At 39.5% G+C, this 60,948-nt stretch overlaps 2 protein-coding genes across 12 annotated transcripts; both read left to right on the forward strand.

Moving 5' to 3' along the window:
- The first annotated feature begins 11,619 nt into the window (after window positions 1-11,619).
- BNIP2 (BCL2 interacting protein 2) lies at window positions 11,620-44,003 on the forward strand. Of its 11 annotated transcripts, XR_007776209.1 has the most exons (14): window positions 11,630-11,717; window positions 14,033-14,062; window positions 21,399-21,527; window positions 23,012-23,079; window positions 24,506-24,673; window positions 27,850-28,026; window positions 28,884-28,986; window positions 29,252-29,383; window positions 30,634-30,720; window positions 30,854-30,952; window positions 32,832-32,867; window positions 36,466-36,549; window positions 41,542-41,603; window positions 42,058-44,003. XR_007776209.1 is itself a non-coding variant. In XM_050967052.1 (13 exons), exons 2-12 carry the CDS (start codon window positions 14,052-14,054, stop codon window positions 36,506-36,508), a joined length of 1,053 nt encoding a protein of 350 aa, XP_050823009.1. In that variant the 5' UTR covers window positions 11,630-11,717; window positions 14,033-14,051; the 3' UTR covers window positions 36,509-36,549; window positions 41,542-44,003. The 11 variants fall into 11 exon arrangements, 10 of the variants coding, with proteins under 10 accessions (XP_050823012.1, XP_050823009.1, XP_050823013.1 ...); XM_050967052.1 differs by having other exon boundaries at window positions 41,542-44,003; XM_050967056.1 differs by lacking the exons at window positions 41,542-41,603; window positions 42,058-44,003 and adding an exon at window positions 19,053-19,121 and having other exon boundaries at window positions 36,466-39,571.
- A 2,018-nt stretch (window positions 44,004-46,021) lies between these two features.
- Window positions 46,022-56,104, forward strand: GTF2A2 (general transcription factor IIA subunit 2). The gene is made up of 5 exons (XM_050967125.1): window positions 46,022-46,137; window positions 48,319-48,470; window positions 50,229-50,333; window positions 53,782-53,908; window positions 55,792-56,104. The coding sequence occupies exons 2-5, from the start codon at window positions 48,399-48,401 to the stop codon at window positions 55,815-55,817; spliced, it is 330 nt and encodes a 109-aa protein (XP_050823082.1). The 5' UTR covers window positions 46,022-46,137; window positions 48,319-48,398; the 3' UTR covers window positions 55,818-56,104.
- Window positions 56,105-60,948: the final 4,844 nt, after the last annotated feature.

Here is a 60,948-nt window from a genome sequence, read left to right on the forward strand (position 1 = left end):
AACCCAATGAGGGTATCTGTCAAAATGTAACTACCTCTGTATCTCTGCCATTATCTACCTCCCATAATGGATTCATTTGACACTAATTGCAAAAATGATTTAATTTAGCCAATCTACACAGACTACTGTTTGAAAATTAAAATTAATGGATAGAATAAAAACTAAGTATTCCTACGAGATTAAGACTTAGAGATTAAAGACCCTGAGCTGCTGGAGAGGTCCACAGAAGTCTCTTTCCCCAAGAAACTTACTAAGAGTGAGGTTTAGGGAGCACAGTTTATAGATTTTGGTGCAAGAGGAAAAGGTCCTGCTCAGGCTGCAACCCAGCTCTCCAGCAGTTGGGTATTGGGCTTTGTCCCAATCGAAAAGGGCAGCATAGGAGAAAGCCCAGAGATACCTGGTGTGCAATGTAAAGGGGAACCGGTTAAGTGGCTTAGAGGATGTGTGAGAGACATGGTCAGATTAGTAAACATGATTTTGATACTGGGCCAGTTTCTCTGCTTTGTCATGTCTCCACTGGATTTGTGAAGCAGAGGTGAGATTTGCACCAAGGAACTACTCTGTCTGGTCCCTTCTTCTGCCAGAGGTTGAAATGGTCTAAGGGCTGCTTTCATCTGCACCAGCTGGTAAGAATCCCCAAGGGACCATCTACCAGCTGAGCCCATTCTAGCCACTTTTCCTCTAGGCTCCTTCTATGCACTCGGTACTGAATGGTTCACTGGGGACAGCTATAGTATCTGTAAGCCCATCAGAGACCCAAAATAGCACAAAGAAAGTGAAATGGGTTAGAGAATCTACCCCTATATCTATACATATAGAAGAGTAAGGCCTGACCTACACTAGGAAATTAGATCAATATAAGTCTGTTGCTCAGGGGTGTGAAAAATCCACATCTCTGAATGACCCAAGTAAACTGACCTAACCTCTGGTGTAGACAACAGTAGGCCAATGTGAAAATTCTCCTTTTGACCTAGCTACTACCTCTCAAGGAGGTGAAAAGCCCCCTTGTTGGAGTAGGTAGTGTCTTCACTGAGGCAGTGCAGTTGTACAGCTGCAGCATTTTAAGGATAGATAAGTCCTGAAAGACACAATGTTCCTGGAGTTGCAGACTTGAAAATGTCTTTCCAGTGGTCTTATTTTACACCCCCCCCCTCCAAAAAAAAAAAAAAAAAAAAGAAAAGAGCATGCCAAAACTACCTGCTTTGTGAAAACTGAACACTTTGTCCTTTGATGGGGGAGATAGGAAGGGCAGTACTCAGACAGAGTTGTGGATTTTTTTCCTTATATTTGCATTAAATAGATGCCAATTCCACAACATCAACTCATAGTCATCAGAGACTTGCTTTGCTAAATACTACAGTGGGAATCCTAATTGCTCCACCACTGCACTTTTGCCAGCTTCCCTTGTGCTCTTTTGTGCACCAAGCTAATGTAATTAGCCATGTGTTAGGCTTGCAAAAGAGGATGGAGTTGATACTAACACATGGCTAATTATGATATTACAGTTGGTCATTTGGTAGGCTGACTCAGGAGACTTGTAATATGACATAGAATCTTTCATCTTAAATTCAGCAGATCTCAGCCCCCAAATTCCAAAGCAGGAATCAGTAATTCCTCATTAACTGTGGCACAAAATGAATCAGATTCCACTTAGCCAGGTAGATGAGATTTGTCCACAATTCTGTCATCCTGGAGGGTCAGTGTCACTGCTAAGAATGAACAGAGTTGATGCTTCTCTGTGGCATGCTTTTGTCTTCCCCATCCCCCTCCAAACCCAACAAGCAATCATGTATCAGCGGATACAGATTTAGACTTTCAAGGCTATTGTTTGAATGGGGCCTCGGTGCTGTTGTAATACAAATAATCATACTGTCAGAATGGCTGGAAAAATTAATGGGTCTTTAAAATGAAAGTCTAAATTGTATTGGATCTCCAAGAAGACCCTAATTCCATGACCCTACCTGTGTTGCAAAGAATCATTTATTCTAGATGTCATTCTTTTGCCAAAGGGCAATCACCTCCTCTGGATGCTCTGCCTTAATCATGAGAAGTTGTGTCCCATAAATCTGCATTTATCTCATGGAAGCACAATGTGTTGCCAGCCACCTGAGAGGCCACATCAAAATAATTTCCTAATGGGTGTTTATATGGGCTTTGGCATCTGTGTTGCTTTCATACTGGCTGTTCCCCAAAACAGGGCTGACTCCCCTCTTAAAAAAATGTATTTTGGGAGGGGATGAACAGAGAAGGAATCAGAGTAGTTTTAAGTCCTCCTTACAAAAGGCCTTCCAGACTGATGCACAACTGCAACTCAGCTACAGAAATGAAAACGTATGCAAGAAATGTGATCACTCCTGTTCTTCTGGGATGTGCATGTTGTGGATTTGGGGGCAGGGTATGTGTGTAATGAGTGGCTGCTGCCCCCTCAACTCTCTGGGATGTGGGGGAATGACAGACTCTCCAAGGAATGATTCCTTTGACTGCTTCATTGAGGAAAGGAAACTTGTCACAATGCCAAGAACAAAACTGCTGCTGGGCTTAGTTTTGAATTTTATAAAGTGAATAAGTGAAAAACGTATACACACTCACTTCAGACTTGTGCTATGAATAATTAAAAGAATATATAATTGTATCCAGTTTTCCCCCTCAAGCTCAACCAGCAAAGATCTCTTCTGTCCAAGTAACAGGGTGCTTCATGTTTTTTTCAAAAAACTGTCAGAAGTGAACTGAACCAAACATCACTGAATTTATATGCATGCAAGTAAAAATAACAGCCGGACTGTTAGAACAGACAAGAAAGAAGTGCTCAACAGTTTTATTGGATGGAGGTGTACCTTTTTAATTTGACTATGCACAAGGATTTCCCTAATGCTGTAGGTCCTCCCTTCATGCTGGATTCTGATCAGAGATGTGTAGCTGGGATATAATTGTATTTCTTGAAGAATTTTTTCACACAATGTACAGTCAATCTGTGGAACTCCTTGTCAGAGGATGTTGTGAAGGCCAAGACTATAACAGGGTTCAAAAATAAATAAATAGATAAATTCATGGGGGATAGGTCCATCAATGGCTATTAGCCAGGATGGGGAGGGATGGTGTCCCTAGCCTCTGTTTGCCACAAGCTGGGAATGGGTGACAGGGGATGAATCACTTGATGATTACCTGTTCTGTTCATTCCCTCTGGGGCACCTGACATTGGCCACTGTGGGAAGACAGGATACTGGGCTAGATGGACCTCTGGCCTGACCCAGTATGGCTGTTCTGATGTTCTTAATATGCCACTGTACTTGTCCATGTAAGCAAAGCAGCTGACTTTAAACCTCATGGAAAGATGCAGTCATGTACGTCAGAGTGGAATTTAGGCTTCTTGGGTATTTTATCACCATTCACACTTGGTCGTACACAGACTGTGCAAGTGGCAGAGCTCAGATATCTTTACTATGTAAAATAAAATAAAACGATGTTTACCAAGTTGTGAATTGCTATGCAGAAATATTTTCAAAGAACAGAGAAAAACATTTCCTTTTCTGAGAAGGGAACAAGCACTGGTATATATTTAAAAAGTGTAATATAACAGCAATGAGTCAAATTTTGCCTTTTATGATACTGATGCAGCCCAATTGCCCAGTGATTTTATCTGGAAGGGGCACAAGCAAGAGATCTTTCTTTCATTTTCCACATACTCCTGAGAGTTTTACCAACATGCTGTACTCCTTAATTTTTACTCAGGCAAAAATTAGAGTCAATAGCAGTTTTGCATTCTGCTTCATAATTTATTCACCACTCCTTCCTTAGGCATTTAGCACCTTTCACCTGAGGATCTCAAAATGCTTTACAAATAATAAGACTTGCAATAACTTTTGTGAAATAGGTAAGCATTTCACAAATGGAGAAGCAAAAGTTAAGTGGCCTGCTTAATTCACACAGCTGGAAGCGGCAGAGGCTGATTATAGGAAACAGGTTTCTTGACTTCCAGTTACTTACTCTAACCACAGGCCCAAGTAGGGCTCACACTACTCTTGTTGTTTGCAGCCAGCAAACTGTTACCTTCTCTAGTAGAGAAAATCTGTTACAGTGGCTACAAATCCTTCTACAGAACAGGCTGAATAGTTTCTCTACTGGATGTGGATAACAGATATTTCCTTGACAGGGTAAGGTTCAATTATTTTCTCTCATCATTTGTATATATTATATATAATTAATATTCTCACTTCTCTAATGTCAAGCATGAGATCCTGTCAATCATTGATGAGGATGCTGTTCCTTACTTAGGGCTGGTCTATACTAGGGGGGGAAATTGATCTAAGATACGCAACTTCAGCTACGTGAATAACGTAGCTGAAGTTGAAATATCTTAGATCGAATTACCTACCATCCTCACGGCGCAGGATCAACGTCCGTGGCTCCCCATGTCGACTCCGCTACCGCCGTTTGGGCTGGTGGAGTTCCGGGATCGATAGGAGCTCATTTGGGGATCGATATATCGCGTCTAGATGAGACACGATATATCGATCCCCGAGAAATCAATTGCTACCCGCCGATATGGAGGGTAGTGAAGACGTAGCCTCAGGCTGATTCCTGCTTCTCCTTCTCTCTGCAGGTATGTACCAAAAGGTGGAACAGGTGAAGGCCTACTGCATAGAAAGAGGGAAGATGGTGGTGAGGAGGGCCAATGCTTAGATACTACAGCGATGGGTGCAGTATAAAGGCCTGCAGAGAACAGAATATGTTCACAACCCATGCATGCCATGCTCCTCAGTGATTCCATCTAAAATAGCTCAAAGAGGTTTGGAACAAGGTTAGGGTATGTGGAAACACAGCAAGGGCTAGTGACAAGGCACAACACTCCCCCTGCCTACACAAAAAGTGGATGCAACTCAAAGCAATCTGCTGTCTGGCTGGGAGGATGGCATTCATTTACCCCCTGCAGAGAAGGTCTATGTAGCAGGATCCAAATGAGAAAGGAGGAACTGGCGATACTCTCCCAAAGTTTGCTCATCACAAGAGCTCCACTCATAACCCAAGCTTTGCCATGATATAGTTCCCACTCATGATGCCATAATGTGTACCCCATCTTGCCTGAGCCTCTGTATTCCATAACCCATGTCTCAAAGTCTTGTACTCCAAATCCTGGCCCTAATTTCTGATCTCCTCTTAAACCCTGCACTTCATAATCCTCTACCCCAGAAGGAAAAAATGGTTCCAAGTATTAAAAAACATAAGTGCCAGCTCGGACACTCTCTGCAGTATGGGCTAATCTGATCCCTGCTGCACAATGCTCATTTTCTTCAATGTTGTGCAGGGAAGGATGATTTAACCCCATTCAGAAATGGCAGATGTTAGAGCTGTGTTTTCTATTCCAATACAACAGTGTTTCCCAAACTTGGGACAGCACTTGTGCAGGGAAAGCCCCTAGTGGGCCGGGCTAGGCGTGTTTGTTTACCTGCCGCGTCTGCAGGTTTGGCCCATCGTGGCTCCCACTGGCCACGGTTCGCTGCTCCAGGCCAGTGGGAGCTGCTGGAAGCAGTGGCCAGTACATCCCTCGGCCCACATGGCTTCCAGCAGTTCCCATTGGCCCGGAGCAGCGAACCACGGCCAGTGGGAGCCGCGATAGGCCGAACCTGCAAACGCAGCAGGTAAACAAACCAGCCCGACCCACCAGGGGCTTTCCCTTCACAAGCGGCGTCCCAAGTTTGAGAAACACTGCAATACAAGTACCTCTAAATCAATAAGTTCTGGAAATGAATATTGGGTGAGATTTCTCTTTAATATAAAATACAATGAAACTCTGATTATGTAGCAGAAATGCAGGGCTTCAATAAGCTGGTTCTGTGCCCTATAGAAATATTACAGGTGGTCATATTGTAAAGCCCTATCCAGCTCTTACACACCTGAAAATTATTGTATGTGTATGTTACACATTTATTCCGTATCACAATAGCACCTAAAATTGGAGTTCATTTATGCCAGGTGCTCTATGTACATATATTAAGAGGCAATCTGTGCCCCCAAAGAACTGACAGTTTAAAAAGACAGGAAGTAATAGTACCCTCACTTCACAGATGGGGAACTGAGGCATAGAGAAATGTGAAGTGACTTGCCCAAGATCATACAAGAAGTTTGTGGCAGAGGCAGGAATTGAACATAAATTCCCTGAATACTAGTTCAGTGCTTCAAACGCTAGACTATTTTTCAGTGTTTTGAACTGAAATACTTGTCCTATTCCTATTCAGATAAGAACTCTGAAACAAACAAGAGTATTTCTCCTTGTTCAGCCCAGCAGGCACAGACTTTCAACTGAATACTCCTAAATTCCTAGGTTACTGAGTTATTTACACTAACCATCTCAGAGGTATTTTTTAATCTTCTTTTCTTTGTAACAAAGTATTTAAAAACAGATTACTGCCATGTTTAAAAGAAAAACACACAAATGTACATATTGTCCCAAGTTGTTGCTTTCAATGGCAATTATCAGTCTAAAGATTCATCATAAATTACCCCACGTCCAAACTTGTATAACAGTTGATTTTGCAAACATGCAGGATAAATTTGTTACACAGCATTATTCTTACAAACCACTTCTCTTTGGTACACCTTTCATGTAAGTATATGTTTGTATTTGCAAATTTCTGATGTTTAAAAATAGAGGTATTCAACATTTGTTATGCAGTTGGTTCTGACCTCTTCTTTGCTTCTTTTCTAGGGTACATTTGAACACCCTGATTGATTTCCAGCTATCTTTTGCCACCTTGTGGAGAAGGTGAAACACTGCATGACATAAATGGCAAACTACTAGAGCTTGTCAGAAAACAAAATGTTTTCCCCTGTGGAAAATGTCACCAAAAATGAAAAAATAATTTTCATCAAAACTTTCCACTTAAAATTTTGACTTTTCATCAAAAAATTAAAACTTTTAACCCAAATAATAAAAGTTTTCAGTGAAGACTCAAATTTCTGCAGAAAGCAGACACTTTTCATGAAAACATTTATTTAAAAAACACCCAATTTTCAATTGAAACATCGTTTTGATAGAAAAGTTTTGATTAGTCTTAGTGGAGTCCCAAAATGGTATCACAGTGTGGTCATTTATAGATAGGGCCCTACCAAATTCACAGCCATGAAAAACACATCATGGACCATGAAATATGATCTCCCCTCATGAAATCTGGTCTTTTGTATGCTTTTACCCTATATTATACAGATCTCACAGGGGCGACCAGTGTTTCTCAAATTGGGGGTCTTGACCCAAAAGGGAATTGCAGAGGGATTGCAAGGTTATTTTAGGGGGATTGCAGTATTGCCACCCTTACTTCTGTGCTGTATTTAGAGCTGGATGGCCAGAAAGCAGTGGTTATTGGCCAGGCACCCCGCCAGCAATAGTGCAGAAGGGTGGCAATACCATACCCTGCCACCCTTACTTCTGCACTGCTGCCTTCAGAGCAGGGCAGCCAGAGGATAGTGGCTGCTGACTAAGGGCCCAGCTCTGCAGGCAGCAGCTCTGCCTGCAGAGTTGGGCTCCCAGCCTACAGCCACCGCTCTCCAACTTGCCCAGTTCTGAAGGCAGCGTTGCCACTAGCAGCAGCGCAGAGATAAGGGTAGCAGTACCACAACCCAACCCCCTAATAGGCTTGTGACTCCCCACACAATCCCTTTTGGGTCAGGGCCCCTACAATTACAACACTGTGAAATTTTAGATTTAAATAGCTGAAATCATGAAATTTACAATTTTTAAAATCTTATGACTGTGAAATTGACCAAAATGGCCCATGACTTTGGTAGGGCCCTATTTATAGGGGTAAAGAAAACCCAACTTCTTATGTTGTCACATCCATCCATGAAAGTGCAGGGAACAACTTCCATGAGAGAATGTATCAGTTATTAATCTGATCTGATACCTTACCTAACATAAACATGGTAGAATAGTGACATGGAAACCTGCAACAGATTTGGGTTTGATTTTTATATTTGACCACAAGTAAAGAATTTCAAACATAAAACTACTAGACCTATAAGTAGGTGTTGAGCAGTGTTTGGAATTTAACATGCTGAATGATGGATCTCCACTTTCGTTCAGTATAATGTCCCAGCATAACAGGTATAGAGCTCCTTGAACTACAGGGCTCAGCTTCGGGAGACTGGCATAATTCCAAGAGTATTCATGGATATTCTACTATAGCAGAGTATATTGTGCTAGGTAGGACTCTTACCTTCCATAAATGGTAATAAGTCTTTTGTTCCAAATAAGCTCACAGTGCCCCAGGCTGGCTGTCTTCAATACTTGGACAAGAGATTCAGTGGAAAATCTAGCCTACAGGCAATCTTTTTTTTTTTTCCAATTCTGAAGATGCTTCATGCATTGGGCCAATAGGAAGTGATCAAATAACTGAGGTGACCAGATCTTAAGTGTAGAACATTGGGATGACATGGTTGGGGGGATATTTCAAAGTGAGGTGCACCAGCAATAGTTTGACTGGCATTCAAGGAGGTGTATAAAGGTCATGAGGGCAGAGAAATTAAAAAGGTATCCCTGTGCACTTCTCAACAAAGCAACGCCCATCCAACTTGTTCTTTGACGCCACCTACCCAGAATAAAAATGGGGATGTACAATCAAGGTAAGAGATGAGTATTTACCATCTGTGTCCCTTTTGCTATTTTTTTCAAGTCTCAGCCTCTTCTGGCATTTTGCAGTCTGTATCTGCACACCCAGTTCTTCCTTATTTAAACCATCTCACGCCCTGAGGTATATTATAATTATTATTTGATTACTAAACATATATATGATGGTAGTGCCTGTAGGCCCCAATATATATTAGGACCCATGGTGCTAACCTCTGTACAAAACACATAAGATAATATGGTCACCACCCTCAAGACCTTACCTTATTAATTGCTGTTCTTTTGTCTCTGTGCTCTGTCATATTTTTCTTCATTTTTGTTTTCTTTTTCCTTTTTTCACTTTTCTCTGCTCATTCCTCTTTTCCTCCACACCTTTAAATCCATTCTCCCCTCCTCTTTCCTCTGTATCTCCCCTCATTCTTACTTGTTTATTCCCAGTTCTATATTGACCCTCCTCCTTGCCCTGAAACAGATTTCATATTTTGCACGCTTCCACCTTTGCCTCGGCAACCTGGGGCCGGGGGTGGTGGTGGTGGTGGTGGTGGAGAACTGAAGTGAAACTGGCTGGGTTAGCCGCTACCTCAATATGGTGGCAATGTGCTGAGCTCCTTATAAATCTAGCCACTCACAGTATAATCATCTGAGTGTATGATTCTGTATTGATCTGAATCTCTGGTTGCACCTGCCCTAGAAAAGCTTGTACCCATTTTTAGCAACAGTGCAGCTGCACTGTTAGACATGATAAATGCATTAGTGTAAACAGTGCTCAGGAGCTTTTACGCAACGTTATGAAAACCTGCTTATGTGAAAGGAAGCAGGTTTCATGACATGGTGGTAAATACGCTTGAGCCCATCTACACTAGCGTTTTTATCCTGTTGAGAGCAATGCTGCAGTGCAGTAGCTGCAGACTACAGACAAAACAATTTTCTTGCATAAACAAAACCTGTGTGGGAGGACTACCTCAAAGTCTCTGGTGGGCAAGGTACATGACTTCACTGGGAAGATTTTTTTAAAGGGTGGAGGATAGTGTGGGCATAGGTCAGTGTCCTAGTGGGAACTATGTGTGTGCTCAGAAAAATGTAGCTTCTGTAAAGGTTTATGATTAATATAGCAATGGCATAAGTGTTTTAGCCAGCCATCTAAAATAGTTGAAGTCCAAAGGTCTCAAAGCACCTTCTAAATTTGAGTTAACTTTAAATTAAATTAGCTATGACTTAGTGCTGAGTACCCTCATGTTCCTTTGACTTCAAAAGTATACACTGAGGCTCTGCAGTTCTAAAAAATTAGACTACTTATTTCCAGATAGGATTTAGGTGCCTAACTTTTGGGACCCAAATTTGATAATTTTGGCAAAAGTGTCACATAATCCCTCTGATGCAGGTATTCTCTCAATTTTACAAATAGGAAAGCTGAACTGACTTGCGCAAGAACACAGAGTCAGCATCAGAAGTGCAATAGACCAGATATCCTAATTTTCAGACTCAGTTCTAGTCACCAGCCAATTCAGCAGTCTTCCTTTTCCTGCCCCCTGGCCTCCCCCATAAGAAAAGAATGTGATAATGATGACCTTTTGGCTAAACTCCTGTACTTGTATTTCTCCTTTCCTCAAAATGCAATAGCGTAACTTTTTCATGCAGTAGGAAGACATTTTGAATACAACTGCTGATCCACTGAAATATCTTAATTTTTTTTTATTTTTCAAGTATGTGGCTATTTTAAAAATTATAACCTTGATGTTTCTACATATTGAGATGATTTTCCTTTCCATGGAAAAGGAGCCTGTCCTCTTTTGAGAATAATTACACCCATTTCTAAAGGACCCGTCAAAATGCTTTATGGATGCATTTATTTAGATTTGTCTAGAATAGTGAATTCCCTGACTGGAGCATGAACCATAACTCTTTTTTCCAGTGGTATTTTTTGGTTTGTTTGTTTTTTTTTTTTGAGGGGGGGAAGCAGGGACACATCATCCTTTGGAAAATGCTTTTGTGAAGAAGTGGGACTTGCCCTATGCCTTGAACGTATACAGCACTAACCTCAGATGAGCCTCCAGCTTCTAGAGGTGAAGGACTGATACACTGCTTTTTTAAATTGTTTTGCTTAACGTTTATAATTTTATTATTAAATTGATGTACAGTATAGGGAATAATTTCTGACTGGCATGATAAGCACTGAGACTTGTTACTGCTTTTGAGTCAGAAAGTCCCCTGGGGCTTGGGTAGGTTCTGAGAGTAGAGCACAAAGACCCAGATCCTCCAAGGTATTTAGGCACCTCATTCTCCTTGATTTCGATGGGAGATAAGTGTCTTCATCTATGTGAGGATTGGAGCCGGCCTGACTCCCAGCTACCTGCCCTCGGAACTGCTATGCCCCCTCACCATGCATAGGTGCTGGAACTAAGGGTGCTGTTGCACCCCCTGGCTTGAAGTGGTTTCCAGCATTTACAGGGGTTACACTTTGGTTCAAGAGCTCTCAGCACCCCCACTATACAACTGGTTCCAGCAAACCGGCCACCAGGGTACCTGAGCCCACCAGCCTGCGCTCCGTGTGGGGCGGGGCCCTTTTTACAGACCCCAGTGGCTGAGGCCCAGCACTGCAGTGTGAGTTTGGTGCCTAACTCCCAGTGCAGGGCAGGTGCGTCAGGTGCCTCAACCCCTGTCAAACGCGCCCCCTGGGGCGCGCCCAGCTAAGCGGGGGCGGAGCAGCGCCTTGCGCGTAGCGGGCTCGCAGCCCAGCCTTCCTCCTCCGGCAGCTGCCCGGCCCCGGCCCCGCTAGACCAAGCAGCGCCGCCCGCCCATGGGCCCCATCCTGGAGCTGGGCGGCCGATTGCCTCACCCCGCACTCAGCGCCTCGCTTCACAGCAGCGTTACGTCCAGCTCTCCCCACGGCCCGAGGTGGTTCGTTCGGAACTCCCTACGCATGCGCCTAATTTGCAACGCCCGGGGCTGTTCCCCCTCCCACGGGGTCGTATGACCCGCCGCTCTCCGGCCTCTCTTTCTGGTTTCTCCCATCCGGTTCCGGGTCAGGGCGGTGGTGGGGCGGGAGGCGTTGGGGTCTCTCCGCTGCCCTGGCCGCCTGGGAGGATTCATTTCCCGTTAGGTACGTCTCGCTGCCGGAGCGGGGGGAGCCAGGGGGTGGGAGACCCCGCTGTGGCTGAGGAGGGGCTGGCTGGGGGTGTGGGCCGTGGAGCGGGGGAGGCCAGTTGCTGGCTCTTTGTGGAGGGAGGGGACGAGGACGGAAAGGGGGAGGTGCCCCTGGAGGGGCGTGACTGAGTCGGGGGGGCGCTGGAGCCGCTGGAGATCTCATTGCTCGAGGGTGGCTGCGTTCTTTGGTTCTCCCCCAGCAGGGGGGAAGGGGCGCGGGGAGAGCAGGGGCAGGGCTGGGGTGTGTTGCTTTGTCTCTGGCGGGCAGCTCAGTAGCCTGTGGCCACGGTTCAGTTGGGCTGCCCAGGCTCTTTGTTGGGTCCCTTCTCGGTTAGCGTTTTGAAGGTGGGCATTGGCCTTCGATGTGCTTTTACAATAACGTGAACGTTAAACTACTGTATGATGGTGCAGTAATGATGTGTCTAACAAACTCTCAAAAGCAAAGCTGTTATCTGCACTAGAACATTAGTTAGGTTTAGCCAGTGGTGTTTTGCTTTACAGATTCAGAAGTCATGCTATCCTGCTCAGTCTTACTCTGTTCTTGTGAGTAGGTTTGATTGAAACGTGCAAAAATCATAGTCTGAAATGATGTGGAGTGTGTTCTTAAAATTGCTGTCAATTCAAGGGATAGCAGCAGGCAGAACAGAAGGATATCACAAAGTCTGGAGTCAGTGGTCAGTATTTTACTATCATATGAACAGACAACTCCCTATTCCCAAAATGTAGTTGTTGAGAGTAGGAACAGCTTCTAGTGGTTACCCTGCAGAAAAGAGAAAATTTGTTAATCTTGAGCTTCCTTTTTTGTCAAATCTCTCTCTCTCTCTCTCTCAGATATATCTATCTATCTATTCTCTGGGTTGATTGCAAGTTTAAAATAGGTAAATGTTGGCTGCCTTAATTTTTGTAGTAACTCCGGTTCTGAATATTTAGGTGGATACACCACATTAAATTACAGGAAATATACTGAACCCACCTCGCTATTTGGCACCCTGAATACTAAATTCACTTGCATTTTTTCAAACTTCAACTGAATGCTTACGTTCCTGCTTTCTATGCAGAGCAGCAATAGAAGTTGCTCAAAACCTGAAAGTTATAAACGTCAATGGCCTTGTATTAATGTAGATTTCCCAATTTTTTTCAGAGACTAGTCTCATGGACTACTCATGATTTAATGGATTATCTCTCCCATTGTAGATCAGATTACTGTATCCTAGCTAGAACAATTGCATACATCAAATGAAATATGAGAAAAGAAATTAGTGTTAACTTCTAGTGTATTTTAATGCTGGAAATGAGGAGGAGCCAGCACCATGTATCAATCAAGTCTACCTGGATCACAGGTGGGGAATTGCTGGCTGAACTCTAAATCTTCCTTTAAATGATCATTGTTTGTGTTCAGTCAGGCTATAGATGCAGGGTGACTGCATAACTGAAACAGTCACTTAAGATGTTTTTCAATTATGCCCAAGTTTCTTCAGTGGAAACTGCCAGGGTAGGTGAGTACATATAACTTGCAATGCTCTCCTCTGTTTTCCAAGTAAAAGTTCTTTGCACTAATGATCTGATAAACACTAATGATCATTATGTTGACCTAAAGTAATTACTATTAATCTTCTAACAGTATTTTCAGCATAAAATTTATAAACAACTCCATCTCTTTCAGCATATCTGTGCTTAATCTGGTGCCAAGTCTGTTAATTGCACAGCTGTGTTCCTGTTAGCCACCTTGAATGATTGGTTTATTAAGCAATAAGACATGCTAGGGTGTATGCTTCAAGATGATTATAACACCTTGGGTTATATTATGAGGCACAAAGCCAAAGTGGCTTTAACCAACTTAAAGCAATAACTGCTGTACTGTGCATTACCTAGAGTTCAGTATTGCTATTATGAAATGGAATTTCCTTATCAATGAAAGCTATTTTTAGAGTTGCAGGATGCTTATGAAGCAAGGCATTTTTATTACTTTCTGAGGGGCAGAAAGGACTTGAAATGTAACCATCTTTATGAAGTAGTACTTACCTGTTTCATTATATTTTTTTTTTTTTAACCTCATGTCACAAACTTACAAGCAATTCAAACAGGGTTTTGCTCAGGTGCAGTAAAACATATGATGATATTTTAATCTGAGTAACTCTTTAGCCACTTGGTTGAATTTGGAAATGCTGTTTTTCTAGTCACAGTTCATATGAAAGTGTTAACACTGAAAATGGTATCATTGTCATTACAAAATGTTTCTATATCTGTTTTTTTTGCCTTTTTTTTTAAAAGCAACTTGAACTGAAATTTCATGCTTAACTGGTAAGATAACTAACTTAATGTTCTCACTTAAATGCTGTGGAAAAATGTTAAGCAATGTTTTCTAGATAGCATTAATTATCAAAAGAGATTGGAAGTAAAAGTTAACAATTTCTCTAAACTAAGAATAGAACTTTTTATTTGATCATTGGTCCAGGACCAGGATTTAGAAAACCTTACTACACCTGAAGCTACTACTGTTAATCCAGCACACATTCTGTCTTGCTGTGAAGTCACTCTAAAATCACTGGTAGTGTTAGAATGGAATGGATTTACTGTCTCTGAAAGATGGAGTTCAGTCTAACTTGGTGCATAATAATCCTTCAGCATCAAGTTGTTGACAAGATAGTGACTAAGTTCATTAGTGTTTGCTAGGGCTAGAAATGAATGCTCTCTATGTGGAAAGATAAGACTGTCTAGTTTCTGTTTATACAATATTTAGTTCTAGCCATATTGGTTCAAAAGATGTATTTTAAAGCTATCACTACTTCCAAGTAATCCTGTATTGATCCAGTACTGAATGTATAAAGTCCTCTTCCTTGTACCACACACCTAATTTTGTACAAATATCTGCTGTTTGCTTGTGAATCTCATCACTTCTGATCATCTTTGGTTTTAACTATAGAACCAATTGTGGTATAGATTCCAAAGAGAGGAAGGACACAATCTCTGTATCAAGGCTTTTGTCTTTTAGTACTTGGGTTGGTGTCCAATCTTCAGTTCTATTGATTTGAGCTACTTAACCACAAATCAGGTTAAGCAAGGGCAGTAGGAAGGCAAACTTTAGTATATTGGTTTGCTAGTGTATGCACCCTGGCCTAAAGGACCTGCTTCAAACAATGAGATGGTAAGTGATAGGATGTGAAGACTCAATCTATAGTTGATTTGCTGATACTCCAAACAATGGAACAAACTGATAGATTTTTACAGTGTCAGTGGCCAAGCGTTTTTGTCCATGGATTCCGAAAATGGACTTTCTAATAACACATTGTATATTTAATTTTGAAACATTAATGCTTCTAGCACCTCTATCAAAGAGTAAGAAATTGGATTTTAATGATACTTTCCTGTGCAGAAATCTGGTTTTGACATCCAAATTTGTGTGCTTTGAGACACCTGTAATATGGAAATCACTGAAAAGCCAAACTTTGGCTCTTGTAAGGGAGCAGAACTGCATACTAGTCATGTGATGTGAATTTCATCTTTTGGAAGTTAGCTACAATAATGAAGGACAGACATCTATATAGCAAACTTAGAGATCAAGCTTAAATTAAATATACAGGTAAAGTGATGGAGAGCGATTGAAAGAGATTAAAGCTCACTGTTCCAAGAAGCTCTCTTGCTGGGGGAGGAGTGGGTGAGAACCAGAGAAAAATTGTTGATGTTCTTTTCCGCCCCCCTCCCCCACCAGTCTTTCCTTAGAACTTCGACTGACTGAGAGTGAACTGCATTATCAGGCCATACTAAACATAGCTAAGTTTAATTTAGTTTGTTCTTCTGTTACTGAAATAAAAATGTAGGTTGAGATGCTTTGTTAAGGAAGTACGTTAGGAGATAAAATAACATAGTGGGTCCAATACTGTTAGAGGAGCAGGTTGGGGATCGTGTACTGAGGATTTTTGTTCAGGACCTCTGCAAGCAGAAATTGTAGTAGTGGTCTCTCTTATTCTGCTTTGTAAGCATTTGTGAGCAAAGCGTCAAATTATTCCATAGCTAATTCGCAAGACAGCAATATTTTGACTTCCTTCAAACTGATGCTGCTTATGGCTCCTGTTATATTAGTTTCATGTTCTTGTAGCTTTTGGATGATAGTGCTTTCATGCATGAAGCTTCACTTAGACTGATGAAGTGGGTATTCACCCACGAAAGCTCATGCTCCAAAACGTCTGTTAGTCTATAAGGTGCCACAGGACTCTTTGCTGCTTTTACAGATCCAGACTAACACGGCTACCCCTCTGATATTAGACTGTTTTGTCTATCTTGACTATTTAATCTGAATGAATGTTTAAAGAGATGCTGACATTTAGTGGACCCAAAATTTGGTCTTCCTTTTAATCAGCATATATTTTGCAGACAATCTCTTATGCAGGGCTTGAAATTCTTCTCGTAAATTACTTACAATTGTGTTATACAGTCCTTAAAAATACCTTCTTCTTAAATATAATATAATATAATGCTGATAAGAATCCAGTTGCAATCATCTCTCTCCTCCTGCCTAGTTAATAGATCTGGAAAGATGTTTTTTTTGTTTTTTTTTTTTGGTAGAATAACTTTTAAACTTTACTGCATCTTGAACAAATACTCAAACCCTATTCAGGTTACATACTTAAGTAATATCTTTTAAGTTTATCCACATGTCAGATAAAATGTACATACACAGGGATTGCTTGGCCACTGAAATGCAGCAACCTCTGAGATTAAGAACAGTTGTCAGCTGATACACAGCATAGTCCAAACATGTAGTGAGAGGAAAACTTGCTCAAGGTATTTGGGATTTTAAATGTCAGTGCATTGTAGACAATCTCTTAAGAGCACCATCTGAAAGTGCCACATTATGAACTGCATGGACATGAGTTTCTCATTTCCTAATCTCCTGTGTTCCTTTTAATTTCTAATTATCTTTTATTTTCACATTAAAGCAGTATCTTTCCAGTTTTCTCTCATTACCTTCTAGATTGTTCTTAGTAACTTTTACTCCACACAAAATATTCCCTGCTGGTTGTTACTTTTACACAGCTTTCCCTTTGTATATAGTCTTCTGTTCTGCAGTCTATATTGAGAAATACTTTGGCTGAGTTAGGTTCTCCAAAAGGGAAATACTCTACAGGAAAGGCCATGTTCAAAATTTACCTGCCCTTATTGATAGGAATGTGTAGTTCCAATCATATAACTTTCTTTCAAACATTTAACATCTATCTATTAGAAACATTGATCACTTAATTAACAAGAAGATGCTGATTTGTTAGTGTCCAGTTTCAACATGTAACAGACTAAACCTCATAAAGAAAATCATTTGACTCAAGCACCAGGAGCTATTCTAAATGAAGTACTTGACTTTTTAGAACTGTAGTCAGAAGTTTGTCATGACATGGAGAGGGAATACTCTGGAGTATACATTTAAGAAACTAGTGTCTCAGATGTAACTGAACTTGGTGGTAAAGTTGTAGCCAACACAGCTGAATTTCCAGATGAAAGTGAACTGCTATCTTCTAAAGAGTTTGCTCATTGGCTAAATGAATCATATAAATATCAGTAATCCTTTGGTCTCACTCTGCAGTTTTGTCTACTTGACGTTGCTGTGCTACATAAAATCAGTAGCCCTTAAAAATAATTGTAGCAAATGTAGAAATTAGTTTTGTCATGGGAATTGCTTGTGATTCAAACAGTATCAATTGTTTGCCATTCAAGAATGGAGAAGACTGTACATTTTGTTAGTAATTAGATGGTTCTTGTTATCAGTGTAGGAGGGCCATCACTTCTTGTGTGCCTTTTAATAAGAATTAACAAAACAGTTTTCTGGTGGTTTAGCCCTTTATATTAGTCTGGCTGCCTTTTAGCTGCATGATCAGATTTAAAGTTTATTTGCCATTGTGGTTGTATGTAACTCAAAGTCCAGTCCATCTCTGAAGAGACTTTGAAAATGGCACCTTCCTAATCAATAAATTTGACTCTTGTGCATTTCATGCTTTCTTCAGTGATAAGTTCTTAGTGCTGCATACCCTATAAAATCAACATATCTATGAGATTCTGAGCTAGGTTCTTTTTGTGTGCATCACCAGGATTAAGTTTAAGTCTCAGATATTTGGGACTCCTTCTTACTGGTGCTATGTGAGCCTGAAAGAACAACACAACTTGATTTGAATGTCCCAGAGTGAGCTGGCTTTTAAAAAAAAAAAATTTTTTTTATCTGAAAAAATGTTCTGATTTTGAGACAATTGTGGAATTCCAATAAACCTTTAAGGCACTCTTCAAAATAGAACTAGACCATAAGACTGCTTAATTTTGTCTGAGACGGAAGAGAATAACTTCATTACCATTTCCAGAATTACTGAAAGATTTCTACTGTTTGATCGTTTGTGGCAATAGTGGATTGGTGTAATCCAGTTTATTAAGAGCTATTAATATCTTACAATAATACTTGACATCTTTTTTCAAAACCTAACTGGTGCACAGTTTCCTCAGAAGCATTAACCAATTATCAGCAGGACAATTAGGAGACAGTTAGCAAGCAAAATTTATTTTATATAATAATCTTTACAGTTACTAGTATTAATCATTCTCCGTTCATATTCTCATTCTCAGGTGAGTCACTTCAGTGCTGTCTGCCATAAAAGTATTTGGCTGGACACTGTGGGTTGACAAACTTGTGACACTTAGCAAAGTGTCTCCCTACAAGGTTCAGCCTGCTAGAGCATCTCTCAGGGTTTTTAACCAAACATGTTGGCACTTGTTAGTAAATTAACTATGTAATATCCAACATCTGGGTCAGATCTAAGGACTAGATGCTATACAGATATGTGGCAAAGCAGTAGATGATTGCAAGTGGCAAAGTTATAGGAGATGTTGATCTGACCCTTTCAGACTTTTAGTTCTTTGCAGAGCTTTTTCTAAAGCACCTCTTGTGCAGGTCCTTTATCTTTGTATTGAAAGTATTTTATCTCTGTGGCCTAAATTGTGGAATGACTTTTGTCCAAAGCGGGCACCTGATCTGGATTGATACTACAAAAATGCTAGGAGCTTATGGAAGCTTCAGTGAGCAGATATTAATTAAAAAATATACAAGTGATATTTTTCCACATTGAAGCAATGTTTGCATTCCTGATGTGGCTTACAAAACAAGATCAGTTAACATGCAAAAGGAGAGGTAGTTATAAAGATGCAAGAAAATACTCTAAATCAGATATGTTAAATTATTCCTAACTCCTGGCTGTAATCTACAGTTCATCAACATAATCATATAATATTTATAAATTTTTATTATGTTGTGTATTAGATATAAAGGTTAAAGGCTTCAGCAATCAGTGTCATATGTCACCTTTTGACAAAGTCACAGACATCAAAAGTGAGTACAGATCCTAGAAATAAAGATAATTATTTAGTTCCTTTCTTTTCTCTCCAGCATTTGAGGCACTGATAAGCTTAATGTGCTTTAGTATTGATGTCTCCTTTTCTTGTTAACTATCAAGAATGAAATCCCTTGAAAGTTTACTTCCTAACAAATAAAATGTAGTAGTTTTCTTCAGGTAAGACTGAATCCTCTACTGTTTTGATTCACTTAGGAACTCTCCCTTTATGAAATCAGAATGACAAGAAATCCTTAGATAAAAGGTTCTTGTATAGCTGATCTATCTTAACTAGCTTTGACATTAAATTATACAACAATCAGCTTACTAATCTCTGGGAAGAAGTATACAACATTAAAAATGTTGCCCTTGGTTTTCTAAATATGACTTATGATTTATTTACCATCAGTTGTAGAATCTAAAAAAACAGTAGCAAAATAATTAAGAGGATCTAATGGGAGTGCATAAAAAGCTTAGAAATATTACCAAGAGGACTGAAATTGGTACATGAATTCACTGGGCCAAAACTTTTAGTTCAGTTTGATTTATATTATCAGGAATGTCCAAAACACATGAGAATCTTTGTATGGCTTTGCAAAATTACCAAGCTTTCAATGTAACATTTTCCCTCAATTCTCATTTTAGCAATTATCCCTAAAACTGTCAGCTCATCACTAAACTCTGAGGTGTATCAGCTTAATATTTGCATTAGTAATTTTTGATGAAATAGCATGTAAACTTGAAGCGTGTGAAGTAAATGCTGTTTTCAGAGATGGAATTGTGGTAAAGATTCTAGAGAAGTCTTAATCATCAGTAGTTAGATTTTTGGTTGATTCTACCACCTCTAACAGAGATAAATGAAAGGCAGTAAGGGGAGAGGAAGGAACAAGAAAAGCAATATTAAAACTTTCAGTGGGCTATGCTGAGCAATTCCAAGAAATCACTAGCATTACAGGGATCACGTATTCAATATCAGTTTTCATTTTGCTGAATTAAATCAATAGAATTTCAAAAAGGGGGTGGGGAAAGAGCAAGGGAAATGAAATAAAATTAAGGAAGTCGTGCCTCCAGATTTCCCACGTGGTGCCAGTGTCAGGCATCTTCCCGAGGAGCATTTGATGTGACCAATTGCAAGTATTCTATTCTTTCATATCTCTTTTAATTCCTTCATTCTGCAGTTCTGTAGGCTAAACTCTGCTCTCCCATTTGTGAGGCAGGTCCATGTAGGTGTGATTTGAGAGTTAGATTGTGGCTGTGAGAGCAGAATTTTACTATTATTGAAGACTAGGCTAACTTCCAAAATCCAGCAGCTAGGATCTTATTTAGAACACCAGAAACTGAGACACAGCCCAACAATGTTTCAGAAAGCTAATTTCTTGCTGTATTTTACAACTTGAAACTAAAACAGACAGGCCAAAAAAATACTTATGTTCTTCAGATATACTGTGCGCCTTTCAGGAATGGGAGATACCATCATGGGCAGGGACATTGACGAGAACTGGTTTTATCTATCAAAAACATAATTGTCCCCTGATCAAATGTTGTCCTCCTTTTCATATCATTCGTCTCTGGCTTTCCTTCATTTAACAAATCAGGCTTGATGCTCTCATCTTTTCTTTAGTTCTCTGCATAATGTTGCCCCAGTTTGTGTATCTGCTGATGTCTCTTTTCCCCTTGTTCCCCTTACACTCTTGCTATTCATGCTAGTCTCATTTTTTCCTTCATTTCTTATAATGTGGCTCACAATGTTAGGAATGGTGTGCTAAGATCTCTGTTTTCAGCCAACTAATTCCTGAAAACTGAAGGCCCACAAACACTAACTCGTGACACCATCTCATCTCAATTTAAAAAAATAATAATAAACCTCCATTTGATGTATTTAGGTACTTATACTATTCCATTCTTCTCTGAGTATCTCCCAGAACGTCAGATCTTCACAACATCCCTGTGAGATAGACAAGTATATCTCTATTTTAAAAATGGGACACTGAGGTAGAGTAGGTTCTTGCCCAACATCATACATGAAGTTTGTGGCAAAACTGAACGCAGAGCTCATGAACTGTAGTCCAGTGTTTTAACCATAAGGCTGTTCTCTCTCCTAGTGCCTTTCTGTCTGATCATTTACTATCTTACTCTTCTAGGACAGACTGTGCTTTATTTGTCATTTGAGTGTCTAGTGCACTATCAGTACTTGAAATGCTGTTTTTGCAGGGGGTGAGTGGGAATTGAGAGAACATGGCAGTGTTATTAAACATTTTAAAATGTCTTGTCCCCAGCTCTTCTCATCTAACACCCTATATCCAAGAGGTTCTGACTCACCAGGAGTTCATATTAGCTATTGAGGCAAGGCTGAGGATGGAAGGTGTTGAATTTAAGGAAGAGTGGCAAGATGAAGATTTTCCAAGGTGAGGGAGAGTTTTTTTTATTTGTAAAACTTTTCCAATAATCTGTTAAACTGAAATCACTCCTCTTCAGAAACAAAGACTATCCACTGCAGTCTACTTAGCACTTCAACCTGGCCTGCTAGGCATTCATCCTGCCTCTACAGCATATTTGTGGTTGTATGCTGCTTGGGCAGTATGGCCACTTGCCCTTATGCCTGATGTTAATATGATTTCATGAATGAATCACTAGCAACATGTTCTTTTAAAACTAATTCTACTAATATAGTACAGCTTAAAGTGTCTCAACTTAATGGATGAACTTGCCTTTTAATGAGTAGCGAAGGGCTCTTATTGTTAGCAACATGTAAGCAAGGAGAAATGTTAGTCTGTGAACTTCCCACATTCATGCAATGAGAACTGTACCTTAAAGCTTTAAGGTAACTTTGCATAATTCTGAAGTGCTACATATTCCTACTAATGCTTTCAAAGACTAAAAAGTATCGTGCTCAAATGCATTGGGTGGCAATTAAGTTGCAAATCAATTCTGGGCTGTCTACACTTTCAAGCTTTTTGAAAATTCATTAAAACACTTCCAAAACACCACAGAAAATTCTATAAACTGTACAAGTAGGGAAAAAGACTTAGATATCTATCGGGTCAAATTTTGAACCTGATCCTTGATATGGTGGTACATCTTCAAATTGCAACTTTCAGGCGTGTTTCAGAATAGGGCAGTACATTTTCCTGAAATGTGCACTGTGGATAGTTTAAGCTGTTAAGAAGGAAAAATGTATATACTGTTTGTTTGTTACAAATTAAAACTTCATCCAACCTTGTTCTTTTTCTTTTTATTGCTTCATAGCAGACTTGGCCCAAGACTTGAAGAAACCTTGTGCTTCACTTTAGCCTCCAATTTTGTGTGGCATGTTGGTTTTAATAGTTGTAATTAAACTATTCAGTTAAAATATTCTTTTATATAATCTTTCTGCCTTTTTGCTTCATCTTAGTGTATAGGCATCTCTTTAAGATTGCTTAGATGGAAACTAGGACATTGTGCATTTTTAGCAGGACATAGGGTTTCTAAAGCACTATCTAACTAAATGATTTGCCTCTAAGGCCCTTTTTGTGCTTCATAATAAAATACAAGTTAAGAACTTTTCTGGTCTTGCTTAACTTCTTAAAATATCACATTTTATAATAACATAGAACAGTCCAGGGTTTGCAGTAATAACAGGCAGTAACTACTGGTTTGGTGTGTTTTTGTTTTTTTTAGCATGGGTAGGTTAGGCTCACTTGAAAACTGCAAATCACTGTTCAGCCATGGTAATGCTCTGCTTGGCTGATAGCTTGGTTTAGACCACAAACATGTTTAATCTGATTCCAAACCCACAATGTTATTTTTTATAAAGTGTGTATATGTGTTGGTCTAAAGATGAATATGGGATTTTTCACTAAATAATTTGCAAGTGTTTCCTGCAACAAGTGTCTTTCTTTTTCTGGACCAGGCCCCTACCAGAGGATGATAATGTTGAAGCAGATATGCTAGCTGTAACTGGCCACCAAGGCCAGCATGGTAAGAACCTCTTAACATAGTAGAAAGTCTTGGGTAAGCAGTGTTCAAATCAGTATATCCGTGTTTGAATACCACCAAAGTTTGTAGTACAGACAAACTGCGTTTGCCGTAATACAGATTGGACCTGGAAGGTGTTGTCTTCACTTCCGCTGTAAACTCAAAGCTTAATACCCATTGAAAATGAACTATTCCATTAGATTTTCCTGATGGCCAGTCTTAAATTCATAGAAGCCAAATAAAGATGAACCATTCTGTCAATTTTAAGAGCTTATCGGGTTCTATTGCACAATTTAGATGTTTCTTAGTCTCATTTTAATATTGACTTCACTGGATGCTAAATTTTAAAGGTGATGTCAAAGGAGGGAGGAAATACAGCTACTTTGGTTTATGTAGTTTTTCTCAACATTCCTGCTTTTACCTTGGGGTTTCCTTGACTATGACAGTCTGCTTTAATTTTGGCATTTCCAGTGCTGGATCAGTCGCTTTATTTCATTCCCTGCTTTCAACTGATGTCAGTTATGCAGGTATATGCCTTGACCTTTTAAAGCATGTTAAGCATACACCTGCCTAACATCTAGCCTTCCATTTTACTGTAGTTTGTCAGCCATTACTCATTATATCATGTTCATATGATGACTTTTCAAAGGCGATAACTTATTTAACTCTTAACTATAATAACGATTTTATTTAATCTGTAAAAGAAGAGACTAGCAGGAGCTAGTTAACACAATAGGTTACATTAAATTAGTCTTTCACATGCACCCAACTTCAGTACTGTTGTATACTTAGGTTGTGTCTTGTGTACTGTTCACTATATACATTCTTATAAGTATCCTGGACTCCCTCGCCAGTTAAGTATGTTGAATACTGTTTATTTTTCTGTCTGTGCTGTGCAAAATAGACTAGGTGAGGCAATATCTTTATTGGAGCAACTCCTGTTGGTAGAAAGTACAAGTTTTCGAGCTACACGCAGCAATTCGAGTGTGCTTCCTTCCCCAGACCTAAAGAAGAGCTCTGTGAAACTCGAAAATGTGTACCTTCTACCAACAGGAGTTGCTCCGAGAAAAGATATTACCTCACCTACCTTGTCTCTCTCATATCCTGGGACCAACACAGCTACAGCAGCACTGCATAAAATGAAAGACTATCATATGTGTACACCAGTGGGCACAGATAAGGGACCATCAACAACCTTAACTAGAAAATTCTGGAGACTCAAGCACTGATTCTTGCAACCTTAAAATTCTATTGATGTATTTTGGGGGAGGTGTTTGGAATATTGTTTGTGAGGTGATGAATGTTAATGAGACTTTTTTTTGTTCTAAGCACTGGATTGTTTTTTTTCTGATTTGTTATAAACATTTCTACATACTTTGCATTCTACAAATTAAGTAACCTATCTTTTCTTTTACTCCAAACCCATTAGAAGTGAATGGAAACAAAGTTAGGAAGAAACTAATGGCTCCAGATATTAGCTTAACACTGGATCACAGCGAGGAATCGGTATTGTCTGATGATTTAAATGAGAGTGGGGAGGTCGATTTGGATGATTTAGATACTCCATCTGAGAACAGTAATGAGTTTGAATGGGAAGGTAAGGGTTCATTGCTTCTGTCTGGTATTTAAGTAGATGTGTTCTGATGGTTATGCTCAGGTACACAGTATTTCATGTGGGTGAGAGAGAGAAGATATAAAGAATTAAATGTGCATGATGAGAGCTAGCAGGTTCCAAGAATCAGAAGTTTAGAGATGGAAAGTAAACTATTAAGAATCATTAGACACCTAGAGGAAAACTCTATCATGAAGAGTAGGCAGCATGGATTTATAAAGACTGTTGGCCAGAATAGCAAACAAGGGACAGTTTATTTAGTGTGATTGGATGAAATTAAAACCAATACTTTTTTAGGCTGAATATCATAAGAAGCTATGTGAAAGTCATATTAAGTTACAGAATTGTCACTGATGGAGACTTTGTATTTCCAAAACTGGACTGAACAGAATGCTAGAAAATTAACTGTAGGGCACACTTCTGAATTGCTTAGGAGATGGACCATATAATTTTAATAGGTGTCATTTTTCAAAGGAGAGAAATTAGTTTTATGGGATAGTAATTACTACTATACTTTCTTTCTTTGACTGTTCGGTTGGCCATTATTATTTTTTTTTAATCAATCACTAGTTCATATAAGACAAAAAAGGAGCAGCTACTTTTTCCCTTTTTGCAAGAATATAAAAAATTCTTGAAAAGATGTAAACTACCATTTAAAGAATATTTGGGCAACATTTGAAAATTGACATAACACATGATCACTTGGTTTACTAAAGCAAGACAAATGGTCAATAGCTTTTACAGAATTTAATTAACAGTTTGCCTTTCAGTTTCAGAATAGTGGTCATGGAAGGGGCACACATACAGCTTCATTGTACATCAAGGAACTCTTCTGATTTTGCATTTAAAATCTTTAAGATAATAGGAAATTCATTTTCAGTTGAACTTCTAAAGTTATATTTAACTGGATATGGTTTCTCTAAAATTGGAAAGTAAGTCCCTGATCCCACAGTCTGATACATAGATTCTAGGACTGGAAGGGACCTCAAGAGGTCATAGAGTCCAGTCCCCTGCCCTCATGGAAGGACCAAATACTGTCTAGACCATCCCTGATAGACATTTATCTAACCTACTCTTAAATATCTCCAGAGATGGAGATTCCACAACCTCCCTAGGCAATTTATTCCAGTGTTTAATCACCCTGACAGTTAGGAACTTTTTCCTAATGTCCAATCTAAACCTCCCTTGCTGCAGTTTAAGCCCATTGCTTCTTGTTCTATCCTTAGGGGCTAAGGTGAACAAGTTTTCTCCCTCCCCCTCATGACACCGTTTTAGATAACAACTGAAAACTGCTATCATGTCCCCTCTCAGTCTTCTCTTTTCCAAACTAAACAAAACCAATTCTTTCAGCCTTCCTTCAGAGGTCATGTTCTCAAGACCTTTAATCATTCTTGTTGCTCTTCTCTGGACCCTCTCCAATTTCTCCACATCTTTCTTGAAATGCGGTGCCCAGAACTGGACACAATACTCCAGTTGAGGCCTAACCAGTGCAGAGTAGAGCGGAAGAATGACTTCTCGTTTCTTGCTCACAACACACCTGTTAATGCATCCCAGAGTCCCGTTTGCTTTTTTTTGCAACAGCATCACACTGTTAACTCATATTTAGCTTGTAGTTCATTATAACCCCTAGATCCCTTTCTGCTGTACGCCTTCCTAGACAGTCTTTTCCCATTTTGTATGTGTGAAACAGATTGTTCCTTCCTAAGCGGAGCACTTTGCATTTGTCTGTGTTAAACTTCATCCTGTTTACCTCAGACCATTTCTCCAATTTGTCCAGATCATTTTGAATTATGACCCTGTCCTTCAAAGCAGTTGCAATTCCTGTAGGTGAACTCTTATGCCTGTACCAAACCTCCATTAATTCAATGGGGCTCCGCACAGGTGCAGAAATCCACATGTAAGGATCAGACTGCAGGATTGGGACCTGAATTTAAGTGAATTTTATGTTATTAAAATATGGTTAAATTTAAGAGCATCTTTCAAGAATCCTTCTGTCTGGCATTGAGACTCTTAACAATTTATACAAAAGTTGACAATTTCTATTTCAGTATTGTTCTGATAATTTCTCTTCTTGCTTTAAGCATGTACCTATTAAAATGTCAAAGGAAATTTTAAATTCTTTAACATTGCTAAAAGCTTGTTCCTATTAGATGCATCTGTTGTACTGTAAGAGATTAATTCATTCTTGCATAAATAGGAATGCTACTGCATTTAAAATAACAGGACAGAGGAGAAAAAATCCTTTGACAGGGAAGGTAAGACTAATGTAAACCAGGAAACAATTTTTAAAAAAGCTTAATTTAAGATGCTTAAAAAAATTAAGTTTAAATGTGTTGGAAGTGAGAGCAGGAAATATATGGGTGTAGGTGTGTGGTGGGTTGGCCATATTTTACAGCCTTAGGGAATATGGTTTGGTGTTTATGGATAACTTTATAACATGATTCAGGAAATATTCCAGTTAGTTTGTTACAAAAAGTTGCTGAAAAGGGTTTCTGTCTTTTCTTTCTTTAATGCTGCTGTCTTCATTTTCCTGGAAGGATAGTTTCCATTAACAGCTTTGTCTTGGAAACAGACAACTAACATGCAGTAGGTTTTTCTCACTTTTGGTAAGGTCTGTGCGACTAAAATTCAAAGAATCATGATTTTTTTAGAAATATCTTTTCTGAAGATTGCTCTTTTTAGCATAAATTTCAATTATTTTGAACATATGTATTTTTAGCTTTAATTTCTGCAAGATTTATTTGCATGTCTGCTTACCAGCTATTATCAATGTATTAAATTATGCTTTACCATGTAAATCTCTGATCAAACAAAACATAATAATTGAAGTTAACCACTTTGTATCTAATTTGGCAGCATTTATGGTAACAAATGTTTTAAAAGCATATGTACTTTCCCTAAAAGGCATTCTACATACTCAGAAATTTAAGAGGTCAGGCAGCTTCATATAAAACACAGCCAAGAGCCCAATATTTATCAGCATACTGTATAGAGACATCTAACACAGTATCTTCTAGTGATGGAACTAAGTCAGGTATTTCTGGCTGATGATATAGAAAGTTATAATAATCCAAACAGAATGAAGTGGTTAACTTGCGATTTGATTGGTACTATCATGTTAAAGATCATCATGGATAACAGGTGTATTTTAATGTTGACAGATGATCTTCCAAAACCAAAAACTACTGAAGTAATGAGAAAAGGATCGCTTCCTGAATACACTGCTGCAGAGGAGAGAGATGACGGGCGACGCTGGCGTATGTTCAGGATTGGAGAACAGGATCACAGGGTAGACATGAAGGCAATTGAACCCTATAAAAAGGTTATCAGCCATGGAGGTAAGGATTAATGACATGGGCTGAGGGGTAGCCCCTATAAATTAGGACACCCAACAAAGTGGGAGGGGGGGACAGACTTAAGTGGTAGTAAGTATTGAGGAATTCCTAGATCTTCCATGTCATGAGCTGCAGTAGCAAGGCATATGGGTATATTAGGGATGTTGGCTTAAAAAAAGCTACCCTAGTCTTGATGAAAACTAGTGAAACTTTTGAACTTTTTTTAAAAACTTGTTAACTAGTGAAAACCAAAATGGGACCAAAAAAGAGAGGTGCATGTTAAAATAAATTAAAAGAACAAAATGTATGGAGTACATTTAACTCTTCCGGACTGAACTTGCTGTAGTGACAGACTAGTTATCTGCATTTCAATATGTGGATTGCCAGTTTAACCAGTTTTTCTTTTTTTTTTAAATATAGGTTTGAGTGCTATCGCAGCCTTTGTAGACCCCCATAACAGCTTTTATGGTTTTACAGTCACTGTCCAGTTTAATGTCTGTCTTCCCCTGTGGTGTATGTAAAAATCCATTCAGAAGGGAAATTGACTACATGCAAATAGTGTAAAATACATAAAGTAAACATGCTAATAGAAATTAGAGCATCTTTCATTTATAGTAAAATTTAGCTATCTGAGTAACAGTAAATTTAAAAAAAAATAGACACGCTTTTATAAAATGGATGGTGTCGTCTTAGCCTTTTTTTGTGCCTCTATTATTTCATCTATAAAGCACTTTGAAATAGATGATGAAAAAGCACAAAAGTGCAGTGTTTACTAGGGTAGAATTTGATCAGTGTGCTTAGACTTCTCCATTACTTTTTACTTTACTTTACTTGCTATTAATTTTTGTTTTCCCTTTTAGGTTATTATGGTGATGGGTTAAATGCTATTGTTGTGTTTGCTGTTTGCTTTATGCCTGAAAGCGGTCAGCCTAACTACAGATATCTAATGGATAATCTATTTAAGTAAGTAGTCTTTTTTTGCCATTAAGAATTGTCCACAAATGACGTAAATGATCTCATAGTAGAGTTCCGTCAATGCAAAAAGGGCTATCAGCCTCTTCTGTTTTTTACATGAAATTTTATTTTCGGGAAATACCAAACTAGGCTAAGATATTTAATTTTTTTTCTGTAGCCTTTGAGCCTTTATAAAAATATAAATTCTTTAATTTGCACTTTAACTGTCACTCAGTTTTTCATTTGAAAGCTTTTTCCTTACTTGTTGTTACAGATATGTTATTGGCACTTTAGAACTGTTAGTAGCAGAGAACTATATGATAGTTTATTTAAATGGTGCTACAACACGGAGAAAAATGCCAAGTTTAGGCTGGCTCAGGAAATGTTACCAGCAAATTGATAGAAGGTAAGATAAAATTCTATTACAATGGTATCTAGAAATCCCTTTATATCACTTTTCTTTCATTATCTGTATTTTGTGAAAATTGTTAATTAGCATATTGTGAATTTAAGTCTGCAAGGCTTTGGATAATGCTGAACCCTGCGACAATTGTCCTGATTCCCACTGGTATGATTTAGGCACTGAAGCGCCAAGGCAGAAATACTGCTGGAGAATTTCATTTAATTTCAAATGAAAATGCTTTTCAAAACTGTTTCCATCAATCATACAATTGCTTTGTGAAATACTACTGAATAAAGGTTTCACAGTGTACTGTATGGTCTTATTTAAAGTGAGCTTCCTGAATAATTTTGCAGGAAAGTTGTCACACTGTTGAACAAGTCAATGTCAACTGTAAAAGGAAAGACTAGAATGAAAAGGTACTTGTAACCTTTTGCACAGCTATAGTAAGAGGCAGCAAAAAATGCTTCTTTCCAGCTGAACTGTTCCCATGAGTGTTTACAGTAAAAGTCTAAGCAGACCCCATTTGCTGAGCTTGCAGTTAGATTACATTTATCCTGGGGGGGTTGCACAAACGGGCGGGGGGCGGGGGGGGGGGGCGGCGTTTTATACACCAAATCTGGATTTGAAATTTCTTATTGGCTGAGAAGTCAAGTTAAATTTAACTTATCTGACAAGTGGATACGCAACTCTGTAACGTAAGATTCCAAAATATTGAAGCTGCTGTTAGCAGTCCATTTCCCCCAGAAAACACATTGGTGTTGGTCTCGCATATCATCGTTAAAGCAGCCCTTTTCCACTTTCCTCTCCTTATTGCTCTTTTTATCTCATTCATTATACAGATACCCATTTCCCAAGTGAACCTCACTCTTTCCTCTCTTGGAGAGAGGTTGTTAAAACGTGTGGAAGCATGAGTTGTCTATGTTGGTCCTTGAGACATACCACTAATATTTGGCCAAAAAACTCTTCACTGGCTAACTTTTTCTTAGTTCTTACTCATCACGATCTGATACTCCAACTGTCTGCTCATGACAAATTCAACATAACCTGGTTTTGCTAGTTTTTATTCAACTTTGGTAGACAAGATGATGACAATGGAGTGTCTGTTCACTAGGAGTTTACTCATTAGATTACATATGACACAGAGAAGTGGCAATTATACAATAACTGAACACTTGTACTTTTTATATAAAATGCATTGCTTTTTTGATTCATTTTGTTCCTTAACACTGGTGTTCAATACTTGAATTCTTTAGGTTAAGGAAAAACCTGAAATCGTTAATAATAGTTCATCCTTCTTGGTTTATCAGAACACTTCTGGCCATCACAAAACCTTTTATTAGGTAATATTCTGGAAATTACTTCATTTAAAGAAAATACAAATGTATTAGTACTTAAATTTCAGAAAGTAATACTTAATATTTAAAGATGTATTCAACATTTTAGTAATTGTTCTTTATATTTGTTCTTCCACAGCTCAAAATTCAGCCAAAAAATTAGATATGTCTTTACCCTGGCAGAGCTCGCTGAACTCATCCCCATGGAATACGTTGGCATACCAGAGTGCATAAAACAGTACGTTTTATTATTCAACCATGCAAAGTTGTGCTTGGTATAGAGCACAAATGTGAAAACTTACTAAATTATGTGGATTTTCAACAACATGTCTATAAATTGACATTAATCTAGAAGAGTGGTACTCTTGCCGTCAAGAGGCAGAGTCTCTCTTTGTGCTAGAGTTGTGAGGGTATTAAATTTCTACTTTGCATGCAGCAACATAATGGTACCCAGAGCATGACAATGAAATAATACTTAGCTGTATGGTTTATATAATTGCTACATTATACTGAGTATGAACTAGTCTTGCAGAATCATAAAATCATAATGCACAAAAGACCTCTATGAAACTCTTCTTTTCCTTTGGTATTTAAGTTGCCTTGCTATTGTGAGAAATGCTGGTCTTGCAGGTGCTTACATTATAAGCCCTTTTATGTAGTACTCAGCCAAAACATTTGAGGTGTTGCACAGCAGAATAAAAGCAAAACAGTCTAAGCGATGAAATGTACAACAGACAAATAAGGAATCCATTTGACAATGAGAGAAGAGATGGAAAAGACTATAAACATAAGCCTAAAAATAGTGATTCTAAAAATCCTTGAAAGGAGGGGCAGCTTTATGGTCTTTTTTGAAGTGGGAATCAGTGAAATAAGAGCTGTCAAAGGGTGCTTTCCAAACCAATTGGCCCACCACAGAAAAAACACATCTGCCTGCCAGCTTCAGGTATGATGGTGGAATTTTTTTAGCACCAGGCTCTGTGTGGGTACTCAACAGCATGATGCTCACAAAGTAGAGCTGATGCATCCAGAGCAACAGTTAGGATCCTAAGAACCCATGGTGGCAATTTGAAGTTGAACTTCTACCTCGTAGGCAATTGGCCTAAAGAATCTAGGGTAGTAAGGGTGTGCCTTTGCTTTTATAGCTCACTCAAAATGTAATAGCAATGTTGATTATTACTTTGAACTGAAAGCCACATAAGGAAGGTATTAGAATAATCACCTCATGGTCACAAGGCATGTGTTGCTGTTGAAACGCTGACATAGGCGATGTCTACACTACAGCCGGATCCATACTCTGGTGATAGATGCACCGGGGGTTGATTTAGCGGGTCTAGTGAAGATCTGCCAAATCAGTCGCAGATTGCTCTTTGGTCGACCCCAGTACTCCACCCCGAACAAGAAGAGTAAGGTCTCGTCGACCCAGAGCAGTGGAGACGCCATAGTAACTCAACCTAAGCTACGTCGACTCCAGCTACGTTATTTACGTAGCTGGAGTAGCATAACTTAAGTCAACTTACTGCAGTAGTGTAGACATAGCCAGGGATAAATGTCTAGCTGGTACAAATTGCAAAACTGAACATTTTGTAATACATGCAGAATGTGTCTTTCTGTGGAAAAGGCACAAAATTAACATAAACTCTGCCTAGAACAAATTCCCTTCAAAAGCAGAGGATTTGCGAAATGAACAGATTTATGTCCTCCTAAGGTTTACAAGACAGCCTTGATCATTATTGCAGCTGGTTGCATCAAGCACTGATCTTGCGCAGAGACCAAGCTTGCTGGTCCACAGGGTTCTAGATACCAGAACATTTTGCCACACTTCTATGTTGGGGAATATGACACTTTGAGCTGTACTTCAAAATTAGGTCATAAGGTCTCTGGATTTTGAGGTAGATCAGAATGGACTAAATAGTGTACTTTACTACTGTTACCACACAGCAACTAAATCTCTGCTAGTTCTGCATTTTATTTAAAACTAGTATATATTCATGATTTTATTCTCTAAATAACTATACTAGTTTCAAGAAATGTTCCGTGAAGAACATTTAACACTTGTTTTTGAGTTTGGTTGGCCTTCATATCTTGTACTTACTGAAATCAAACTTTTCCCCACTAAGGTATGAAGAAGAAAAGTTTAGAAAGAAACACAAAAGGTATATATGCACACCTTACTTAGGGATGCATCTAGACAAGACCACTTGCGCTGCACAAACTAACTTTCCCAATTGGTTGGCTTGCAGACATGAACAAGCATTTGTAAATATAAACATGCACTAATGACTAAGCTTGAGTTTTGAAGTAGTTATGGTAAATATAACTTGTAAGAGAGCTCCATATAGAAGTGTAAACCATGGACGGGTTTGTAATCTGTCAATATTTTTTCCCTTCAGAGATGCTTTTATTAAGGGGATATATTGACTTTGAGCTGCATCTTCAAAAAGGCAAAAAGTTGTATGTATATTTAAACCTGCTTGAACAAACTAAGTTTGTTTTTAAGAATAGGTAACTGTTTGAATGCTTAGTTAATTTCTAAATGCCAAACTGCTACAATTGTAGAAGTTACTAGCAAAACAACTTCTTACAAATTTCAGGATGAGAATTTCTATCTTGCTTTATTCAATATTCACTAATTTCAGTTATTTTCAAGATATCTAACTTGCACAGGTCCTAAATGAGTTTATATTTTAGTCAGTGCTGTTTGTATTTGCAGTGCCTAGATTCCTTGCTAATTAATATTGGATTTTCTGTATGCTGAAACGTAAGTGGCCTGCTAACAATTCAAGCAATTCCTGCATCTGAAAAAATATTTAAAACAAAGGAGTAATTGCCATTCAGTGTGTCTACCAATAACCTCACTAAAACACTCTGCTTCTAACTTTAAACTTTCATTCTGAGCATGTGCATAACAATAAACTGTTTAGGGACAAGTCACTTTCTGTAAACATGTCATTGTAAGTCGGAAGATGGGAAAGAGAAAAGGTATTAAGAACTAAACCTGTCAAAAATAACTTTTCCCTGTGGATTTTACTAGCTTTCATAAAAAAACAAAGTGTAAAGCTAGTGGAAAAGCATAAAATGTCAGTCTGTGTGAAAAACTGTAAACTTTAATTCTGCAGTATTTAATTCTGCAGTATTATAGCTGAGATTATAAAGGTACCAACTACAGAAAATTCAGTTACAGTTCTCACAGCAACTCTAACTTGCTTCACCTTGTTAATGTCTGGTATTTTGACTGTCTATAGACCCAGTTCTTTTCGATTGGGAGGGTTGCCATAGACTGCAGTGGGTATAGAATTGAGCCTTTAAAAGGAATATCCACTTTAAATTTCAGGTCTCAGGTTCAACTTACTGAGTCCCTCCCCTCAATATTCCACCTACAGTCACTTTTTCCCAACTGTTTCTTTTACGTTACTGTGTGAAAATCTGATTATAGCGGAGTAAAAATGGATCTAACTAGATAGTGTTTACTTTGTGTATTCGACAACAAATGTGCTTTTCCCCCCATAGTCTGTTATAATAATCATGGGAGTTAACTGCAATAACAGTAATTTAAAAATCCTCCAGACATCATTGTGGATTCTTTTGGTTTAAAGTTGCCAGTATCCTGTTACACTTGATGTACATAATTTCCTTTGGGAATTACTTAACTCACCTTTAAAAGACAGAGTCAGATCACAGAAGTACATGCTTTACTCTGCAACTGGATTAAGAAGTGTTGCAGGGTAACATACTGAGCAAGTAAAGAGCAACACTTTCAGATACAGCTGTGCAGTTTTTAAGCCCTATTTCTTCAGATTTTGGTGTTTTACAAGTCACCCCTTCCCCCCTCCTCTCAATGGCTAGGGGAGAGAGGACTCCTTTTTTCCCCCCCCTTTCATCAGATTATAGTATAAGTGCAGTAAGCATGTACGATAAAAGCCCTTGTGAAAAAGTAATTGCTTTAAGTAAAATTTGAAGCTGTTGAGCCATTAGATTAAGCCAGAAGAGTTAGTCTATGACAAAAGTACAATCATAGTCTTAAATGAAATCACTGGGTGTTTTAGGCAATGCATTATGTTCACCATTTCTTTTTGTGGTTTATTTACGGAACCTCTGCCCCTGATTGCATTAATTTTAGGATGCAGTTTAGGCTTAGGTAGCATGAAAGATGAATGCCCACACACACCAGATGTGTCAGTGGACAATGGCCTGGTGAGAAGCCAGTAACCATGCCCCAGTTGTTGGGAACAGAGAGGGAAGTGGGATTCATAAGCAAGGACAGCACCTTTTTCTCTTTTGTGGGTCTCTGGCTGATGGACTTAAAAACTGTTGTCCCTTTCTAGCTGCTTGGAAGGAGCTTTTTCTCATCCTCCAACTTCAGAGCCTCTTGGCTGATGGAGAGTAAGAAGGGTGCTTGCTACTCTACTCTTTCCCAAGCCTTTTTTTAGTCACTTTCCTGTAAGTACTTCCACTGTTGTTCATATCTTTCCCTAGCTGCAACATAGTGAAACTGGCAGTGTTCTTGTCAGTTTCACAACTGCTGTTCAGAATCCTGTAGGCAGAAACTTATCTGAATCTTGTTAACTTCATTGTGCTTTTTGGGAATGTCATGAGAAACAGTGGACTGAAGCTGGCTGCACACTCAGCAGGACAGCATATGTCAGCTCACACTTCAGAGGTTCTCCTAGCAGCCATAAGAGCCAGAAACTTTACTAAAAAGAAATCTTAAATTATGCAGAAATTGTTGATGTAGATTCCTTCACTCACCAGTTGATTAAGCAAGAGGATGCATAGTAGGCCTAGAGACTTCCTCCCCTGAAAAACAACAGAACAAAAAAAACCCATAACCAGTCATTATCCTCATCTTGCAGAGGGAAAGCTAAAAGGAATGGAGATTAAATGACTTCCCCAAAGAGTCAGTGCTCGGAGCCAGGACTAGAATCCAGGTCTACACAGTACCATGTTCAATGTGCTAGCCCACACTGCATCCTAGCTGAATAGCACATAAGTTTACCCGAGTGACTCTAAAGTGCTATCTGATATCCTGCATACACACAGACTAGATACAAAGAATGAATTACATATTTTTAATAAATCTAACTCTATATAGTAACTAATTGAATACAACTTATTTCAAAATAGCAGGGATCAATACAATGGACATTATTTGTACTAATTGTTTAGAAAACAATTCTGTGAAACTTTAAAAATGTATGTAGTAAAGGAAACAGTGTTGGCACAACCACACTGTTCTTTCAGCTTAATATTTAACAGTTTTTCTTAAAAAACAAACAAACAAAAAGAACCCATTGTTTACAGTTTTGACAGGCTCGTATTTGCCAATATAAACTGCATTCTAGTCTTAAAACTGTTTCATTTTATTGCATGTCTTAGAGGCTTACATTCTAGTCACTTTATTGATAAATGAAAGAGCAACCTGCTTCCCTTGCAACATGGCCAAATTTGATATTTCATTTTCCTAATACTTTTTTCTTCCAAATACCATATCTATTGTTGCTTGAAAACACTTCTTGACCCATCTTTAAAATCTATAATTTTAGGAGGCAGTAACAAGGTGGATCTTTAACATTTTGCTGTAACTGAACCCACTTCACTGATGTTTTGTTTTTTAACAGTTGAATGATATTTACTAAAAACCTTTTCTATATAAAAACTTTAATTCTCCTGTTAAGATCAGCTTTTTTCCTAATATAGAAAGTAACAGACTACTGAATTTGTAATTTATATTATAATTTATTTTTTATTAAACAGAATTGACCAAGAGCTTGATGGGGAAACAAGAACAGAAAAGTGAACAATAAGTTTGGAGTCCAGACAAGAAGGAAGACTGTGCAGGTGGAATGATCTGTTTTTTGTTTTTGCATTTACAATGCATTCATTAGCCTTTATTATGTAACCTGTTATAAAAGGTGCCTTGATATATCTCTGGACTTGTACACAAGGGACTGTTCTCTAAAGGATTGGTTTGCAAATCTTGGGTTTAATTCTTGACTTTAATAGCTACTTTACCATGTAATCATTTTATACTGTTAAATGTCAAAGAACCATATGTTTATAGGAGGCATTCTTGCAATTATCTAAATGATGCATGTTCTTCAGTAAAATATTTATATACCTAAATGTTAAAGGAAAGAGATAATATATTTTTATGACTCTTTGAGCAATATTTTATAATGTTTGCTTGCAGAATGAATTCTTTTGCAAGTAGACAAGGCCATAAATGTGCGCTGTCATTATTTTGTAAAGTGCATGATGAATGTTTTTTGCTGTAAATAGTTAATCCATTTCCTGAGTGATTTAGAAACCTAATGATTTTTAGATGCTGGTGTTCACTTAGTGCAGTTGTCTCAGAAATGTGAAGATAATCATTTTTGTTCCTGTATCTAATACAAGTAGAACTCATTTACACTGCCAGAATGATCTTGAGCTTTGGTGTTTTTTGTTTTTCTTCAAAATACAGATTTGTGGCTCTGTGAATTTCAGCTTATTGGCTACTACCTTTTGGCCTAGTTAAGCCATATTGGGGACTAAATAGTTCAAATGACTAATAGCATAATGAGCTTTTCATCGTTAGGTCACTAGTTTAAATTCTGCTCAGGTGTTCAGTAGATAAAAGCTGTCTAGTCAGTGATCAGTGTGAAAGGAACTCAGTCCTGTTACTCTTGGATGAGTGTCAGTTGGCACTAAGTGAAACTGTGTTCAGTTTCAGCATACACAGAATTGCATGGGCATGGAGCTGAACTGTCCCTTCAACCATAAAAGTTATCCACTCAGGTCAAGATTGAAGTATCCTGGAGAGGAAGTGTGGAAAATCTTGCATTGCCTTTACTTTGTAGATGGAGATCTTCCATCTCCAGTGCTATATGGCACTTCCCATAAGCACTAAATTCACTTTAAAGAATGTAATGAGTCTGTTTTTTGCTGTGGTTATTCAAGATATATCCACAAGTTTTCACTTGGTGTTCTTGGGCACATAAATTGACTTTTGTAGGTTCTGTTAGCATAGCTAAATTATACTTTGTTCTGGGTGAATCATGTAATGAAAATGTCAATCATGCCTATTTTGCCTGTTGATATGTGCACATAAATCCATTCAGAAAAACATTTAAGTGACATTGTAACAAGCATTAAATATTTACACTTTTTTACTGCAGTGCTCACTACTTTTGTCTTAATCATAATCAAAAATCCCCATCTGATATTATTCCACACTTCTAAACTGTATATTCTTGGAAATAGTAGTATCACAGTTCTTACACACAGTCAAAATAAATCTGGTATACTTACAAAAGTAAGGTAGGTTTCAACTGGATGGCTACTTATCAGTGAGGTATAAGGCTCATAGGGTAATCATACAACTGGGATTTACTAACCTTTGGATCCTTGCAGACTCCTCGATGTCTCTAATCAACTATGCATAGGTGCAGTACTAGCTAATTCTGATGCCGGATCAGGCCAGTAGTCTACATCTGAACTTAACAGATCTATTTAACACACATGCTTCAGAGGAATCCGTCTCAAGGCACACGTATTTTGGTTAGGTCAGCATCTGTTTCCATCAGCAGTTTGTGCAGATTAATATGCTGTGTCTTCTGCCTAAGTAGGCAACCTTATTTTGAAGTTGCCCTGTATGCATTTTTATAAGGCTTCTATTTTGGTCTGAAAGCAAAGAACCTAAATGGAGATACTTTCTTCAGGAGTTAGGGCCTGATGGATGACCATGAGCAAGTTACTTCATTGCCTTATAACTCCATTTCTCCACTTATAAAATGGATATAATGATACTCATCTTTTTTTGTAAAGCATTTTGAGATCTACAAAAGAAAACAGCTACATTAAGTGCTAGGTGCTCACTTCTATTCCTTGTTCTATATATCAAGTTATATCAACTCCAGCTTACTGGCTGAAACCTTCCCCAGCCTGGCAACTAAAATTCCAAGACTGGCCAAGTGCAAGGTGTGTGCATGCAAGCAAATCTGGAAATCTTCTATTTCATTTTCAGGTCTTAAAGCTGAATAGATTTAGGTCTCTAAAAGCCTGGAGAAGAAGGGGTCACCATCTCACTTCAAATTTTTTCTTCAGATAAAGATGACTTCTACCAAAAGCAGTTCTTCTAGAAGTAGGGTCTGACAGTTGACTAGCATTGATATAGTGTGATACAGTTAAATCAATATCTCAGATTACTGAAATATGTCATTTGTTGTACGTAGTAGAGAACACAATAGCTGAAGATGTTCCAAATGGAAAACAGTAGAATTTCTACTGGCTATAGACATTCTTTCTACATCTTCCTCATTGCTTCCTTTAACCCCACACTTCTCCTTTCCTCTTACCTCCTACAAAAGTTGCATGCCAAGAATCTTAAACAGTACATATGTTGTGTGGAAAACCTAGTTTATATGTATTTTGTACTTGACCAAATGTTCAATAATTTTAAAGATGACTTCCAAAGGGTGGGAAGGCTTGTACCTTTCTGCTGCTTTATTGTATGATCAAAGGAAGTCTGAGTCTGTTTTTTTTTTTTCCCCCTGCTTGCTTTTTCACGTTTAAAAAAATCAAGTTTTGTCTATGCAATTTTTCTGACCGAATCTCTAAACTGGAGCATTATTTGATTTATGATAGCAGAGATGCAAAGGAAGTAAAACGTGATTAGGTGTTGAAAAATGAGTTACATGCAATCCAAATAAAATTTTCTCCTCAATTGAACTCAGATGACTAACAAATCGCATGAGTGTCTTTTGTTAAGAGTCAGACCTCCCTCGCCACAAAACACTTAAGAATTTAGCATTCCCAATCTGGGACTTCTCTGAGAATCCCAGCAAAAACCAGGAAGCAAAGACTAGATACAGATTTTTTTTTTTTTTTTTTAAATATGCTGCTTGTTAAACTTCATGCACCAGGCACAAGTGAAGGATAATAAACATGCTTCTCTAAAGGCTACATTTTAGAATTCAATTGTAGCTGCGTGAGGTCCCTAACAAGGTTTAATTTTCAACTTCAGCTCTGCATTACCTGATGAATTGAGTGCTTAATGCTCAATCTTAATGTTGCATTAATATTTATTGTAAAATGTATACACACACTGATCCATAGTCACTTGCTATCTCTCTCTAAGCTTGTCTATAAATAGAAATGGTCATTTTCATAATCCTACTGCCTTCTAAAGCAGCACAGCTTTGGAGGGGGAGGGGGAGCTCAGTGGTTTGAGCATTGGCCTGCTAAGACCAGGGTTGTGAGTTCAATCTTTGAGGGGGCCACTTAGGGATCTGGGGCAAAAATCAGTACATGGTCCTGCTAGAGAAGGCAGGGGACTGGACTCAATGACCTTTCAAGGTCCCTTCCAGTTCTAGGAGATTGGTATATCTCCAATTATTTATTTTTTCCTGCTGTGGAGAATCTTCCCTCCTGGTTTCAGTCTTCCCCCCTTCTGCCACCCATCCCTTATTTTTAATGGTGAAGTATTCACGTGCATGTTTTTAAAAAGCTATTTTAAATGAATTGTGGGACTTTCTCAAACATTGTAAATGGGTATTATACTCAAAACCAAATCGTGCTGTATTGCAATGAGATTCCAAAGGCTACATCTACAAACAGCTATTTTAAAAAAAAAAAAATCACGTCACATAGTAAGTGCTCTAAAGCTATTATCATTGTTTGATGTAGAGAAAATGCAGCTCACCATTGGAACACAAAGGCAGTTTCAAAGAAAGAACTTGTTTAATTTCAATTGCCAGATTTCTGTTAAAATCCAAAGGCTTTGCGATCAGTACTTCAAATAAAACAAACTAACTAACTTGATGCATTTCAGTGGTAAGCTGTAAATACTAGTCTCAACTAATTTCCCAGCATCTGGATCAGTCTGAAGTGTCATCAGAATGCTGGGACAGCAGCATCAATAACAGTAGGCAGATATCAAACAATTCTGATGGTTTCAAACTTTAATACATTCTCAATTTGAAAAGGATTGACATCTCTCAGTGATGGAATTAAAAGATAATGACCAACTTTAGTGGAAAGTCATAATCTCTATTTAAAAACAGGAAAGAGTTATAGCTAAGACTTCAACTTTCATTTTGAACCAGCATTCCCACCCACTTGCTTTACGCTGTCCCATGCTTTACTGACAGGAGACTTGGATTTGTGTTGTCTTGTAATGTGAATTTTACTTTCAGCAGGAGATGCAGGAATACTTTTCTATGGTGCGGTTTCTGAGTTCTGTCAAGAGGCAAATAGAGAGTCATTGCAGTCATTATATAACTTGGGCTGACATGCTCAGTGAGTTTCTGGAATATAAAGCATGTGGTGGTAAAATGTCAGCAACTTTATTTTGCTGCCAATATGGTTAATGTGGAGGTGATTATATTTGGGCTGATGGCCCAGGGTGGTGGATACGAGATGTTTGTAGATTTGTGTTTACAATAAGTAAAATTTTCAAAAGTGACTTAGGAATGTAGGAGTTTGTGTTTAAAAATCAATGCGTTTTTGGCTTCTGTCATCTGGGCCTTTCTGAAAAATTTACTCAGTATGGTAAGCAAGGGTTTGTAGCTGATATTCCATTGGAAGTACAGTAGTAGTAATGTATGATTGCTAGGTGTAAAGATGTTGGCTACACTAAGAGTTAGCACTGAGACACAGCCAAAGTTAGTCAATCTGAAACCCCGATCATGAAGCACCAAGGTTTTTAAAATGTTGCTTTTTAAATCTGGAATTTACTGGCTTTCACTTACTTACAAAATTTTTTAAAGTAACACTATAGGTAACTTGTATTCACAGCCTTAAACCTCTTCTTGATATATTTTCTCATTTGTGACTTGCCTTTGTTTTCAGTGATCAAGGGAAAGAGATGGTATCTTCTGTGGAATTATCTATTGCAGACTACATTCTAGACGGTAAATTAGTAAATCACTGTCCATTGTTTACTGCGGTTGAGCAAATGTCAGCAAACCTATCTGTGCTGACTGAGCATCACGGACTTCATAAGATTAGTGATGCGTTGACAAATTTTGAAATTTTTTGCTTTAGACTTTTTTTAAACTTTATAAAGATTTAGTTTTCATAAGGACTAGGTGAGTAAGACAGATTTGGAATTAATAGAGTCTTTTTAGATGATTATCCAGAAAACTACCTCCACAGAGTATAAAAGCTCTCATTTGCCAAATGGCCAGTTCATCTCCAATTTGCTGGAAAATTCTCTAGTGAGAAATAGCATAAGAGATTTAAATAGGATTTCTAGGAAGCAAAAGGGGGGTGTGTGGGAGAAGTGATTTAAACCAGGTCAATTTAGGCTTTATGGAGTCACAACAGCAGATTCTTGCTCAAGATATAACTTTTCTTCAGTTTCAGATTAACATTTCTACATTCCTTGTGGATGGAACTTCAGCATTTATATTCTGCTGTTAGAAAATGGCTTAACTGCAGTTGGTCAGGAACACACGTTTGTTTGTAAAATGCTTTGAAGATTAAAAGTATGAGACTTCCCAATCTCCTTTAGAGAGGTGACCAATAAGCAGTTGGCAGCTAGTATGTTTTTACAGATGTTTTTTATAAAGTTCCAATGAGAACACCAGTACTGAATTATCCATGTGGATGCAGATCATTTTTTGGAGGTTTTTAGTTCTATCAACAGATCCTAGGAGCTTTCTGAAGAACTATGCTTCCATCTGTTATATCATGGTTCAGTATCTTTTAAAAACTCATTTTCCTCAGAGGAGCATTCACATTTAAGGATGAATTTCTCTCAGTATGAACAACAAGATAGGAATTTTGCCCCTTTCTAAAACTTAAGAATTCTAGATTGTGCTGAAAGGTTTCCATTGACATGAATCCTCAGTACAACATAAGCAAACAGCAATACACTTGCTAAAGCTGAGCAAAATTTTGGGTCAACACACTTTGCAAATATGAGTTGAATTTGACAAAGTGCTTTGGCTAGGAAACAACAAAAAATCTGGAAGTCAATGTGGTGTGTTTTTTAGTGTTTTAAAAAAAAGTTCTCAAATTTCCTTCAAGTTTATTTTAAAAAACAACCTTAACTCAAAAAAAAAAAATTGGGTTCAATTGCATGAAATACTTTGTTCTATTCAGATTTTTTCAGAACTACCAGTGAGCTGAAAAATTAATTAGCACAGCTCTAGAAATTGCACCTAGAAAATAAGAGTGCAGTGTTTTGTAGCGTGTATATACTCTGTCAGGTTGCTTCCTTTTCTCTCATTGTTGAGACACAGCATTATGGCCAAAAAGGGAATAGCTTCCACTCCAGTGAAATAAAACTCTCTACTTCAAAATCTCACAATTCAGTTAGAGTACTAATGGGTTTTGTGTACCAGTATTATGAGGCATCCTGATTCTTCAATACTGAAACTATTAGTGTGCACTTAGACACCATTAATGTTGTCTTGTCAGACAGCCTTACCGTTACATACTGTGTGGTTGGCCTATATTTTCTATAAATTTTTGGGTAAATATCTAGAGTAAGCATTCATAGAAGAAATTCTGATGTTTCAGCCAATGCTGTTCTGCAGCTAATTAGGGAAGGGAATGACTGAGGAGCATCTGCTGTATTCTAATCTAAAGCACCTTTTTGAATGAAGGAAGCCCAAGACATGGGGTTAAACTGGTCTGAACATTAGATATGTTTTGAAGTGTGGAGTCATTTCACATTGAGATCCATTTTGTTAAAGGACGGTATATCTGTTACATCTGAGCCTTTATGCTTTTCAGCGCAGGGATCACGTGTCTGTACAATGTTTAGTAAAATGAGGGTACTCATTGGAGCCTCCGGGCACTACTGCAATATAATCATTAAATAACGTTCACCTCTACAAAAGCATATGTGGAAAGCGTCTGACAGTTGAAAGTTTATGCATTGCTCAGATGCTGTAATGTTGCCTGAATTACTGAGTCTCCAGTACTTCATCCTAACTTTCTAGATTCTGAATTAGTTACAAAGGCAACACCTTCATCTGGAGTGCAAGGCTTAAATGACCACCACTGCTCCTCACAGAAGTAACTGTACTATTTCTCTTCTGCCCCTTCAATTTCAACTGGTTTGAGAAACGACTCTTTTCACCTACTTCTGAATGTACTGAGCTCCTTCCTTTTCAAATGAAGCAATGTTCTTCCCTATTTTCTTAACTTTACAAGTTGTCATTGTCATGGAGTAATGTGAGAAATACTTGTATTTCTGAACATGTCATCTAGCACTTGTTGGAAACTATGTGAGTCTTGTATTTTTAATTGGCTAAAATAACAGGTTAAATGTGGAAAATTCAATAAATACTTTTTGAAAAGTACTTGTCTAAAAGTTCTCCTGATTTAAGCTCCTGATTGAAGAACAGTGTTAGCCTGGTGTTTTCACATCTATCTGCAAAGCAAAAGTCACTACGCCAGAAAGCCACTATCTAAAGCTGTGATTCTGAGATTGAGGCTCCCAAGCTGCAAGTAGCTGCTCAATGTGTCTTTCAGCTCTCTGCAGCACATGATAGTAAAATATTGTGTAATTTAATTATTAGTTGGGATACTTTTACTACAGTAACCAACTGTATTTGATAAAATACTTGGTCAGTGTGTGTATGTGTGTGTGCGCGCGCGCGCGCACACACACACACACACACACAAATTTTCCCATCATACTATTTAAATATGAATGTATAGTAAAGGAAACAATGAATTCACACTACTGTGGCTCTTTGGGGTAATGTTAATTGCTAATTTGGCTCCTGAACCACTGCGGTCTCCCTGATCTAAAGCCAATGTATAGAGGGCGGAGATCAACATTCACTTGTGCTGCTTTTTAATGTTTTGAAGACATCTTGTTAGTATCACTGTAATCAGATTATAATTTGAGGATTTTCAGCCTGGCCTTTTTGGGAGAAGTGCATTTTTCAAACGGTATTTGGAGGAAAGGGATAGAAATATGATGAAATAGGTTGCTTATGGTTACATCAAAAGGGGCTTGAGGAGGGGAAATAAAACTAAGAATTTGGGTAGTTTCAAATCTTGAGCAGAGCACAAGTGGTGGAAGGAGGATATAGGAGCAAAGCTGTGCAGGGCCTTAAAGGCCAAAGAGTTTAACTTTTTGTAGAGTTGAAGGCAGAAGCAGACAAAGCAAAGTATGCATTGTTCTGGCAGCATTTTAGACTAACTGAAAAGTGGGTAAGCCTAGAGCAAAAGCTTGCCCTTGTCAAAAAATATTTAACCTTAAATTGATTCCTTTATCAATGAAATTTTAACTAGCTAAAATGAAATGAGCACTTTTTAAATCTGCACCAGTCTTAATCAGGCTAGAGTATCACATTAGTGCACTTTAGTGAGAGTTTGAGAACTGGTTATCATGAATACATTGTGAGGAACAAATACAAATGTCTGACTGCACAGTGATTATAAAATGCACTGGTGCTGACAGGACAATGCACTACAGAGACTATTAGCAGCAAGAAGGGCAGTGCAGTGCAGAACACTGAGCCTTCTCACAAGCCCCGTATTGATCATATTAAAATGTGCATACATGTATTTATTCAAGTGGCTCTTCCATCTTTCAGCTGCACTTCCCAATCCTCTTTCCCTCCCCCCCCCCCCCCGCTATGGTATTCAGTTTTGTAAAGCATATAGCACTCTAACCCTTCAGCTTGAGTGGAGCTGAGACACCTTCAGGCTTAATGATGCTGTGCCAGGGCGAATATAGTGTAAAATATCATGTCACAAAGTCCCCCATGGCCTGGGACTACCATGAGCCACCTTCTCTATTACTTGGTTTTTAGAGGCCAGGTCTGCCTGATGAGCTCTTGGGGCTATGTCCCTCCCTCCCCTCCGCTAATTTACAAGGCTCACTTGTACCCTGTTCAAGCTGGAGCTGGCGGAAGGCGGGCAAAAGCCCAGTACCAACGTTTATAGTTCGCCGCCGCACAGTCCGTCCTTTGCCTGCGAACTTCAACCGGGTTCTACTGCCCTGGGCTGGGCCCCGGCCCGCCCCTCTCCCATTCGCCCAGCAGGGCGGGCACGAGATAACGTGGGCGCTGGATGTCACAGCCGGCGCAGCGCGGCCCGTTGTGCCTCTTCCCCCGCCCCACGGGAAGGGAACCGGCCCTGCCCGCAGACTCAGCCTCGCCCTACGCTTCGTAACCCCTGGGCGGGCTCGGGATCACGCACGTCCCTCCGCACGGGGGCTTAGGACCCGCCCCGCTAGGATCCGCCCTGCGCCCCAAGGAGACGGCTCCCTGGCCCACCCCCAGCGGTACCCAGCAAGCCGCGGGCTCCGGAAAGTGCCGGCAGGGCCGTGTGACCCGTGGCTTTTTCGAGCTTCCGGTTCCGGTTCACTTCCTCTGTTTCCGGGTTAGAGGTGTGAGGTCGTTCAGCTGTTGCGGACGGTTAGAGCGGGAGGGGCAGGGAGCCGCTACCGCCCTGGGAGGGATTTACCCCCAGCAGGTGCGTCCCGCCACCGGGCAGGAAAGGGGGAGGGGGTCTGTGAGATAGGACTTGGCAGAGCCGAGTCTCGTTCCCTGGGCGCGAGCAGCCCTTTCCCGGTGCGGGCTGGGCGCTGTGCCTGTGGCCAAGCCGGAGAGTCCAGGGGGGAGCAAGGGAAATGGGGTCTCGGGAGAGGTGCGGGCCTTGCTTTGGCTAGTCTTGGGAAGAGACGTCTCAGTGAGAGTGGGGGGACTCATAGTCTTCAGAGATGTTAGTCTAGGGGTCACTTCTTCTCCATGTCGGCTGAAAGTGGGACAAGAAGTAGCAGGCTCCATCTGGAGCAAGGGAGGTTTATGTTAAATATTAGGGAAAAGCCTCCTCACTGTAAGAGTATTTAAGGCAGGGACGGGCAAACGTTTTGGCCTAAGGGCCGCATCGGGTTTCGTAAATTGTAGGGCTGGTTAGGGGAGGCGGTTGTGGTTTGGCCCCCATCTCCTGTCTGCCCCCCCTTTCTGCCCGGGACTCCTACCCCATCCAACTCTCTCTGTCCTTTGACTACCCATGGAATCTGTGCCCCTGACTGCCCCCCTGCTGCCCTATCCAATCCTTCCTGACTGCCCCCCCCCAGATCCCTGCCCCTATTCAACCCCCTGTTCTCCCCCTCCCTGACCACCGCCCCTAAGTCGCCTGTTATCTATCCAAACCCACCTGCTCCCTGCCTCCTTACCATGCTTCCTGGAGTGCTGGTTGCAGCCGCACTTCCCAGCTGGAGTCACGCCGCTGCCACCACCACCACCATGCAGCAGAGAGCACCGGATCAGGCCAGGGTCTGCAGTTGCCCTGCCCTAGGAGCTCACAGTCCTGCTGCCCAGAGCATTGTGCCAGTGGTGGAGCGAGCAAGCTAGCTGAGGCTGTCGGGGAGGAGGGACAGTAGGGGAGGGGCTCGGGGCCAGGCAGGATGGTCTCGCAGGCTGTAGTTTGACCATCTCTGATTTAAGGTCTGGAGCAGGCTTCCCAGGGAGGTTCTGGAATCCCCGTCAGAATTAGGGAACAGGTTGGACAAACGCTTGTCGGGATGGGCTAGGTTTACTTGGTCCTGCCTCAACTCAGGGGCTGCATTATCTGACCTCTCAAAGCCCCACATTTTGATGACCTAAGTGCAGTGATTCTTGTGAGGAGGAAGGAATGTGCCTCCAACACTACACCAGTCCCTTAACATTAGTCCCTTTTGCCAGATTATCTCTTCTCTTTTGTCCTGTGCAATGTTCTGTGTGCTTGGCATTGAGCTTTGCCTAATGAGAGAAACAAAATATACATGATATGTTAAGGTTGTAGCAAGTGCTCCTTGTTCCCTTTGTAACCTACATTAATGCTGTTAAAAGACTAGCTCTTTATATTTCTTATAAGGCTAAAAATGGGGTGAACATAACCCAACAGCTAACTATTTGCTATTAGGAAGAACTTTGATTGTCATGGTTGTTATAGGGGTGCTAAATTTTCCTCTGAAGAATCTAGTCCAGGCCAGTACTCTTTTCATGGGTAATGGGTATAAGATTTCAGTCTCTGATGATGTTCACTGATTCTGTAAGACAATTGTTTGTTTGTTTTTGTTTTGAGTAAAGACTTCTGTATTAAAAATACTCATCATTAATTCCAACAGTAAGCAAATAAAGTATTTCTTAAAGTAAAAAAGCAACATCTTGATATCCTTTGTAGGTAACTCATAAGTTTTTTTTCTCAGAGCTGGGCTGGTGACAATGGATGAGGCAAGGTGTTCAAAAACTTATGTTAAATCAGCCATATCAGTTCTGTTGAAAATTTGAAGGTGGTGAAAATTTGAGCAAACCGGTATTGGAAAAAATCTGCATAAAGGAACTGGTGAAATATAATTAAATACTTACCCAAAGTAAGAATTAATAATATTGAAAAACATTCTGAAAGGAAGATATAGAGTAGCATTAAATTCCTAATTTGTCTGTTCAGTCATTGTTTTTCTTCCATCGTGTAATGCAAAATTTGACAACTTATAGCTAATATTTTTTAAATAGCAAAGAATTAAGCTATATCCAATTTGACGTCAAAGACGTTTTGCTTGATATTAATTGTATGGTCATTTTTTCCTCTGTTGCTGCTTTTGATTATTTTTTTTTCTGTTCAGAATTCCACTGCATAGCTCAGTAATTGTCGTATTGGATTTTCTAGGCCTTCAATGAAAGCGTGAGACGTACTGGCTGTTTCATAGCTGTGGATGATCAGTAACACTTCTCTCGTCTTTATAAACTATGGCGTATCAACTGTATAGAAACACCACATTGGGGAACAGCCTTCAGGAGAGCTTGGATGAGCTCATACAGGTGGGAGACAAGTAGCTTAATGTGAAGTGTGATTGAGCAGTGAGCTAATAGTTGAATTAAATTTCCAAACTACTCAGCTAGATAGTGTTAAGTACTAAAACCCCTGAACTTCAAATGCAGGTATGTGACTCATTTCTCTGTAGCTGATTACTTAAAGTCAAACTGTCATATGAAGTTAAAAGTAAAAATTAAAACTGCCATTTAGTATTTCATTGAAATATGAACGCAAGTTTCTCACTTGAATACTTGGGTTGAAGAAAAGCATCTTATGCAGATGAAGTGGCCACCTTTTGTGTGTCTTAGTAAATGAACATCTGACCTATAACTTGAAACTACCTATTTGATGTTGCTATTCCAGTCATCCATAATGAATACTTAGCACAGGTGGTTTTCCCCAGTATCTTTAATATAACAAAAACCTCTAAAATAGCTAACTTGGAATGGGGAACTATGGCCAATGGGAGCTTCAGGAGAGGTACCCACAGGCAAGGGCAGCGCGCAGAGCCTTCTGCGCACCCTTCCCCCCCCCCCACACCCCAGGGGCTGCAGGGACGTGGTGCCAGCTGCTTCCCAGAACAGTGGCGGGGCCGAGGGCAGGCAGGCGGGCAGCCTGCCCTGGCCCCAGTGCGCACTGCTGCGACCCCAGAGCTGCTCCAAGTAAGCAGGGCCAGACCAGAGCCCGCACTCCGAACTGCTCCTGCACCCCATACCCCAGCTCCCTCCCCTGAGCCCCTGGCAGCACCCTGCACTCCAGCTCTATGCCCTGAGCCCCATGCTGCACTATGGGCCCTTTCCTGCACCTCAGCCCCCTTCCCTGAGCCCCGTCATACACGCCTCCTCTGCCCCAACCCCTTGCCCTGAGCCCCTTCCTGCACACTGCACCCCCCACACACACCCTGAACTCCCTCCTGCACCCCAACGCTCTGCTCCAGCTCTCTGGCAGTTGCAGGGACGTGGTGCCAGCAGGGCCGACGCTTCCATTTAGGCGACCTAGGCGGTCGCCTAGGGCACCAGGATTTGGGAGGGCAGCATTTTGCCACCCTCGACTGCAATTCGACGGTGGGGGGGTCCTTCCACGCTCTAGGTCGTCGTCGGCAATTCTGCGGCGGGTCTTTCACTCACTCCGAGACCCGCTGCCGAAGTGCCCTGAAGACCGGGAGCGCAGAAGGACCCCCCACCCCCCCGCCGCAGAATTGCCATCAACGACTGGGAGAGCGGAAGGACCCCCACCTAGGGTGCCAAAAACCCTGGCGCCGCTCCTTGGTGCCAGCCGCTTCTGGGAGCGGTGCAGGACCTGCAGTGCCACAGGGGTGGCAATCCCGCGGGCTGGATCCAAAGCCCTGAGGGGTCAGATCTGGCCCACGGGCTGTAGTTTTCCCACCCCTGGTCCAGAGTGAATTGACAGTTTTGATGTGTTGAAATCTGATGTTAATCCCTAGTCTTGTATGTCGTCGAGGAGGCTGCAGGCCATGGATGCAAAGACAATTCAAATGTGGGAATTACTGCATGTTTTCTGGAAAATTCTCTCTGCATGTTGGTCACATTTGTCTCCTCCACAAAGTTACAAAAACTAACAAATTTCACCTTATTCCATTTTCCTCATTAAATATAAAGTCATAAATATATATTTCCAATAAAGCTACTGGAAAAGCTAATCTACATCTTGAGGTTTGTTACATGAAAGCTTTGCGCTGATAATCCATTTCATGCATTTTTGAGTCAGTCGTAAAGTCCAATTTTATTTTTTTTAAACCGTAGTCTCAGCAGATCACCCCTCAACTTGCCCTTCAAGTGCTACTTCAGTTTGACAAGGCTATAAATTCAGCGTTGGCACAACGGGTTAGGAACAGAGTCAATTTCAGGGTAAGTGCACTAAATACTAAAGTCCCCATCTAACTGGTACTCTTCATCAGTGTTCAGACACTGCATTGAGAACTATAGGCTTGTCATCTCTGTCTGCTATGGATGGAAACAAGTCTTTTAAGGATCCGCTTTATTTCTGAAAATAATAGTTGTGGTACGCCACATGTGCTATCTGTAGCACAAGTTGAACTAGATTCCTGCTTGTTTACATAGTCATAATAGGTTGCCTATCTGCAGGCTGTTCGAGTTTCCTGTAGTTGTCACAATTCTTCCGTGGAATCTTCCAAGAAATACAGCAACCAGAAAGTTGACACGGATTTAGAAGAAAGGTAGTGGAAAGTGAGATCCTGCCAGCTCTACATGAAATTAGTTGCTGGTATTCCAAAATGCTCTAAAGATAATTCATTCTTCCTAAATCACTAGTGTAAAACTGCAATCAGAGGCAAAAATAGCTAGGAAAATATGCATAATGGGATAGGTGACTGCATAACATTTTAATCATTTAAACACTTCAGAGAGGAGTGCTCAGTCACCCTCTTCCATGCATCCCTTCTTGCTTAGTTTAATTGTTTTGTACATATGGCTTGAACTACTAGCTGATGTTGCCTATAATGGTAAGGCATTCGACTGCAAGGTCTGAATTATGAATGCCAAATAGAGATTTTGGGTTTCTGTTGTGGGCATTTTCATTTCTGGTTGAGCTCAGTATTTGGGAGGCAGACAGTTTGTAAATTCCGTGACGCAATGCACAGAAATGAGGTTGAATGAACTACTTTATTTCATGTCAGTGTCTCAGTGAATACCAGAATAGCCTGATTTTTCAGCAGTGAAATTTGCAAGAATATTTCACTTTCCTGTTGCCTGAGAAAACCAGTTAGCAGCAGCATATGCTACTCCTGGGGAAATTCTGTGCATGTGCAGAATTTACCCTTCTCCACCCCCACCCCTACCCTGCAGATTTCTTTGCTTCCCTGCAGAAAATGCCTTTCTGACAGGGAAGCAAAGGGAAGCCACAAAGGCGAACATGTGACCTTCCCCAGCAGTATGTTTTGGGTGCCAGGGCAGCTGGCAGAGAGGTAAAGCAGTGTAGGTCAGGACTGGGGAAGACCCAGCTGGTGGCTGCTGCCCTGCACTGGGCTCAGCTGCTAGTCCTGACTGGGCTGGGGAGGACAGTACTTCCTCTTCCCCTGCATGACATCAGGGCCGGGTCAGACTCACCCCCAGATTTCTCCCTCAGACCCTCCTGCCAAGCCTCATCCCCCTGCACTGAGAACCCCCCCGATGACCCCCACCTGGGCCACACCAACAAGCCACCCACACACAGATCCCTATGCCACTGAGCCCCAGCTAGCTGCACCTGAATCCCGACCCCTCTGAGCCCCACTCCCCCTGTACCATCTGAATGAGCAACCCGGATCCCCACCCCACTGAGCCCCATTCCTCCAACTTCTGGATCCCCCATTGAGTCCCTGACACCCAGACTCCCCTGCTGAGCTCTATCACACCCAGAGGTGTCCCCCCTCCCCCCACCACCCAAACCACCTTTATCTGGATCCCCCTGCGGAGTCCCATTACCAACAAGCCCCTGTGCATCCAGCCTTGGAATAAGAGTAACAGTTAATGTCCATGATAATACTATAACATGACTCCTACTCTCTTAAGTGCAGGAAACTGTAAACTCATAAGCTCTCCAGCCACTGTACTTTATCATTTTGAGTAGGTCATGTTAAACTCATTGTACAAGTTTTCTATCATCTGCCAAATTAATAAAACTTAATAATTTTCATATTCTGCCTTTGAGATACTTTTGATATTCATTCTTCTGTTTTGAATACTCTGGAGCAAAGAAATGTTCATGGTTACTGAAATAGACTTTAGAAGTGAAACAGTTTCTCAAATGTCAGTCTGAATTTGATTTTCAGAGAAGGTCCAGCATCATAAATGAACCAATTTAAATCCAGAAACACTGGTTGAATTAACAGGTGTATAGCATGTGTTTTAAATGAAAATAAAAATCTTTCACACACTGAATCTAAATCAGCAAGTAGCCTCAAGTAAAAGTCATCTGAGATGAGCTGTACATGAATTATGTGTTTTTGACTTCGTAAATGGTATAAAATATATAGGAATGTACAAAAAAGTAACAAACCCCTGTCATTTATTCAGAAAACAAAAATACACCTCTACCTCGATATAACGCTATCCTCGGGAGCCAAAAAATCTTACCGTGTTATAGGTGAAACCGTGTTATATCAAATTTGCTTTGATCCACTGGAGTGCGCAACCACCCCCCTCCTCCCCCCCGGACCACTGCTTTACCACGTTATAACTGAATTCGTGTTATATTGGGTCGTGATATATCGAGGTAGAGGTGTAATCATCAATTTCCATCTCGGGTCACATAGCTCTACTTCTCTGTGTGTGATTCCCCTGTCCTGTCATTCATCCTAACAGTGTTAACACTTTTACCAATGGCTCTCAAACCTTTCCAGACTACAGTTCCCCTTTCAAAAGTCTTTGTCTTGCGTACCTCAAGTGTCACCCCCACTTAAAAACTACTTGCTTACAAAATCAGACACAAAAATACAAAAGGGTCACAGCACACAATGACTGATAAATTGCTTACTTTCTCATTTTTACCATATAATTCTAAAATAAGTACAATATTTATATTCTAATTGATTTACATTTCACTGTATAGTATATAGTGCAGTAGAAACAAGTCATTGTCTGTATGAAATTTTAGTTTGTACTGACTTTGCTAGTGCTTTTTATGTAGCCTGTTGTAAAACTAGGCAAATATCTAGATGAGATGATGTACCCCCTGGAAGATCTCTGTGTACCCCCAGGAATACGTGTACCCCTGGTAGAAACCACTAACTTATACTACTGTGGTATTCAGAAAGTCAACAGGAGAAGTGACTGTTTTTATCACACAGAACTTTAATCCTGTTTGAAGGACTCAGTAAGTGAAAGGCTTATAAATGACCCATAATCTCCTCTTTACATAAATCTTGCTGAAGCCTATGACCTCATTCTTCATGTACTTTGAAAAACTCATAACCGTTTCAGAAGGTTGGCTGTTTTGTAGGATATTCTTCCTTACTTGCATAATGTTCTTGTATGAAGCTGGTGATTTCTACCACTTGGGGGCACTCAAATTACACCATTTTCCTCAGATTTGCTTAAATCTATGTTTCTTATATTTTATGCTTGCATGTTCTGGCTCACAGCTTAGTAAAAGAAGCACATCCAATCTGGTTATAAATACAGAAGCACCTACTTTAAATTAATGAATATCAGTAAACTTTTTAACTAGTTTTAGAAGCAGACAAGATGACAATTTTTCAAATGTTAAGAATTTTTTAGCTATAGCTACAAGAATAACTTTTTCTGTTACTGTACTGGAGATCTTTTGAAAATAGTTTGTTACATCTTTCTTTTAAAGGGCTCTCTGAATACATACAGATTCTGTGATAATGTGTGGACTTTTGTACTGAATGATGTTGAATTTAGAGAGGTAACTGAACTCGTGAAAGTGGATAAAGTGAAAATTGTTGCATGTGACGGAAAAAGTAAGTATAGTTCTGAACCATAGTATACATATTAGGTTAACAGAGATAAGACTTGAACGATATTATGAAATACACTTTGTGCAGCCAGAGTTCTTAAATAGTGTGTGATTGGAGCTATCTTCTACCTCTGGTTCCATCCTACATAACTCAGACTAAAACAAGAGTGCACAACCCTCCTGCACACATGCAGAAATTAGATGATTAATTCAGATGAGCAAATTATAAGTGTGTTCTGCATTGCATTGTCTTATTTAAAGCTGCTGTTTTAGTTAAAGCTGACTTGGGACTGGATTTTTAGTGGTGTATGAATAAGCATAAATATGCTTGTGACAAGCCAAAATATTACCAAAGATAAATGTGACTAGGCCTTAATGGTCACTAGTTAAATTATATAAAACAATTACAGTAACAAGATCGGAATGACGACTTCTTCTGGTTATCAAAATGCCACTATGAAATACTGAAGGTCTAACCCAAAGGATGAAAAGTGCCACTGTTTGTTCAACAGCAATACGTAACTAATAAGGGCGTTGTTGGAAGCCTTTGAAACATCACTTCCATTCTTAGGGGACTGAGAGATCCCAGGATTTGAGGAATGTTGTCTTTAGTATTACAGACCAAGTCCTGTAATTTGCACTCCATGACTTGACTGCCACATAGGTACTGTCCATGGAAGGTCATTAGCGCATACATTCTCTCTACTTGTCTGACTTGTTTAGCCAAATGTTCTGTTGAAATGCTTTACCAAAGAATAACCTTTTATAGTTTCTAGTTGCTTAAGATTCCTTTCTTAATACAGTAAAACGAGGAAGTGAGAACAGAAAACCCTTTATAGTACATGCTTTTTTAAAAAAAGTGTTGGTGTGTGGAACTGATCCTTTAGGGCTCTCTGGGCTTGGCATTATTATAGTGATGTTTTTAGACTAATTGATTCTCAACAATTGATAAGTCATTTCATACAAGTACCTTGTCTTTAATGTTGGGCATGCATGTCACCTTGATTTACCTGTTTATTATAGCAGTTAAAGGAAAGCTAATTTTCCATGTCTGATAACTTCCATTTATAATATCACAGTATAAGTACCAGATTTGAAGACCACAGTACCATAAAGTTGCTGACAGTGTCTTTAGTATTTTTCAGCAAGTAGTAAGCTTCTTAAAATAAGGACTCTCCTATCCATTGTTATCTTGTCTTGTAGTCAATAACTAGATTACTCATTTGTCCCATGGCACCAGGAGCAAGAGAGAGGTAATAGTAGCAAATACAGGAAATAGCTATATCAGCTGGCTACCTCTTTCTTACAGAATACACTGTTGCTTGTGTGTTTAAGTAATTCAGCTTTATAAAGAACTCTTATGTCTACATGATATTTTAAATCTGTTAAATGCACCATTGCCTAGACTCAGCAAAAGCCTGTATGTTGTCACTTAGCAGACATCTGATAACCTATCTCTTGAACAGACTACATGGCCTTCTAGCACTTGCATGCCCCGAGACCATATCTTGTGAGCTGGCTGGAATCAAGTGTTCAAGTGTATTACTCCAATTTAGAGCAAACTTGCTTCAGTTTTTAAAAATGGGGACTTAATAGCAAACCCTGTATGGGGACAGAGAATTGTTGTGTTCAAAGTTTTCATTACTGCTAACCAAGTAAAATAACATAATTACACCACACTTTCTTCCTGGCAATGAAGGAGGATACATATGGAAACAAAATTATCCAGGTGTGGCGCTGTTTCAGCTTTTATAATACAGACTCTAAATTGTTGTATTTTGAGGTCGGCAGGGAAACATTTACCAAAATAGAGTGTTAATTTTTTGTTAAGATGTTGCAAAGTTGAGTACGAGTTATCTATATTTATACACTTTCTTTCTTTTCTAGATACTGGTTCCAATACTGCAGAATGAATAGAAATGTGTTTTTTGTGCAACATTTTCTGTTAATATGCAGCACTTTCTGGAGAGGAGCATGGAAAAGGACTGTTCATAATTTATTCTAGTGATGCAGACATGCATTAATCCATGCTAGAATGCATCGCTGAAAGGCAGTGAAAAGAAATATCTTTCTGTAGCATTACTTCAATTCACCTAAAAGGGCATGAAGAAAACAATGTTACTTTTTTAAATGACAAAACAAATATTGTTGCCTTTTTTTGTTCAAAGTAATTTCTCTAATAAACTTTTATTTAAAATTTTCTAGAGAAGTGAGTGATAATTAGAAAGGTGTTTAGTGGAAGCAACCTCCCTCACAAAATTACCCTAAGGCTTAGGCAAACTACTCTTGGAGTAGCGATGAGAAACACGATGTAGAGGTATGCCGCTCTAGCTTACTAATACCAATGTGGCCCACATAACTGAAACAAATGGGGACGCTTGGTGGTGGTTAGAGACTAAATAGTCTTGGAGCCTGACATACTGTCACCACTAGAAATGATTGCTATAAATGGGGTGGGGGCACATTAGCAATATTTTGTACACTTGCACTGCAGTATGTTGTGTTGTGCCTGATTCTGGACTAAAATCTTTCCATTTGTAGCATTGTCGGTTTTGCACCCTTTAAAAACCCTGCATTAACTCACATATTAGAAAATGAGTGTCATGGGCTTAACCAATGGAGTGAAAATGATTAAGTCCAGTCCCATGAAAACATTCTAAATTCTCAAATGTTAAGCATGTATAGAATTTCTCACTTATTTTATTCAAGCTCTGGTCTTTTATATTTGACTGAACACTTATTTAACTTCAGTACAGTGCTCTACTGAAATTCTGTTAATGTTCAGCTATGAATTTTTTAAAAATCCTATTTAATACTCTATCTCAAGCTTTAAAATTACTCTTCATGTGATTTGGATAAGACAAACATAGGGATTTTTTTTGTGCGTGAGGCAGGTCCTTTTGGAATCTGAAATGTCACAATAGAAAAAAGCTCTGGGAATAGTTGTGTAAGTTTATTCCCTCTACTAACTAACTGTGCTGGATCTATAGGAAAATATTTTTAGAATGGGGAATTATGCCTTGTTTAGAGGCATTAAAACGTCCAGAGAACGCATCTCCCGTTAAACCAACTACAATATTTAAAAAAATTCTTTGTTGAATTTTGAACCAAAACTACTTTTATGCCTACGCTTAATAGTATATACTTTTTGTATTTATAATACAATTACTATCCCTCCTTATTCACCACTTGAGATCAGCTGTAGCTTTTTGGATTAGGCCATATAAGAAAAGGACATGGAAAGACAGTTATAGAAAGTGGAATGACTTGTAATAGTGATCATAATAAAAATAATATACCATGTTGATTGCCACAGCAGTGTAAGTTCTACTAACTTGTGTAAAGGCTTATTTGGGGTTACATCAAAAACAACAACTTGGTGGCTATATATCTGTGCTTGTATCACAAACCAATTTTCAGCAGATAGCACTAATCCTTCTAGTTCCTTGCCTGGAAACCTAAGCCTCAAACTGATGCTGTAGGTACAGGCATGTGTAGTGCTTATACAAAATGGACATATGTAGACACACCTAGAATCATAGACTTTAAGGTCAGAAGGGACCATTATGATTATCTAGTCTGACCTCCTGCACAATGCAGGCCACAGAATCTCACCTACCCACTCCTGTATCAAACCTGTGTCAGCCATTGAAGTCCTCAAATCATGGTTTAAAGACTTCAAGGTGCAGAGAACCTTCCAGCAAGTGACCCGTACCCCACGTTGCAGAGGAAGGTGAAAACCCCCCAGGGCTTCTGCCAATCTGCCCTGGAGGAAAATTCCTTCCTGATCCCAAATATGGCGATCAGCTAAACCCTGAGCATGTGGGCAAGACTCACCAGCCAGACACCCAGGAAAGAATTATCTGTAGTAACTCATCACAAGCCATTGGGCATATTTACCGCTAGTAGTCAAAGACTAATTAATTGCCAAAATTAGGCTATCCCATTATACCATTTCCTCCATAAACTTATCAAGCTTAGTCTTGAAGCCAGATATGTCTTTTGACCCTACTACTCCCCTTGAAATGCTGTTCCAGAACTTCACTCCTCTGATGGTTAGAAACCTTTTGTCTAATTTCAAGTCTAAACTTCCTGATGGCCAGTTTATATCCATTTGTTCTTATGTCCACATTGGTACTGAGCTTAAATAATTCCTCTCCCTCCCTGGTATTTATTCCTCTGATATGTTTATAGGGAACAATCATATCTCCCCTCAGTCTTCTTTTGGTTAGGGTAAACAAGCCAAGCTCTTTGAGTCTCCTTTCATATGACAGGTTTTCCATTCCTCTGAATTCATCCTTCTTAAACATGGGAGACCAGAACTGCACACAGTATTCCAGATGAGGTCTCACCAGTGCCTTGTATAACGGTACCAGCACCTCCTTATCTCTAATGGATACCTCGCCTGATACATCCCAAGACCACATTAGCTTTTTTCACAGCCATATCACATTGGCAGCTCATAGTCATCCTGTGATCAACCAATACTCTGAGGTCCTTCTCCTCCTCTGTTACTTCCAACTGATGCCTCCCCAGCTTATAACAATAGTTCTTGTTATTAATCCCTAAATGCATGACCTTGCACTTTTCACTATTATATTTCATCCTATAACTATTACTCCAGTTTACAAGGTCATTCAGATCTTCCTGTATGATATCCTGGTCCTTCTCCATGTTAGCAATACCTCTCAGGTTTGTGTCATCTGCAAACTTTATTAGCACATTCCCACTTTTTGTATCAAGGTCAGTAATAAAAAGACTAAATAAGATTTGTCCCAAAACCAGTCCCTGAGGAACTCCACTAGTAACCTCCCTCCAGCCTGACAACTCACCTTTCAGTATGACCCTTTGTAGACTCCCCTTTAACCAATTCCTTATCCACCTTTCAATTTTCATATTGATCCCCATCTTTTCCAATTTAGCTAATAAATCCCCATGTGGAACCGTATCAAATGCCTTACTGAAATCGAGGTAAATTAGATCCACTGCATTTCCTTTGTCTAAAAAATCTGTTAGCTTCTCAAAGGAGGAGATCAGGTTGGTTTGGCACGATCTACCCTTTGTAAAACCATGTTGTATTTTGTCTCACTTACCATTGACCTCAATGTCCTTGACTACTTTTTCCTTCAAAATTTTTTCCAAGACATTGCGTACTACAGATGTCAAACTGGCAGGCCTGTAGTTGCCCGGTTCACTTTTTTCTCCTTTCTTAAAGATAGGAACTATGTTAGCAATTCTCCAGTCGTGCAGTACAAACCCTGAGTTTACAGATTCATTAAAAATTCTTGGTAATGGACTTGCAATTTCATGTGCCGGTTCCTTTAATATTCTTGAATGAAGATTATCTGGGCCCCCTGATTTCGTCCCATTAAGCTGTTCGAGTTTGGCTTCTACTTGGATGTGGTAATATCTACCTCCGTATCCTCATTCCTATTTGTCATTCTACCATTATCCCTAAGCTCCTCATTAGCCTCATTAAAGACTGAGGCAAAGCATTTGTTTAGATATTGGGCCATGCCTAGATTATCCTGAGATACTTGCTCATCCAGCTTGGTCTACAATTCTGCCTATGAATTTTTTCCCTTTTTTGGGATGCAGGCTTCTGATAGTTTCTGCAACTTTGACTTGAAGTAATTCCAGGCTTTCTCCACCTTTAGATCCCCAGGTTCTTCAGTCCAATCCACTTCCCTAACAAATTTCCTTAATTCTTTAAAGTAGCAGCCATGTTAATCTGTATCTGCAAAAAGAACAGGAGTACTTGTGGCACCTTAGGACTAACAAATTTATAAAATTTGTGCCACAAGTACTCCTCTTCTTAATTCTTTAAAGTTAGTCCTTTTGAAATAAAAAACTCTAGTCACAGATCTATTTTTGTTTATCCTTCCATTTAGTTTAAACTGAATTAGCTCATGATCACTTGAACCAAGGTTGTCCCCTACAACCATTTCTTCTATGAGGTCCTCACTACTTGCCAAAACCAAATTTAAAATGGCATTCCCTCTTGTTTGGTTCAGCAACTAACTAGTGAAGGAATCCATCAGCTATCGCATCTAGGAAAATCTGAGCCCTATTATTATTACTAGCACTTGTCCTCTGGTCTATATCTGGGAAGTTAAAGTCTCCCATGATCACACAATTCCCATTAGTATTTACTTCATTAGAAACATTAAAGAGGTTTCTATCCATATCCAAATCTGATCCCGGTGGTCTGTAGCACACCCCAAGCACTATCTCAGGGGAGGCTCTAGTAGCTTTCTTCCCCAATGTGATTTTTGCCCAGACAGACTCTGTCTTATCCATTCCATCTCTTCTTATTTCTTTACAGTCTACCTCATCATTGATATACAAGGCTACTCCACCACCTTAGCCTTTATTTCTGTCTTTCCTAAACAGCACATACCCTTCAATACCTGTACTCCAGTCATGACTACTATTCCACCATGTTTCTGTTATCCCTATAATATCCGGTTTCACTTCCTGCAGCAGTAACTCTAGTTCCTCCATTTTGTTACCTAGGCTCCTCGCATTGGTGTACAAACATCTTAATTCTTGCTGTTTGGCTTCACTCACATTCTTTACCTGATTAGGCCCAGACATTCTACCTCCAATATCACCTATTAGACTGGTATCTACAGTACCTGTCTTCTGTATGTCCCGTCTCCTACCCACAACAGTATCCTTTCTTGCTTCGTTTTCTTCCCTCTCAACAGTGGAGGGATAGCTCAGTGGTTTGAGCAGTGGTCTGCTAAACCCCGTGTTGCAAGTTCAATCCTTGAGGAGGCCATTTAGGGATCTGGGACAAAAATCAGTACTTGGTCCTGCTAGTGAAGGCAGGGGACTGGACTCAATGATCCTTCAGGGTCCCTTCTAGTTCTATGAGATATAGGACTATCTCCATATATTTATTTATAAAATCCAGCACGGAGATTATCTGGACATCTCCAGACCGTCTCCCCCCAATTCCTAGTTTAAAGCTCTCTTAGTCAGTTGTGCCAGCCTCCATCCTAGAAGTCTATTACCCTCCCTACTCAGGTGAAGTCCATC

This window comes from Gopherus flavomarginatus, chromosome 9, assembly GCF_025201925.1.
Source record: "Gopherus flavomarginatus isolate rGopFla2 chromosome 9, rGopFla2.mat.asm, whole genome shotgun sequence".
Lineage (NCBI taxonomy): Eukaryota > Metazoa > Chordata > Testudines > Testudinidae > Gopherus > Gopherus flavomarginatus.

Coding starts and splice junctions, on each gene's coding strand:
- BNIP2 (XM_050967052.1), top strand. Junction 28,027..28,883: donor AAAGGTTATCAGCCATGGAG/GTAAGGATTAAT, acceptor TTTCCCTTTTAG/GTTATTATGGTGATGGGTTA. Junction 32,868..36,465: donor TTTAGAAAGAAACACAAAAG/GTATATATGCAC, acceptor TTTATTAAACAG/AATTGACCAAGAGCTTGATG.
- GTF2A2 (XM_050967125.1), top strand. CDS start 48,399: ATGGCGTATCAACTGTATAGAAACACCACATTGGGGAACAGCCTTCAG. Junction 50,334..53,781: donor GGAACAGAGTCAATTTCAGG/GTAAGTGCACTA, acceptor TTTCTTTTAAAG/GGCTCTCTGAATACATACAG. Junction 53,909..55,791: donor TGTTGCATGTGACGGAAAAA/GTAAGTATAGTT, acceptor TTTCTTTTCTAG/ATACTGGTTCCAATACTGCA.